The sequence below is a fragment of the Indicator indicator genome, chromosome 2 (assembly GCF_027791375.1).
Source record: "Indicator indicator isolate 239-I01 chromosome 2, UM_Iind_1.1, whole genome shotgun sequence".
NCBI lineage: Eukaryota > Metazoa > Chordata > Aves > Piciformes > Indicatoridae > Indicator > Indicator indicator.
Window position 1 is genome coordinate 18,919,845 of NC_072011.1, and position 70,906 is coordinate 18,990,750.

Genomic DNA, 70,906 nt, shown 5'->3' on the forward strand with positions numbered 1-70,906 from the left:
CAATTTCTGTGTTTCCTCTCTGCTTTGCAAGGTGTGGGAGCTGATGGGACGAGTGTGGCTGTTCATCAGAATTCCTTGCTGGTAAGATTGTGGTTCATTTCTTTCCCCTTATGTGACAAATTGTTGTTTCTGTCTAATGACACTTTTCCCCCCTTTTCTTTCTTCTTCTTCTTTCCCCCCCCGCCCCCCCCCCCACCAAATAAGATTTTAGCTTATGAGAAACAGTGTTTGGTACAATAAAGTAAATTCAGACTGGCCACTAATTGCCCTTTTTTAAGGGCTGTATAAAAGATCTTCTAATTCTCTTCCTCCTCACTGCCTCCCCCTCACCCCTTTTGGTTAAAAAATGCAAATGGATTACTTAAAAATAATGAAATCATTAGCAATAACAGAGTTTTGTTTGTGGAGTTGGGGGACAAGTGACAGCAAGAATATTGTATTTTGGACAAGTTTAATTCAGTTACATTTTAGGATACCTCAAAGGACAGGATGACAGTCTGGTCGTGACTGTTTCATGTAAATCAGCTGTTTGGGAAGTAACATGGTGTGTAACATGGAAATGGAAGCATTTCCTTTATTGATTTTAGGTTCCTAGAGAAAAATGTAAAAATCTAGTATCACATAAAGAGTATTTAAGGTGCAGTATGGGGGTAGGCTGTAATGAGCTTTGGTGACAGCAGCACTGAGCAGAGAGATTTCTGTTTTAAATGTGAAAAGAATTTTAGACTACATTAATTTTAATGTTTTTCTCATAGACATGAAATTGTGTGAAGAAAGGCAGCAAAAGTACTATGTGACTGGGCTTACCCATACCATGAGAAAAATGACAACTAGGATTAAAATTTCCTGTTGTTTGCATTGAAACAGAAAACCCAAATCCCTAACTGCAACTTTGGACTTGAGTTTTTTTCAACAGAATGTGTCTCTGTTGTTTAATCATTCACTTACTATTCATTTGCTTCCAAAAGTTCCTCTTTGGGATGTAGGGTAATTATCTTTCTTTACTGGGATCAGTTGTATGTATTAGATTTCTTGGAAGGTTATTATCCCTGCTAAGGTGTTGTAGCTCAATTCAGCAGAATTTTCCTGTCTACCAGCTATGCCAACATTTAATGGTTTGTGACGATTCATAAAGGAGAGAGAAATTTGTAGGTATCTTCTCATGAAAATGCCTTTCTATACCTTCCCCTGTTGTGAAATGTTTACATTTTCTAAGAGGCAAAAAATGCCTCTGAGGGAAGGAAAGGTTCCCACTGTGCCCCTCTCTTGGCATTGACTCTGGTGACAGAGTCCTGTGACATGGCAGAGACTACATGCCTCGGGTAAGGGATGTTGAAGCTCTCTGCTTCAAATACTGCATCTCTTTGGCTTTGCAGAGCATGATGTCTTACTGCTGCCTGTGGGAGAGCAGTCTGCTCCTCTGAGCAGAGAAAGTAGTTCCTTGCACACTGTATTCCAATATCTGCTTTCCATTGGGAAAGCTTTCCATAGATAAGAAAGGTGGAAGAGCATGTTAAATTGTGTAGACACTTTCATAGGTATGAATGTATACATTATCTGCAAAAGAAAGCTTAAAGACAGCAGTTATACCAGAGCCAGGAAAAAATGGGGTACAGAAAAGCTACACTTCACTCTATAAATGTCAGGAGCCATTAAAATCAGTCTGTTAATATTTGTATGAACTTGTGTAAGCTGCTTGCTCCTTGTCGCCATGTGTAGCAGGAGACTTGATTTCTTGTGGGTCTGTCCAGCGTCTAGAAAGCAGCATCTGCATCTCCCTTTTTTTGAGTGTGTTGCCCTGGGTGGTGCAGTAGCTGGGTGCTGCATGCTCAGCACAGCACACACCCCACCAGCATCTGTGCACTCCTTGCAAGGTCGCTGGTGAAAGCATTGAGACAACATGGAATGAAGAGCTTTCACAGTTGTTAAGATGCTTTCTGTTTTGGCCTTTCTTGATTCCAGATATTTCTCCTTGCCTCTCCGATCCATCCCTTCCACACTCCTCCATGAGTTAACTAAACTGTTAGTGGCTTGGTTGTGAGTGAATAGGATGATGACTGGTTTGGATAAAGATGCAGCAGCAGGATACTGTACAGATAAGAGTATTGTGATAAGAGTATATGGATGTGCATCCTGCTGCTAATCAGCTTGCCATGTGGAAGTCCTAGATGATTTTCATATGATGTTGGATCCTGATGTAGGAGCAGTAATCCATATAGAGGTCTGTGTTTCCCATGTTGAACAATTTCACTACTTAGTGCTCAAAACTCTTCAAGCAATCAATCACCTCCCTGCTAGTACACCTAGTACTATCTATGGACCAATATAGATAGTACTGTTTATGGGCCTGGAGAAAACCCAGTAATGCCTGATGCATCACTTACTGCTAATGAAATTATGCTAAGTGTGGTTATGCAATCACTGAACAGAGATATGGGCACTGAGGTAATGTTGCATGTTAAACTTCCTTCATCCCAATTTGCCTCTCAGCTGAAGCAGAACCACATTTTTATGTCTTAAGAATTTTTCTGAAAAGCAATACGTGCAGTTAAAGGCATAGTTCATTAAGGTGCCTGTGTGTGTGCACTGTGTGTATGACTTAGTGACATATATTTCTAAACAAATTTCCCTTCTGCAGCCTCCTGTAGCTCTTAATTGTTCACTTCTCCTTCCTATCATCAAATTACAGGCCAGCTGTCCTCCAGTGTCTGCTTCTTTTGCTTTCACTATGGAGCATCTCTGGCATAAGTCCCATAAATAAACTGACTTCTGCCATGATGACAGGGTCTGTCCTCCTTTAGCTCTATCCCTGGCCTCTGGCTTAGCTGAGTCACACTTTCTTTGTGCATACACTTTCAGTTGTCCCCGTGTTCTTCTCTCTTTCCAAACAGGTCTTTCAGATTTGCTTCCAAGGAGTGGGGTGAAGAATAAACATAATGACATGGCCTTGCCTCATATACTACTACTTAAACTTACTGCTTCTCCTTATTTGGATACAACACACCTTCCTTTGACTTCTTTACCTTGCTTTTTCCCAGAACCTCCTCTAGTCTTTCTTCCTTTTCTCAGCTAGTATGTTTTTATTTCTTCTGTTAAACACAACTAACAAATCCCTCTGTTCTCTGTCACCATTTTACTGTAGAACTTACCTTTGATTTTTATCTCCTCTCAAAAAAACTTACTCTCTGTAATTCTGTCTACCAATGGTTCTCCACCTGTTTTCTGAGGTCCTAATAGAGCCAAAATACTTCCTATGGTCTACTAAAAGATCTTGTCCTCTGATCCATTTTTCCTCTGCACCTTACACTTGAGTAATTCTGTTCACAAAGATCATTGTGGCTTCTCCTGTGTAATGCAGATCTTCAGTAACAGAGAATTGGATTTTCAACAACATTAACACAACTTATCGCTGTCAGTCCTCAGGTGTACTAATGCCAAACGTATGATCCTGATAACTGTTGTTTCATTGTTATTTTGGACCATATCTGGTTCTGGTCTACATTCTTCTGTTCTATACTGTTTTAAACTGGAAGATGCCTGAAGCACTTACCTTCTCTTTTCTTCCATGCTCCTACAGTACTCAACATGTAGACCATTATAAGGGAAATAAACATATTACATTCCCTATCGCTAATACTTCAGAAAAGTTTCTTCAACACTATTTTGGGTTGTAATGCTTTGAAACATTTTACATAGTTTCCTGATTTGTTACATTGTCTAGCTCCTTTGTTATGTTTGTTCTTGCAAGGTCTCAGGAGAACTCAAGCTTTTATAGTTTGTTGCATGCAAGTCTATAAGGTTCTTCCAGGAACAGCTTCTGGGTACAAGCAACATCAAAATCCCATACCAACTGAGTCATATTAATTGTATACCTTTTGTTTTAATCTAAGCAAATGCAGCTGCTAGGCAATTCAGTTGAGCTTAAATAGCTTTTGTAGTTAATATGTCTCGTCTGACATACAGTAACTTGCTTACGCCTTTGAGCTTTCTGTTGCTGCCTAATACGGTCTTTAAATAATTTACATGAATTTTGCAAAGTGCAAGGAGAATGGAGATGATGTCAAATACTCAAATTTTGTCAGAAAGCAACAGCATGAAGATGTTTATAATAAGTATGAAGCAGCCTTCCCAAATTTGTTGTTGAACATCTCTTAAGAGCAAACCAGGGAATTGGAAGAGGAGGAAAGCGGGGGGTGGGGGGGAGGGGTGTGGAACTGTGAAAAAGAAATATGATTAGGATGTAATAGCAACTTAGTGCACTGGAGCAGTTCCTTTCAGGTGTGATTTTTGTCTTGTATCTTCTGTGATTGCAGGAACCCAAGATCAGGGTTAACTTGCAGTGATTCACTGTTTCTAGGATTGTATGACCACAATACATCTTTATTAGAAGCACAGTTCATATCAGCAACAGACAACATATGCAGAAGACACAAAACTGCTGGAGGATCTTGCTTACTCCTGTAATGTTATGTACCACATAGCACTTTAGAGTACAGTTTCAGTCTTCATATCAGTAGAAGGAAAAGCACTTTAAATGCTGTGGTTGTAGATTTGGGTGCAACCCACAAGACTCCAGATAGGTCTGTCTTGGTCTTGTATTGGTGAATTGTTAAGTCCATAGTGTTTTCTCCTGTTCCTCCACTTTGATTTCTAATGAGAGATACTTTCAGGTGGTGGTTGTGTTTGTTTTGTCTCCTGATGGAAACCTTTGGATAGGTTTACAGACAGCTGCTCAGCATGTTTAAATATTTTGCTCCTACTTTCTGAACCATGCTATTGCTTTATACTGTATCATGTGCTATTGTATTTGGGCCCTATATTGCAAGGACATTGGGTGCTCAGCAAAAGTTTATCTTTGTTGCTACATCCTCTTCACTTCTAATGAAGTGACATAGTAGGTTACACATGCAATACATTATGAAATGTGCTGAAAACGTGACTGATATCCAGCCCAAACGGCTGTTCAACCTTCTGATCTGATTTACAAAGCCCTGTGGAGTTTCAGTCTTGGCTACCTTGAAGTCAACATTTCAGCATTCTTTTGTCCTGGTGTTTGTGGTCACACAACTTCTGTGAACAATTGAGGCTTAAACTCCGGAGTGGAAAATGTTAAAAAAAAAAAAAGGCAAACCAAAAAACCACAACACCACCACAAACTTTTCAGGAGTGAGTCCTCTGGAGTAGTTTGATTTTCTTGTTTGAAGTTGCTTGTATTTTTTTTCTTCCTTGTTGATATCAACAAATTGCATGTTGACAGTCAGTCTGTCCACTTCATGAGAAGTGGATTTTTTCTGTTGGCCTTCTTATGCATTTCATATTACTCAACAATATTTAAGTTATAAAATTGAAATTTAAATACAGTAATAGAATTTAAATCCTAAATATTTTAAAAGCAGGACAGAATGAACTTTGTACATGATATTGTGACTTGATTCCAGTTAATGTTTCAGAAAAGTAAAGCTCAATTTAAAAAAGGAATTAATATTGTGAAAAAAAAATCCAAACAGTAATTTAGTTATTAGATTGCTTATCAGATTTGTGGGTTTAGATAAAAATAATCCTCTTAATTTTTTTCATGGCAAGAAAACATGATTTTTCCTTCCAAGCTGTATATTTTTAAACAAAGTTTCTTAGATTTTCTGTTTTAAAATCACTAGGGAGAGGAAACTTCTTTTAGTTAAAACATTATTTTCTCTGAGGTTCTCTGTAGAAGAGAAGCACTAAGTAAAACTAATGATAGGTTGAAGATGAGTAGTCTTCTCTGGTCATGGTTATGGTGTTAACTTCTTAGCATGATAAAACTCACATTAGCTGACGGGATTTAACATTGTCATATTGGTACGTTGAAGTAATTTAAATGTGTTGCTTAGCTTGTTCACATTTAGACTTTCTTCAATATATTTCTTCATCACTTGAAAAATGAGGATGGAATGGACAGTCAACAGCTTTCCTATAAAACCAAAGTACTTAGTGGCATTGAGCAGGACTTTTGCATTAAGATTTTCTCCTCAGAGCTCTCTGTGCTCACTGAGGTAGTGTTTTCCAATCTTTTCTGTAATTCATAATATCTGGTCAGAAGGCACAAGGAGTATCTAGCTGCTGACAGAAACAGGATGCATGGTGACTCTCACTTGAGTAGAGTTTGAGAGATCAGCTAGGAAGACAAACAAACCATTCCTTCCCATGTCAGAAAAAGTGTGTGTTGAAAGTCATGTCATTAAGAGAGTTGACTTAAGCTGACACAATGTAAATTACAGGTGTTTTAAATCCATATGTTAGCCTCAGACTCTTTAACTGGTGGAAATTATAGCTCTGCTGCAATGGGAAATACTAAACTTGGGGTTGTGTTTTTTTTCAAGCATTTACTTCTTGTTGCTTGTACGTCCATGGTAGTTTTATTGCCAACTCTTTTTCCTCAATAAAATTGCACATGGTGTAAGAGGGAAAAATGGGATGACAAATTGAAATAACTTCTTTAAATAGTAAAGTACAAGTAAGAGTAACTATTGAGACTGTGATTACTGTGAGCTATACATTTCTATTAGGAAGCTGATAATGATAATTTTTTTTTCCCACTAGAAAATCTAGAAGTTATTTTGTCTATTTCCTTTTCTTATGCAAAACTTGAAAGATATTGATAAAATAATAAAGTTTTAAATGGAAGTACATGTATTGGAAGGCACATTTAAATATTAAAGGACATAAACATCTGGAGATTTTTTTTAGAAGAAAAATAAAAATAGAATCTCTCCTTAGAAGGAAAAGGAGAGAGACAGAAACAGACTTAACTATGTCTAAAGAGTTAGGAGAGCCATAAGCTAGTTTATTTAAATGAAAATTTGGTGAAATACAGTTTATGACATAAAAAATTCCAAATCTCCTAAGAAAACCATATTGCCTTCTCTTTTGGAAAAAAAATGCATTGCATTTCACATTTTACCAGAGTGTGGGCAACCCCACAGAAAAGGAGCAAAGAAAAGTGTTCATTTCTGCAAGATTCAATAAGCAAGTGTTTAATGTGGTCAGATCTCTGCAGGAGTAGCAAATAGTCAATTTAATGAGTTATTTCTGTGTACAGATGTTCTGGCAAGGACTATAGCATTTAAGGAGCAAGAATCATAGTAAATCCTGAATGCTCAGGAGTGCTGATGGCTGCAGAAAAGTATTGCAAAAATCTTTAGCGAACAGTAGTAGAGATTTTTTTCTAAGTTTTATTTCAGCTTTCAAGGCCAACAAGCTTATGGTGTTACCCCTCTAAGACAAGACCCCCTTTCAGAATCACAGGATATTAGGGGGTGGTAGGGACCTCTGAAGATCATCGAGTCCAACCCCCCTGCCAGAGCAGGACCATAGAATCTAGCACAGGTGGCACAGGAACATATCCAGATGGGTCTTGAAAGTCTCCAGAGAAGGAGACTCCACAACCTCTCTGGGCAGCCTGTTCCAGTGCTCTGTGACCCTCACAGTGAAGAAGTTCCCCCTCATGTTGAGGTGGAACCTCCTGAGCTGTAGTTTATAGCCATGACCCCTTGTCCTATCACAGGGTGCAACTGAGAAGAGCCTGAACACTCCCTCTTGACACCCAGCCCTCAGATATTTATAAACATTTATTAAATCCCCTCTCAGTCTTCTCCAGACTAAAAAGCCTCAGGGCTCTCAGTCTCTCCTCATGGGCATATGCTTCAGTCCCTTAATCATCCTCATAGCTCTCCGTTGGACTTTCTCCAGCAGATCCCTGTCCCTCTTGACCTGGACACAATACTCCAGATGAGGTCTCACCAGGGCATGTAGAGGGGAAGGAGAATCTCCCTCGATCTGCTGGACATGCTCCTCTTAATGCACCCCAAGATCCCATTGGCCCTATTGGCCACAAGGGCACTTTGCTGACCCGTGGATAACTTCTTACTATGCTTTATTTGTGTGGCGAAGCAGACTTTCTTCTTTGGCTGATTGCAGAAGTGAGTCAAAATAAAGATGGCTGGTAGCAATTTGAACAGATAGTAAGAATTCATGTGATAAAACCCCCCCATATCTGCTGCTGAAATAAATTGGAAGCAGGGAAGCCACTGATGATTAAACTGGATTCTCAGGGAAAAGTGCTTTTAGCATCACCTTTTCGTTATATTTTTGAGCTAGAGGTGACTTTAACCTCTCAGCAGTCCATTCCTGATCTAACTCAGATGTAATGGTAATGACAGTAGTGCTGGACACCCAGTTGCCTGCCCATCTTGCTGGCCTGCTTGGTCAAGGACCTTGGAGAAACTCTGTGTTACATATTAGCATGTGAAACCTGGATATTAAATAGAGGAATAGCTGCTAGTTAAATTTCTCTGGAGAAGCTCTGCTCTCTGGTTTGAGCAGACTAGTTTTGTCTGTTCTCTTGTTCCTGGAGAAATGCCTTTCACCTGTGAGGAAAAGACCTCATGCAAATCACCGTGGCTGACCAGAGTACATTGTAGCACAGAAGCAGTTCCACCCTCCTCTGGTGCAATCGGTCAGTTTGACATCGCTATACCTTGCTCCACTGAGATTGCTCTACATCAGAGGTGACATTTCAGTACAGTGCATGCACTGTGTGCTGTGCAGAGCAGAGGGAAGAGAAACTCTTCAGTGCTCCTGATCTTTTAATGCTGAATCAAACAGATCTGTCAAGACTTCTGTTTCTTGTGAACTTTGTGAATACAAAGTGGAAGTCTTTGATGGAAGAAGGAGCAAGTCCCCCAGCTATTTCTTCCTTATTTCATCCTCATGATTTCAGCAGAATGACTTTGCTTTACTTTTTAAAACCTATTTTCTTGACATTTCTCTGCAAATGTGAACACAGGTGTTTTTTATGGTACTGTTTATATAATGAACATTTCCTGAGTGGAAGAAAGGAGGAGAGGATTCACATCTACGCTTTTGGGAGTTCAAACAGTATCAATTTTGGTGACCTTTTGTTCTCAAATGTAGGAGCCAGAATTGTGCTCCTGTTATCCTAATATATTACATCGCAGTTGTGGTAGTTGTCATTGTACCAAATTTCCTTGTTACCTCTCTTGTCAGGGTGGCAGCTTGGGAAATATTGCTCTTTTTTGGGGGGTGTAGTAGAAAATCCCAACCACAGCACTCTATATAAAGAGCAACATTAAACATAGGAAAGACTGGTCAGCTTCTGCTCTACCCTTCTCTTCCCTGCCTTATATCAAATTACCACTGCCTGCAAGATGCCTCTGACAATGTGTGGGTGGGGGCCTAGCCCCCTGGGGCAACCAGACAATGTTGTGGGGCTGTGGAAGGATCATTCTCCATCCAGGCTTCTCTTGCCTCTGAGCCAGGTTTTCACCCTCATGGCCAACAGATGGGAAAACAGTGAAAAGTCTCCAAAAGGAAAATGCCACTGTGTTCTGCTGTGCAAAGGTCCCACAGGTCAGTTTGTTCTTGAAATGGCACAGGGCAGAACTGGAAGTTAGGAGTGCGCCAGGCAGCCTCCTCATGTCCTCTCTATCTGTCAGAATTTTTAAAATTAGTCTTATTTTTGGAAATCTGTTTCATTATGATTACAATACTTTTATCTTCTGAATCTCAGCCTCCAAATTCATGAAATGTTTTACATAAACTTATTGATGATTAGTTTTTTCAATTTTTTGCCTTCCACTAGGTGCATAAACCTTCTTCAATGCCTTGGCAGCAAATGTCAGAATTGCCTTCCATTGAGTATGCCTCAGGTTCTTGTCACTGAGACGATTCATGTTTATGATTATTGCAGCAGTTCTGTGCCTTTGCACTGGGAAGAAACATTCCCCTCATCCTTTCTTTAGGTACTAGACCTTGCAATATTTCATCAAAACTCTGTTTGTGGAATAGCTGCTCTGAAAAAATAAATGAGGGAAAAATACTTCTTCCCCTCATCTGTATCTTTTTCAAGGGACTTCATTCAAGAGAAACCTCTTTAAACCTCTTGTCTCAGAAGAGGCTACAGGATTTGTTTGGGGTTTTTTTGTTTTTCTTTGTTTGCTTGTTTTTTTGTCCTTTCTCCCCTCTTTCATCTTCTGGGCTAGCAAAGAAGCATGTATCTTGAGAGCAGAACATGAGGGAAATGCTTCTTTAGCCCTGGAGTGTTTCTTTACCCCTTAACTTCACTAACTTTTCATCCATTTCCGTAGCCAACTTAAGTTTGCCTGCTTTTACTACCTGCCACAGCAAAAGGGTTGGCTAGGAGACAGTGGTAATTGCAGTATTGCACTTCATGTTTCTTCCAACTGTTCCTTGGCCTTCAAACATAACAGCACTAGGAATCAGCTCAACATTATAAGGAGTCTGCATGCAGTCTCACCTTTGGGGCAGACACACCACTAAGCATGCCATTTTGATTTCTTCCTTTTGTCTGTGAGGCCACACAGGCAGCAGGAGTACCTCTCTTCTGTTGAACTTTTTTTCAAGCCCCTCTCCTCCCAAAGGTGGTGAGTGTGCACTCCTGCAACTGCTTGCTCAGAGCTGTCAACACCTGTAACATGATGCTCCCAGGCTTTCTGGCTCAATTGACAGGACCTGGATGTGATCCAAGTAGGGTGATGTGTGACTTTTCGGTCTCTGAGATAGAAGCAGTTAACTTTCTTCCAGTTTTTTTTCTGGCCCTTTCCCAGAGACAGAAGTGGTGTTTTTGCATTGCATACAGGTGAGGGGATTGAATAATTTCAATTGTATTTGAAGAGAATGTTATAACCAATGATATTATGATGTAACAAAGGGTAATTTTTATTTAACAAGCTTAAAATTATCCATTGTGGCCAAAGTGAAGGTATACTCTGACAATTGTGATTTATGATCATACTTTAATGGACTTGGTGTTTCTGATGCTAATGGTGAATCTGTAGTTTCATCTGCAACTGAAAACATGAAATTGTGAGGATTGAGGTAGGTACTCATGACCTACTTAACTAGAGTAGGAAGGTCCATGAACCTTCATGAAAAGTACTTTGTTATCTGTCTGCCCTGCGGCAAAGTACCAGTTTAATATCACTCTCCTAGGGAACCAGTAAATAACAAAATCTGCAGATCAAGGAACAGCTTGTACAAGTAAGATAGTCAATTTAGATAGCTAATTAACCAGTTAAGTAACTGACTAAATCTGGTTAATTAGTAGTTACTGGTAAGGTTCTGTCAGGTTAAATTGATCTCTAGTAACCCGAAGGACAATTATGAGCTTGCAGTCACTGTGATTACTTTTTCTGCTGAGCTGTTGCAAGAACCCTGGTTAGAGGTAATGTGATCATGTAGGACTATTATGTGAGGCTGTCTCCTTGCCACAGGACAGTGCTTGAAGCACTACTATAATTTGGGCCAGTGCTATTCCTAATGCCTGGTAAGTGAGATATGTGATGAAATAATAATTGATTTTTTTTTTAGGGAAATTTTTGTAGCACTGTCACTAGTTTCACACTGCCTGTCAATTCATTGCCCACTGAAGTGCAGATTGTTGCAGACAGCCAAATAAACAGAGAGCTAGCAGAGAGGTTAAAGCTGCTAACCAGTGTGAGAGATGTAAACAGAACAAAGGCAAAAAGCTTATTTTCCAGGTTGCCTTTCAGCCCTGAGTTGGTGCTGGGTGAAACAGATTTTTTTTTTTTTTGAGTAGTCTGTGTCAGTGTTGTCAGAACAGGAAGTGAGCTACACACATTTTGGGTGCTTCTGCAACACAAATGGTTTGAGTCATGTTGCATACCTCAAATATTTTGCTCGGAAGCAGGAAGGCATATGGCCATGCTGGATGTCATCTGAGGAATGCCTGGAAGGCATTGTCTGGCAGGCTGATACCAATATCACTGCAGATAGATGCTCTTACTGCAGCTTGTAACTCATAAGAGAACAACATCAGGCCTTGCAGATTTTGACTTCCACGAGATAAATATTACTAATGAATTAAGCTTGCTATTTGCAGATAGAATCTTTGGAACCTCAGTGTTTTTTTGTTGTGTTTCCTCCCCACCCCCCCTTTTTCACCCTTAACATTGCTTTTGATCTTTAACATAGGTATTTATATTTATTTCAGAAGAGATGATGTAGTCAAATGGAAATGACTGGAAGATATTTCTGATAAGTCATTTGCTGTGTTTCTACATGTTGCATCAGGTATTACTCATGTACCTACTCATGAAAGAGCAGGAGTGAAGTGGGACTTATAAAGCTATGCAAACTGATATTTATAGTTCAATTGAACTGAAATATAAAATCCTTAAAAAACTTCAATTAGAAATATTTTAGCTGGAACCAATTTTGGCATATTGTATTTAATTCAGACTGAAATCAAGTTAGTTGTTTTGGGCACTCTGGGGAAAAAAAAAATGTTTACAATCTGATAATGTAAATCTATCCCCGTTGTTTTTATCCAACAGATGCATTATGTTTTATCCTCCAGGAAGTGAGGCATTCAAGTTTGTTTTCTCCTTTGTAAGGCCATTTATAAAGTGGGAGATGTTTCACAATGTCTTGTTTTATTTTCTTTCTTTGGTTTGTTCCATTTGCAGTTTTAGTGAATTGAACACCCATCGCAGCAGACTGGTGCATGTTTTCCATCTGGGTGCCTTAATCTCTAGACTGGAGGGTTGCCCTCTCCTATTCACAGATTTTATCTCATTGCAAATGGAGAGGCTTAGGAAGAGGGCTAGAGTCTGACATCCTTGCTTTGACGCTTAGGGCAAACCTTTGGAGGTGAGACCCTACTTCAAATTCGGTGTGCACTGAAGTCACGATAAGGGTATGTCTCTAGTCTGTAATATAGCACTCTTAGGGCTTTGAAATTAGATGATCTGGGCCAAGTCTTCTCCTGCTGCAGCTCTTTCAGACAGGAACTGGGATACTCCCCTGGTGGTATAGATTCAAGTGTTGTTTCCTACTAATCTCTTGCTGGCTTGCCAAACTCCTAAACTCAGATGTAGTTTTTGTGGGTTGGGAAGCTCTTATGTCAGCAAAGCCATAAACCCACAACATGCTCCTGGGCTGATATGTGAGAGGCATAGCTCATCCAGGAATGCTAACTACAGTGTCTGAGATGGGAATATTGGAGGGTGGGGGAGCTATAGTTCCCAGGCAAAGCCCCTGCAGATTCATACTGGACCATCCAGTAAGGTGGGTATGGTCTAGTTCTACTTGAGTGGCTGTATTTATCCAGCTCCTTCTCCTAATTCGCCTGTCAGTTTAGAAGGGATAGATGATTTTTTCACAGTGCACAGATAGAAAATGGAAAGAAAACAGTTGTTTTACTGTAGTGAAGAGAAAAACAGATTGTACCATTCTGAAATGTTAGATTTGCAACAGTTGAGTATGCTTGAGTGGACATAAAAATACTAACAGTGTAACTAATGTCACTCAGATTTGGGTTACTTAGGAGAAATAAACTAAGGCTATGTGTTTGAGAGTTATTTCTGGAGTGAATTCGTTGGTTTTTTTACCTTTCTTTACTCAGGGAATAATAAATATTCTTAACTAGGATGAGACAAGTTGGTGTTGCTTGTGAAATTCTGGTGCTGCTTATGAAATTCTGGTGCTGGCTCAAAGAGAACAGTGTATGGAAACTAAACAAAAGCATGAGTTCAAGTCACTGAGAAGGTTCTGCTCAAATTGATTTCAACCCCACTGGCACAAAGCATGCAGGTGGAAATGTTTCTTTGCCAGATAACTAACACGTCTCCTCTTGCTCCTGCTACTGTGGCTGATTCAAATCTGAGCAGTTTGTATAACTAGACCCCACCCTCCCCTTCAGAAGAAATGAAGAAATGACAGGAAAAAGGCCATATGTCACAATAATTGCTACAATTTTGCCTGTTATTCCCTTGCTTTCTGGTCTGGTATTTGTGGCTCAATGTTAATTTGCTTATACAACTAAAGGTGTTTCCTCTGCTTGTTTATACCAGCTACAATTTCTAAACATCCTTGAAATTATTTGCCATTATGATATCACTTTAATTTGAGCCACTTATAGAAAGTGTTTCTTTCTATTTTTGAACAGAAACAGTCAGGATCCAAAAAAATACGCATTTGTTTGTCTTTCTATTTTTGGTTTGAAATTGCTGGAAGCCTGTAGGAGGATTTTTATTTTCTGTTTCAAGATTTTATTTTCAAACTAAAACAAATATTATGTATGAGGATTGGCACATATCTTAAATTACTGGTTTTAGTAACAGGAAAAAATTCTTGTTAGAAATTCCTCTGAAGTGTGCTGCTATTTCTGGGAGTCCTTTACTGCTCACTTCAACAGTCTTGTACCCTCTCTCATTTCACTGAATGAGTCTTTCATATGCAGAGAGGGGAGTTTTATAGGAACTTTGCTAGCACTAAGAAGTTGGTATGTTTTCTTTTATCTTGTACACTGCACTGTGTATGCTTTCATCATCTTGCCAAAGGAAAATCATGTAGAGAATTGATTGTTCATTGTATATACCAAATACAATCATCTGAGCTGTCACCTAAGTGAATAACTCAAACTTTTTATATCTTTTGGAAAATAATCTCTAGCACCTGTTGTTGGCTGCACAGATTTTGCTGACTGAAAGGAAAAACTGTAATTTATTATAGAATGGGTGGTTCAGTAGGAGTTACCATCCTGCTTGAGAAAGTAGGCAGATTAGCTAAACAGAATTCTCAGAAGACACTGGAAATGGCTCGGCTGAAATGATATCAAATTCTTATAGATTTATTTCAAAGTAAAAAAAAAAACAAAAAACAAAACAACAAAAAAACCCCCCAACCAACAGAACAAGACCTCCTGTCTCCAGTTCTACTTATTTACTCTATTAATTTCCTAACCCCTCCACCAAAACTCCAAAGCAAACAATAAAAAGTGAGCCCCCAACCACATTCATGAGTTCTATTCTGTTGATTTCATAGAAAACCTTGGACAGCTTTGATTTAGTGTTGCTTAGCACTGACTTCTCAATCAATAAAGTTAGGCTAGATAACATAGCATTATCTTTGGAAGAAGTCTTTTTTTGAGGGACTAGGTGGAGTGAGGAAGGTGAAGTTGGCTGGTTGAAGTGTTATCACATTATGTGAAAATATGATACAAGTAAACACAACTTTATCTCCTTACAGCTTTCCCACTAAGCTTTGAAACCATTCATGGAAGATGATGGCAACTCTCTTGTAAGTATAATTGAAATTAGGCCAGAGTTACTGATCAGCTGAGGAGATTATATGTTGGGGGTGTGTCCTTGCAATCACAGAACACTGTAGGCAACATCGTTATCTAAGCAAGATGTCACTTATGGGCCGGATCAAGTGGTCAGGCTCTCACAGGCTGCCCCAATTCTGCTGTAAGGGTAAAATGAAGCCTATTGTATGGGCCTGATGCCACTTCCAAGTACCTACCCCTCAACAGAGGAGAAAGCAGCAACTTAGGGCACATGAGCTTAGCAAAAGATTTTCTTAGATATCCTTGAAAAGCTTAAGGAAAATATAGCCCTGTAGAAGAAGAAACTTTGATCATAGTTGTCTTAGGTGCCTTCTCAGACTCATGCGTTGTCTCATGGAGTTTCGTCTTCAGTATGAGCCCAAAGCCCTTGCTTTTGCCTAGACTACTTTGTTTCTTTCCTCCAGAACAGTCCTATACACCTATTTCACCCCATTTTTTTTCCTCCTGGGAAGTTTGCAGGCTGCAAGCCCCTCAATATCTAGACATAAGCATCCCCTTGGGAAATTCTCAACTGCTCCTGGCAGCTCCCTAAAGGGATGCTGCCCATCAGAGTCGGGTACCTAGAGATGATTGCTCATGGTCACCGATTTGGAAGAGAAGATGGAAACATATAGCCTCCATGACATACATTTGTAAATCCTTGCTGTCAGACAAGGACAAGGTAAGAGGAGTCATAACAATATGGGCTTGAGGAAACTCTAACAGATTCTCATGAGTGTTATCAGCTGCCCTTTGACCCAGGGTGCCTGAACCTTTGATGCGGCTCTGTCTGGTTAGGGAGGATCGAGCACCCTTTAACTGGTACTCAGGAAGGGTTTGTCTAAGATCCAGGCTCAGAGCACAGCCACCAGGCTCAGCAGTCTGTGCAACAGGGTGTGAAGGAGTAAAGTAAAGGTGCCTCAGATGAAATTGTGCTGCTGTAGCTATCTTAGGCGGTAGCAGGTCAGTTTACCCTAGATATGGGACCAGCTGGCCCTGCTAAGGCAGAGGGTTCCACACAGACTTCAGAGAATTGATGCAGCCCTCCAAGCCCCAGGCTGCAGGAAGTGTCTGGAACCTCTGTCTGAGGCCTGGAGAGATGTCTTTCTGCCCTGCAGGAGGGTTGCTGTCTTGGAGGAGCTGCTGCCAAGTGGAGGATATACAGAAGGGAGTAAGCAGGCTGTGCAGCATTGGAAAAGACAAAAGGAAGATAGATAAGTATCTCAGATTGTATCTGAGCTGCCGTAGCTTAAAAAGCCTCAGTCCCCACCTGCAGTGGAGAAGCAGGCAGTGACTATTGCTGCTAGCAAAGTAAGCAAAATCTCTGAAGGAAGGGAAGGATGGGATTCATGACTTCTAGTACCAGGAGGAAGGCTCCTGCTCCATCTAAGAACTTGCAGATGCAAGATGGGTTGACTGCCCTTAAAGCCAAAGAGAAACCAGATGTACCTACTACTAAAGGACCTGGTTCATCTAACTGTAAACTGTGCAAGGCCGCCAGGAAGAAATTATGGGTCATCACAATGGGTGAGAGGGGCACCCATCTGGGTCTGACCAACCATCCCAAGGGGTTTGCTGTCTTGGACAGCCGGCCAAAGCTTGTCCAGTCCTCTGAATTCTAGCCTCCATTCCACATGCTCCTGTGAGACTCTCTTCAGGTCAGCCTGTCTTGGCAGAAGAATTGGACTCAATGATCTCCAGAGGTCCCTTCCAACCCCTTCAGTTCTGTAATTCTCTGATACTGCAAGGGGAAAACCCATCTTTGAAAAAAGGACCTGGGAGTCTTGGAGGACATCAAACTGAACATGAGCCAGCAACACATTCTTTCTGCAAAGAAGGCAAAAGATGTTCTTGGCTGCATTACACAAAGTATTGCCACCAGGTCAAGGGAGGTGATCCTGCCCCTTTATCCAGTGGTGGTGAAGGTGCACCTGGAGGCACTGTGTTCAGTTCTGGGGAGCCCAGAACAAGACAGACATCCTGAAGAGAGTCTAATGAAAGGCCACAAGGATAATTAAAGCATGCAGCATCTAAAATATTAGAAAAGACTAAGTGAGCTGGGACTATTTAGCATGGAGAACAAGCTCAGAGGGATCTTACTAATGCATGCAAATATCTGAAGGGAGAGTGGAAAGATCGTGGAGTCAGGCTCTTTTCAGTGATACCCAGTGACAGCACCAGAGACAACAGGCACAAACTGAAACACAGGAGGTTCTTTCTGAACATCAGTAAACACTTTCTTTTATTGTGAAGGTGACCAAGCAGCAGAGTAATTTAAATAAACATTTTCTATTGATTTGGAGATTAAAACACTTTTACTGTTTATGTATTTATATTTCAAAAATATATCTGTATACTCTCTGTCATAAAATATCTATCTGGATCCGAACACTCATGCTCTGGAGGAAGAGATTGATTTTATTTAGTCATAAATAAACAAAATTTGGGAAGGCAATTTTGTGAATAATGCTAGATTTCATCGATGCATTCTGGGTTTAGAGATTTCTCTTGCGCAGAACAGAACAGACATTTTTTTGAAGATGTTGTTGGGATTCTGAACAGCATTAAAAACATTTAAAAGTTGCTGAATTCCAGGTTTAGGATTAATATAATGAAAGTTTAACTTAGTTTTCAGGAATACTATGAAAGAAAACCAGGAATGTTGTCTTAACTCACAGTCTTGCTCAGCAATGTTTTTATTACAGATTTATTCCTGATTTTATCCAGGGAAATCCTTCCCCCATTAATTTCCCAACTCCTCCCGCAAAATATGAAGAGATGGAGATTCATTATTCCTGTCTACTTGCAGGAGGATATTATCATTGCTGCTGAGTAATAAATGCACATTTGTAGAGTCTTTTAGCTATGCCAAGCTTCTAATTTGGTAATCAGCTTTTTCCTCAGTCTGTATATAAAGCCATCCGTAACAGACAATTTACATAATATAGATATTAACCCTTCCTTAACAGGTGAGCCACAGACCCTATTATTTTGCTTTAGATGATCAATAAATTTAGTGGAAAGACCTACTTCTTCCTCAGTTGTTTAAAGAAAGCCACATCCTATTTCAGTATTGCTCTTCTTGTCACACCACTTTATGCTGGTCACAGAATAAATGAACCCACTGTAGGATAATGGCAAAGAGGTGGCATTGCCCCACTACATATTTTTTTGTGCAAGGAGAGTTGACCCATATTTATTTTTCTTAACAGCAATTTGGGCACCTCTGAAGGAAAGTAATTAGTGTGATTATGTGACCCACTGATTCACTGAGTCCATGTGTTAGTTTCACGTGTCCTAAATAGAGCATTACTTTCTTTGGAATAAGACATGAAGGGCAGACCATGTAAGATGGGAAATAGTAGAGTCTCCAGTAGAGCTGATGTGTTTTCTCATTACTTTCCTTTTTCTGTTGTCATGGAGAATAGTCTGAGAGAGAACAGCAGGCAGTGGTAGAATTTGTTGATTTTTTTTTTTCCCTAAGTAGACGGGGGAGAAAAAAAGAAAGAACGAAAAAAGGAATACATGATGATTAAGCAGGAGTCTGAAATTAAGTCCTGGTAAAGCCTTCCAACAAGTGTGTTGTTCAGGTCATCTCAAATAGGTACCAAATAAGCACACAGTTGCAATATGCAGTTCTGCACTCTGATAACATGCTGCAAAGATCACTAGTTAGAGAAAGTTCTAGCTCCTGTAATTACTGGTGGCAGTGATCTCTTCTGTTGCTGTTTCCAAATGGTGTAGCTTTACTCACCTTTAATTTACTTCTGAGAACAGCCATCAAATCCTTCAAGAATAATATGAAATGGGGTTTTGTTTTCCTGGAAAGTTAGATAGCTAGTGAGAGGAGCTGCATTAGGAATGTTCATAGCGTAGCTCTGCAGTGGATCAGATAGCTACCAGCTTTGCATAGCAACGTTGAGGCCAAGTGTATTAAATCATACATCACTTTATCCAATGTTTATCATACAGAGGCCTCAAAACCTTCTTGAAAATAGAAGAAAGAGAATGCTTTTGATCCCATGCTAGAGATGCAAAGGTTAGGTCAATGAGAAGTCAAGTGCTTTGTCCACAATCACACAACCAGCCAGCCTGTCTGTCTGAGGAGAATATACTCCAAAAGCCACAATTTACTTCACTAATGACCTTTTTTCTTTTTTTGTTCTGTAGTCATCTGTTTTAGTTTCATTTTCTATGAGTTTATGTGGGATCAAATACATAGAATGCCAATGAGTAAATATAATTCAGTGGTGTTATTTTTGCTGTGATTAAAACATATATGGCATGGCAAAAATTCTGACATATTTATGTTTTACAGTTTGGATGATCTGAGAGATTTATGTGATTTTTATTTTAAGAAATATTATTAAACTCTTATATAGAGGGAAATGCATACTCTGCACTAAGTAAAAAATGAATAGTAGTGGAGAATCCATTTTTTTTTCTTTTTCAGGATTTCTTAGAATGAGACAAAGGACAATCAGACACCTGGCATATGTTTTTAATCTCCCCATGTGTGTAAATCCCCCTTATGGAGTGTAATGAAGTATTAAAATGTTTGAGTTCTGACTTCTATATTTTAACTTCTTAACTCAGAATACAATCCAGGCAAATGTAGCAAAGTAGAAGCTGCCTGTGGGTGTGAAACAGGAAGCACTAGTAGATAGGCACATGTACAACAGAGTTACGTTTGCTCTTGCTCAACTAGATAGACATCAATTTTAATTAACACGTTTTCTGCTTCAGCTACTAACATCCTTTCAGCAGTGAGTGGGTTATGTGTTTCCATCCTGCATATACCACCAGCATCACCACCACGTCCTTCTCTAGCTTCCCCCTCCCCTTTCTACACAAATGTTGCAACACAATCTGAAATTTCCTCCTTTCTTTCCTTCCTGCATTTCATACAGGTTCCCTTGCGTCAGAAGACAAAAAAGAAAAGTCAAGGTAATGAGAGATTGGTTTTTTTTCTCCTCTTCTCTTCTGGGTTCCTCTTTTGTTAATTTCTTAGTATGTCTTATTCTTGCGAGGGTGAGAATTTTATACTGCTGCTCAGCTGGTGGAAGGCTGCTTTTTAACTCTACTGATTCTGAGAAAAATGACAACGGGCTGTTCCTTTGGACTAAACCTTTGTGGTACGTTAACTGAATCAAAGCTGGAAACGACTGAGGCAGAATCAGCTGCCTGCACACACACACACACACACTGGCGATTTTCCTGTACTTGGCATAATAGTTTTCTCTAGCTGACTTAAATAGATGTATTCTTTTCAGTGCAGCTGTGTGAAGGGAAATATGTGCATGCTTGTCTGAAAAGGATCAAAGGGTATATCTTTAATTTACAAAAACTTGTGTATGGTTAGCTTAACATTAATGAGCATCTGCATTATCTATAGCTTGCTATTTTGTTTCTGCACAACAGAATGTCTTTCAAACGAATGTGTGTGGCTGTCATGGCCATTATAAAACTGGATGACTTCTAAGCAAATTTTAAGATATGCTTGGATGACTTGCTGAGATTGCTAAATAGGTTGATATCTTTAACCTGTAGCAATATCTTTTCTGGTAGTGCACTTTTACACAGGCAGAACACTGTTATTTTTCATGCCACAGGGTTCTTTATAATGAGCCGACGGAGGATATCGTGTAAAGAGCTGGGACAAGCTGATTGCCAAGGATGGCTGTATAAAAAGAAGGAAAAAGGAGCTTTTATTGGCAACAAATGGAAAAAGTTCTGGTGTGTGCTCAAGGAGTCCTCTTTGTATTGGTACAGCAGTCAGCTGGTGAGTACAGCGTCCATCCAGCTCTGGGTGCCAGACAAAGAGCATCCGCTGGGACTGAAAGAAAGGGAGCTAAGGTCACAATTTAAATGCACTCTGGAGGTGTACAAATGACTGGGTTTATTTCTCAGCCCTGACATTTCTTGTGATCTGGGTGTCTATGTGAATGGGAAGCATGCAGAAGACTCTGTGTTTTCTCATTCAGTAAGTATTTGTGAAATGTTAACTTGCTATCTGTTCTGCCCTTTAAAGAGCTGCTCTTTCCAGGCACTGGTGACATTTGAATTTGGCAAAGGTTTTCCTTGGTTGGAATATTTTTGAGCCACTCCATATCAAGACCCAAAATAGGAACACTTCTTCACTTCAAATTAGTTTAATGTTGAGAAGTCTCCCTCTGGCTTCTCTCTCCATCCTCTTCCTCACTGAGATTAATCTGTTTATTTGTTTGCTTTCTTTTTTTTTGTTTCTTTCTTTCTTTTATTCCCCATGCCCCCCTCCCCACATCCCCATCCCCATTTGCAGTGGTAGACAGTATGAGCACTGTCAGGTGGTGATTTTTTTTTTTTTTTTTACTCTTGATCTGCTGATGCCTGACCCAGAACATTGTAATTAAAAGTTTTCATGTTCTGCTGATTTTTAAGTTCCTGTTCTAATAAGTTGATGCAAACAGTCACATTTGCAGGATAATACAGTGTTTTGAATTCAAGGTCCAGCTTTCTGTTCAGAGGATATACTTTCCTTTGGACAGCCAGTATAGATAGTGTTTCTCTTCTAGCACATCCATCCCAAGTAGCCTTCTCCACTTAGTGTGAGCAGGAAATAGTCTGAGACAAAGAAGAACCTCGGTCCCTTAATTGCTATAATCAACTGAATAAATAGGAAATAAAAACTGAAAAATTGTAGGAGGCATAGTGAGAATTCCAAAGCAACTCTTTCAATGAAAGGTTATGGCTGTGTGCAAAGCAGCAGTCTGGCTTTACTCCAGCGTGTTTGCTACAGCTCAGCTTGCTCAGGCAGAGAGGGTGTCTTGCCCATCCTAGGGATGTTCAGACATAATTATTCCCTTGACTTTGCTGTCTTGCATTGTTGCTTCTAAAAAAAGTTCCTATGACATTCAAGTGACAGGCTGATGGAGGCCAAACCTTCAGTGTGCACAGGATTAGGGAATGTGAGCAATATAGATTGAAAGCCAGCAGCTTCAGTGTAGAGTTGTGGACAGGCATCAGGTTTCCTAAATGCAAATGGAAGCTCTGAAAATCAGTATGTTCCACGCCCAGAAAAAAGGAAAGTTAAAGAAACCCTTATTAATTCTAAGAACATTTTAATAATTCTAATGCAATCTGGATTGTTTCCACTTATTTCTATTGCAGTTATCCTCACTGAAAGTGTTCCTAACTGTTTCAAGGTACAAATAGAATAGTATTAACAATAAAAAAATCCCAAAACCCTAAACAAAATTTTACTAATGTAAAGAGCATTTCAAATTCTCTCTTAAGTTGTGAATACATTGTTGGCTTTGTTTAAACAGGATAAAAGCTTTAACTGGCATTTAAAGATTATGTCAGCTGTTCTTTTTTGGGGTAAAAGTGAAAACAGCTCTGCTTGTCTTGGGCTGTTCGGGTGTTTATTGTTTTGTTTAGTTTAGTGGGGTTTTTTGTTTGCTTTTGTTTTTGTGGTATTGTGGCAGTCTGATTTAGCTTCCTTTCAAGACCAAGTAAAATACATGTGTGAGAAAGAGAAAAGAGAAAGAAAGGAAATATAAAAAGTAGAAATAAATAAAGAAAAGGCTTTGTTTTTCCAATGCTTACAATATTTCTGCTTCAAAGAAATGGCCTGGCAGATATGCTCAACAGCAGCATTAATACCCTTCAGAACCTTATTAGCATTGCCTGTTCTAAATCACTGTTTGCAGCTGTACTTCTGGCCAAGCAGTCCTAAGAAAGGTGAGCTCACTGGTGGATGTGCCTTTTAGACATAAGAAGTGTCAGAAAGGAATTGTTCTGAAGAAAAATCAAGCTGTGAGGAAATAATACAAGGCAGGACTAGGCAAAGTTTTCCTTCCTCGAATTAAAGGTGGTGGTGGAGGGGTTCAGACTCCTCTTGGGATCCAAAGATGCCACGGTCATGCTGATCCTAGTACTCCTAGACAATGTTCATCATCTTAGTCTTTTCTTGCTTTCTGGCTGTCACTGACTGCCCCAAAATGAACAAAGCTGAAGAATGGGTGACAGCCTCATTTCAATTTATTTGAAGTGTTTTAAAGAGCACAAATGGCTTCAAAATGCTGTTGGCTTATGTCAGCCCTGACTTCTCACCTATCACAGTTTTAGTAAACACACAATCTGGTAGCACCTCTTTGCTTTCATCTTGTACTAACTCTCACACTCTATTTTATGTTAAAAAACAGAGGTTTCTTTGGATGACTTGAAGTGCATCCTCTGTATAACTGTAGATTCAGGCAATGTTTGCAGAATGGCAGTTAACTATGGGGTATGGGAAGGAAATGAGGTGTCCTTTGCTAAGATCATCTTATTCAAATTGATGAGATCAGAGCCATCCTCAGAGTCATATTTGAGACTCATTTTATTTTCACAGACATTTTCACCTCTAGATTGATGAAATCAAATTAGCAGTGACATATCCACTTTCTTACTTGATGTTTGCTTTTACTGTCTGACCTGGCTTTAATGCTGCCTGCACTCCCACTGGCTTCAATGGACTTAATCCTTGGTCCCAGTGAGGTGTTCAAGATGACAATCTTATTATAGAGTCATAGAATGGTCCAGGTCAGAAGGAACCTCCAAAGGTCATCTAATCCGACCTCCCTGCAGTCAGCAGGGACATCTCAACTAGACCAGGTTTTGAGCCTCACCTTGAATATCTCCACGGAAGGGGTCTCAACCACCTCCCCGGGCAACCTGTTCCAATGTTTATAGCTGTGTTGAAAGAGGAGTCCTCCTGCTCCTCACCTGTTTGTAGCTTCCCATGGCAGGTCCTCTTATTGAGACTAAAGCAAATGGTGGTGGTGGATGAGTGGTGCTGAGGTCAAAGGAACAGAGACATGCTGGGCACCTGTAGCTTTGCCTGACCAGTTTCATTCTGTGAGAAATAAGTGTGGGTTTTTTTGTGGCTGTGTGGAAACTGCAATTTACCAGACACTGACGACTGTAGCATAGCAACGGGGTGCTGGACCTAACCTTAATTTTGTAATGGAGATGGAGAGAATAGGGAGTGGGTGGAATTTGTACAGGAATGTGCGTTATCCTGAGGTAGGTAACCTCAGCTGACATTGTGTTCTTGGTGAAGTTTATCTTTGGGTACCTCTGAAGCTCTGGATGTTTCTGTGACTCTAATTTAATTTGCCTTCAAGCCAGCCTGGTTCTGGGTCTTTCATGTGAGGCATAATGGAAGGTAATATAGGACCCCTGTGACATTTGCATATGGTAGCTGCTTCAACTTAACATAAAGTGTGTTGTGAAAGCCACAGCTCAAAAGAGAAAAAAAATAACAAAATGCTAAGAAGGGTCAGCAACAGCAGATCAGGCACTGCTAGAGCCAAGGCAAACCAGAGCACAATGGCAAATCCAAATTAGCTTTTGACTGACTAGCTGTGGTACTAGGAGTGTGGAAGCCAGGGAAGTCCCAGTGATCTCAGCATTCTTGGGTCATTTACCCTGAAATCTCTTCCCAACTGTACTTCCTATTCCTATAAAACATTGAATAACACGTGGGATAAACTCAGGTAAACTTTTATTTGTGGCATGGATGCAGCCCCTGCCTGGGAAGGGGAAGCTGTTTGGACTAGGAAGAAACACAGAAGGATTGGTTTTGCAATGGAAACACAGAAATTGTCAGAAAATTAATATGAACAGTCGACTTTCTGGATGCATTCAGGAACACCAGACTCGAACTTCTGCTCTTCAATAGCATTTGGTTCCCTCCTTTGACTACTATTCCCTGTAGGCTGCTACCTTGAAAATGAGTGTTTGGAGAGGACAGTGTGTGATTCTGCTTTCCCCTGCAGAAGTTTTAGTTCTCCTACTGAAACCCTGGAGGGAATCAGTACTCCTGCATAGGAAGGGGTGGAGGAGGAAGATTATTGCCTGTAATCCCAGGCTCCTGGCTCTCTGTGCTTGTTGCTTGTTGTATTGGGTAGTGTTGACTGGAAAGGGACAGAGGACTAAATGCCCCTGTCTTGTGGGCCTTTAGGATAGCTTGTTTAGTTTTCCAAGTAGAGTTGAAATACAGTTTTGCAGGAAGTATTAAGGATGGTTGTCATGGGGATTCAGCTGAAAATAAATATAAAATCAAAGGGTTACAGGCTGTGATCTACTGTCACTATTTATCTTTGGGGGTTTGGTGGTTTTGGGTTTTTTGTTGTTGTTTTGGGGGGGGGGAGGGGGGTGTGTTTGGTTTTTTCCCCTTTCACTTAATTTAAATTAGTCCTCACTCTAACAGCTTTGCCAGAAGCTGTATAATTGCAGTCATCTAAACCAGAAACGGTTCACCTTTGAGTTGTACTAGCTGCTTACATGAATGATAAAAAGCCATTTATGTCAGCTGATTGCCCCAAGGGCTCTGGTCCAGTATCTTGAACAAATTATTCACAGTTCTAGAGACATACTTGGCAGAGGGGAAAAAACCAAAACCAACAACAACCACAAACAAACCCCCACATACAAAAGGCTTGAAGACTGAACTATTCCTTCATGAGGTTCAACAGGTTGCCCAGGGAGGTGGTGGAAGCCTCATTCCTGGAAGTTTTTAAGGCCAAGCTGGACCTGTCTCTGAACAATGTGATGTGTGTGAGGTGTCCCTGTCCAGGGCAGGGGAGTTGGAACTAGATGATCCTTGAGGTCCCTTCCAATCCTAACAATTCCATGATTCAACATCCATGGGATCTTCTGGGGGCAGCACTGAAACACTGTGATGAAGCCATGAGGAATACCCTGAATTACAGACTGAGGTTCTTCCACAATAACCAGAAATTTTCACTTTACAATTGCATTCACTTTAAATGAATCTCCTAAAGCTACAACATTCAGATAATGTTTCGAGACAAAATAAAATGGACATTACACTGGATTCATGCATTAATGTTTCATAAATTGGATTCAGGCATTATGTTTCATAAATATGTTTGAATTGCTTTTTGAGTGAAAATCACAAAAGCTTCTTAATCCAGGCTCTAAACAAGTTTGACAGATATGAATGTAATCAGAGTGAGTAAAAAATACATAATAGCAGATAAGCACATTTTGGTACAAATGAAGCCATGTTGCAAAATCAGTTTTTACAGTTCAGCTGCTGATAAACATTGAGCTTTTTTTCTATAACACTGCTGTGTTAGCTTGGGGAGCTTTTTTGGCTCATTGTTGTTGGTTTTGTTTGTTTGGATTTTTGTTTGTTTTATGTTTGCTTGTTTTGTTTTTGATTTGTCCTGAAGCAGGCAAAACCATTTGTAGAAGATGCAAAATATAATCCTACCATGTGAATATTTAATATGGGTAAACTTCAGGAATGATAGCTAAGCCATGATTTATCATATACCAAAGAACATTTATGCAGAGGTGCAGGGAAGCCACCCACTGAAATATCCATTCTGTATCCCTATTTCTGTTCTCAGAGATTCATACTTCCAAGCATGAAATCTCAGAGACTTGTCTCGATGAACATCTTTTTATAGTCTCTTCATATTCATGCATAATGCGACTTGAGATGCTGTCAGCTTTCTTCATTTATCCTCCTAGTAATTGTTGTGCATATTTTACCTGCTTTAACTCCGTGTATGTTTTCAGAATTATAATGTGTCCAAGGATAAAGGCTGAGAGCAGCAAAAGAGTGCTTCAAAAATGAACACTGTCAGTATTATGAAAGTGCAGTTTTTCCCTGACATTGTGTGTGACAGACATTTGCCTACATTATTGCTCCTCTTAGGAGAAGCCCTAGTCTTGTTGGAGCTGCAGGCAGCAAGAACAGGGATTTTAGGCTAACTGGTAACTTCAGTTTTGCTGGAGCCATTCTCTGATGCAGAGTCCAGCTGACTTATAACAGAGGTGCCAACGCTCAGTAAACTCTCTCCTGTCTGGAAAGGGGTGACTACATCTAAACAACATACTTTAAAAGTCTACCTGGCATGTGCTAACTACTGAAATATTCCTGAAAATTTGTCAGAGGAGTGATAGCTGGGTGGCTTTGTTCATCCTCTCTAATGTCATCTGTCTCTTTTTGAGGGGCTTCTGGTTTTAGAGCTGAGCTTCAGTAGATTCGTTTTTCATGATCCATGAACTAAATCTGGCTGGTTCTTCATTGAAAGAAATACTGTGATCACTGAGGGCTGCAAGATGACTGGGTTCCTCCACCTCCTTCCTGTTTTTAGTTCTGTTTTGATCCAAACCTAAATTGTATCCCTGACAATTTTGGACTCTGGATTATACTTACGATTTAATCCTGAATCTTAGATAATGGTGCACTGATACAAATGCTTTGAGATGAAAAAGAGGAAGGAAATCTGTCTCAGCACTGTTGTAGGAGCTGAGGATCCTTCCTCTTTCAGATGCTTTGATATCTTGAATTGTACAACAAATTGTATACCCACTGCCACTTGCACAGACAGAAGTGATGGTTTTCTAGCATCCAGTACTTGCAGAAGTAGTAACTGGTGCAGGAAAATGTCTTGTTCCAAAATATCAGCCAAAACATTGGGTGCTATTCTGTCCCCATGGTGATGAGCATATATTTGCACACTATGAAAAGCTTTCAAAAACAATTCCTTGCATCTTAAATGTCTTTGAGCACTGGAGTCTGGTAGTTTGTAAACTGGCTGATGTGGTGATTTTAAATATTGATTTTATTTTTTTTTTAATTGCAGGCTGAAAAAGCAGAAGGATTCATCAGACTTCCAGATTTCAGTGTAGACCGAGCAATTGAATGCAAAAAAAAGCAGTAAGTTCATCTCTTGCCCCAGTTTTGCATGATTTTCACATCGTTACAAAGAACTGAGTCTCACTAGTGCCTGACAATGAAGCTGTGGGGAGCTCTTCTGTGTTGTATAAATAATGAGATATTAATTGAGCTACAGAAAGAAAGTCATATTGCAAAAGTACTTTTGAAAATTCTCTGCTGAGTGCTACTAAAATGACAAATAAAAAAAGTAGATCAGTATGCCTTTTCCTTTGTTCACAGATTGAGGAAGTTGCACCCTATCTTAGATACCTTCTTTTAGGCAGAGAAGTCAATACTGGTGCAAGTAATGCTGCTTCGTTCCAAGTCATAATGATTCTTCAGGCTGCCATGGTGCAGCTGAGCTTGAGCTGTACTTTGAAGCCTCTGTGCTGGGAATAAAATCTTTGTTTAGCAGTTTGCACATTTCAAAATATTCTCTCCAAATTCAATATGGAGCACTGACCTCCAGCTGCTTCTGAGTACATTTCAAAGGTCTGGAGGAGTGTTGCTGATGTTCAAAGTTATAAAGTTCAGCACGGTACCTTAAGAGCAAGCTTTTTTTTTTTTTTTTTTCTGTTCAGGTTTCATGCTGACATCAGCTGTAGATGTTCTTCAGTCTAACTGCTGGCTTGACACCTCAAAAGAAAGAGAACATCTTTTTCAAATATGGGGAGCTCCATTTTGTTTTCTCAAAGGAAAGGCTGAGTCACACAGTACAGGACCACTAGAAAATGTGCTTTTGCAGATGATGGCTGTCAGTGAGTGGGAGGAAAACTTCTGCTCATCACTATTTGGGATGGAATAAGTTAGAAGAACTGAGAGGAGTGACTTGGGCTGCCAGGTCAAACAGGGTGTAGTCACCTAACAAGGCACAAAAGAGGAAATCTGTAAGTCTCAGTATCAGAGACTATGTTTTAGGAAAAAAAAAAGTATTCTGAGAAGTTTTACTGGTGAATATTTAAGTAAAACAGTTTGGGGCTGAGAGTCACAGATTAAGTGATGAGGGGGAAGGGGCCACCTCCCTTTTGTTTGTTTCAAGCCTACCACCTAGCTGGGTGCCTTCTAAAACTTGTCTTAGAAAAGCAGTGAAGAGTCAGCCTCGATTCACTTTTATGCTGCTTATGATTTTGTTGTATTGTATCTCCCTTGCCTTTTTTGACCTGGGGGAAGCAAAGCCACACACAGTATTTAAGATGTGGGTACACAACTGAGTTATATAATGGCACAATGGAGGCCTTTGTTTTATTCTTCATTTCTTCCTTTGTATTTCCCATAGTTCAGAATCCTCTGAATAATGTGTGGCCTAGGAAATGAGTTAAAAATAGACTAAAGTTTTTAAGGAAAGAGTTACATGGATGGATAAACTGACCTGGATTAATATAGTGGAGTGAACAAATATTTTAAAATAATTCATTCAGCTATTTTTTTCTCTCCTTATGTAAAGTAGTTTTCTTCATATCTCTCCTATTTTTCTTTTCTTAAAGTGCTATTAAAATCAGCCACCCACAGATCAAGACATTTTATTTTGCGGCAGAAAATGTGCTGGAAATGAACACGTAAGTAGGAGCAACTGGCCACTTTTTGTCCTGTCTCACACTTGAGATAACCCTTTGAAATTTCATTCACTGTCAGGTGGTTGTTGACAAAGTTATTTGGGGGATTACTGAGGCTGTTTTGTTTTCTGGGCATTGTATAGAAGGAAAATATTGCTATTTGTTCACTAGTGACATTTTGATACTAATCATCCCAACATCTGCTGGGATAAATCCCTTTATGTTAGAGAGGTGTAAAGATTTGACAGCAATTTCATCACTCTGGGTGAAGTGAGGGAAGAAAGGAAAGAGAGAGAAAATCTTAATGTAGTTTTGTCACAAATGTGACATGTCAGGTAGTAAGGAGGGCTAAAGGGGGATACAAAGGGCTATTTCTCTCATGTAAGTAACCATTTGCTTCATTGCCAAGCTGGGTTGCAGTTAAACAATCCTCGTGACAGATCAGAAATTTCCTTTCCACAAATGTTGGTAGGAACAACAATTCATTCCTGTGTTTTTTTAATTACAAAAAGTGAAAATGGATATGAACACTGTCATTTTAGAAACTACGAAGCTATCAGAAATAAATCAGAAATTTGCTACCAATCCAGTTTTGGCTGATTTAGATACATAATTTCTTTGTCTTTTGTTTGTTTGGGTTTTTTTTGCTTACTTCAAATTGCAGCCTGTTCACAATGCTATTGCATCAAATGGCCAGATACTGGGTACAAAGCAGTATAATTTAAAGGGGAAAAGAGGTCCTATGATAGTCAGCTCAGGATTTTAATCATGGCTCTGTTGGTGCTCCTTGTGAGATTCTTAGGACATTGACTGTTCTTTCCTTCTATAAACAGAAGACTTCATATATATTTATTGCAATAGAGATGGACAGAGGTTGAGAGAATGCATGTGACCTTCTGAAAGGGCAACAGAAATGTATGACACTACAGTGGTGTGTGTACATAGATATCTATTAATATATCTGCTCTAGAGATACATGCAAGTAAATATAGACAGGAAGAACATGTTGCCCTTTGCAGTTTGGAGCAGCACAGAATATACTGGTAGGGAGAATACCATCCATGTCTGTATCATTGCATTTTCTACTGGAGATCCTGAATGGAGTGAGCAGTTCTTGAGACAGATGGGCTGAGGACGTCTGAGTATGAAAGAATGCTGGACAGGAATGTTTCTGTAGAGAGAGTAACAGTGGTTGACAGAGAAAAGAGGAAAGGGTATAAGGAGAAGGAAAGGGAAAATCAGAGATAATGGAGGACATCAATTCATGCTAACAGCCAGTTTGGAGCCCAGCTGGGAATTTTCAGTGTTTTAATGACACTTTTGAAATGTTTATCTCATATGAATTAATGATTGAAATCTATGCAGGTGTCCTAGCTCTTATGCCCCCAGAATGATTTCCTTCAAACTCCACTTCTCAAGTAAATTTTATTTTGGCCTAAAGCTAGGTAGCCTAGCATTAGTGCAGCTTGAACTATACTCCACTCATACTAATTGATTGCAGTTGTAACTGATGAAGTTTTCCTTGGCAAAGTATAAAATGCAGGCATTTAATGCATAAAGTACACACATACTCACGCAGATGTCAAACAGACTACCAGACATCTGTTCTCTTGGCTCCAGTCCTGCAAACACATATGCATGGGACTGGTTCCACTGAACTCATTGGGGCATTGGGGTGAGTCAAGTTACTGATGTGCATAAATGCTCAATGGATCATGACCTTTCGCAACACTTTCTGCACGTATATCTATGAATGAACACTGAATTTATTAATACAGTCATTTGCTTCATTCATTTAGCTTGCATTTGCTGTTGTCGTGCACACAGGGAAAGTAAATGTGTGCTGAGTAGTTTTGTACTTTTACCTGGCCAGTTGTGCACAGTTACTAACAATGCATCTGACCTTGTCATTAATGAAGTCCTGGGTTTGTTAGCAAAGGTTTTGTTTTGGCAAGACTTCTTTATTTAAAAGAAATCATTCTCATAATCATAACAGCAAAAAGAAAGTCTAATTAATCCATTCTGACAGAAATGACACTTTGTTTCTCTGAGTTCTTGTGTTGTTAATAATGCAGACTAAGAATCCAGTTGCTTTGACACTGGGTTTACTAGCAAATTTACTCTAGTAGAATCAGGATCAGACACAATGTGTCTTTCAGAGTTATGAATCTTAATTCTTGCACTTCATATATTCGTTATTGAGGCCTTGAGTTTTAATCTGAAAGGGTTGAGCTTTATTATTTTTTTTTCTTAAAATCTGGATAAATCTGAAAGACCTAAATATAAAAAAAATATACAAATATAAAAATAAATAAATAAATAAATAAATTAAAATATATCTAGGAATTGTTTCTAGCACTAGAAAAATTATAGAACTGTTTCAGTTGGAAAAGACCTTTAAGATCATTGGGTCCAATCACTATCTAACTCTGCTGAGTCTGGTGTTAACCATGTCCCCTAACATCACATCTCTGTCTTTAAAACACTTCCAGGGATGAGGATTCAACCACCTCCCTGGGGAGGTTATTCAAGTGTTTGATAACCCTTTTGGTGAAGAAGTTTCCTCTAACATCCAATCTATACATCCCCTAGCACAACTTGAGGCCATTTTATCTTGTCGTATCACTTGTTACTGGAGAGAAGAGACTGACACCCACCTTACTACAACATTCTTTCAGGCAGTTCTAGGGAGTGAAAAGGTTTCCCCTCAGCCTCCTTTTCTCCAGCCACCTAGGAAGAGATATGAAAAAAAATCCCTGTTAATAGCTTAAAGCAAAACTGAGAGTGAGACTTACTGAAACCAAAAGTACATAGGGACTTGAATAAAGCAACTGATAGAGAGTTGGTCAGAAAGACTGTTAAGACTTTGTTGCAATAGCTTTGGCCAGGACAGCTGATATTGTCTTCTATGGCTCCTATGCTTTTTTTGGTTTTTCTCAGCTAAAAGATGACACCTCAACAGCAGGACTAAGCCACCAACATTGTGTTATAGCAGACCTACTTTTCATTTAGCTTCCAAAATGCAAGTTCTTGGTCATCAACAGTGTTTTTTTCAGGATCAGGGATAGTTATCCCAGGCACCTAGTCCTGCTCACCATGGGGAATGTTAGTATTCAGGAAAGTGGTGACTTTCTAGAAGACAACCTAAGAAATAGAAAGAAACTTTGACATTTAGATGTCAGGTTAATGAAAACAGATGTGGTGATGTAGAAGACATCTGAAAGGGACAAAACTCTGTCTGAACAGCATGCAAGTATCCCTAACCATATATATCCTCTGTTTCAAACACAGATGGCTAAGTAAGCTGGGGATGGCTGTAGACCCTCAAGCATCCAATGAAAAGAATGAGGAAGGTATGCTCCTAAAGGTGGTTTCAATATATGACTGCATGAGGTTCTTCACAGTTTTTGCTTGGTCAACTTTTTTCTCAGCTCTTTTATTTCTTTTAAATTGCCAACCTGCCCACTGACTGAGCTCAGAGAAACCAGACTGAAACAGCACAGATAATCACAGACAAAGAAACAATGGTGAGAAACAGTGCCACTGAGGGACACAGTCAGTGATCTTGTGAGAGGAGAGATGTGTACCTACTTTCTGACAGTTTTGCTGGCTTACTAAGTCTACTAAGTGTGAAGAGAATCAGCTGTGTTACTCTGGATTTTGAGCTGCAGCCTGGGAACATGCTAGCTTGGGAAAGTCTTGTGCAATGTAAACCTGCCCTTAGTGTCTCATTCATCCTTGGGGGCTTCCAACAGCAGCTATGTTAGAGGAGTTAGTAGTGGATGTACTAAAGCCTTCAATTTCCTTCTGAAAGCCTACAATTTCCTTCACAGCCAAGCACAAGAATTCATTGTAAAATTAGTACTTTTAAGAGTTCCCTAGCAATTTATTCATTGTTTAATTTGCACACTGACCTTACAGAACTTTTTGGTGGAAGGATACCTGCACTTGAATCACAAATCCGGGTAGAGGACAAAGCAGTTCACTTGTCAAAGCACTTCAAAAGGCTGTGGGTGAAGAGCTGTGTGAGATGGTTTAGAACAAGAAGCACTGTGAATAACACTTATGTTAACAAACCAGGGATGGACTCTGGCCTGGGGAATATATATCTTCTTCTGGGCTTCTGACTCTATAATTTTTAGAGTATTGGTACCCAGTGCCTTTTTTAGAACTGCTCAGATAGTAAAGGAGCTGGTTCCATTTATGCTTTGATTCCATTTATACTCTACAATAACAAGCAGCTTTGGGGCTGGTAAACAGATACCATCAATTTCTGGAGATTCAGCAGATCTCATAATATTTTTTTGTTTTTTCAGTTCATGGTTCCTTTTCTATTTCTTGTTGGGAAAACCATTAATTCCCATACTGCCAAATTCCTTCAAAATGGCTATGTCCTCTTTGAAAACAATTTGGTATCAAACAGTTTGAAATAGAATCATAAAATGTTCTGGGCTGGAAGGTCCTCTAGTCCAACCCCCTTTGCAGTAAGCAGGGGAATTCTCAACCAGACCAGGTTGCCAAGAGCCCTGTTGAGCCTCACCTTGAGTATCTCCAGGCATAATTAGGGTGAAGGGTTGTTCATCAAGAAACACATGGTAATCATAATCAGGGAGAAAGTATCCAAACATGTTTCCCATATTTTCATTAAGGTGGAGGCTGATGGAAGATGAGGATGATGAAAATCCTATGCATGACGGCAATTAATTTTTATAAAGCCTCCAAAAAGGTAGTATTGGTCACTGTGATTCAGCTGAAAATTATAAAACAGTTTAGAATGAGACAGGCCACTAATCTTAATTAAGAAAAATTTCAGAAAGATACAAATTAATCTGATCAATAACCTGTGCTGCAGGTTATTTTAGCTAATCCAATTACCCTGTAATAAACATAAAAAAAAAATAACCAAGAATTTTTCACCTTTTGAAGCTGCTGGCCCATTTCCCCTTCAGAAAAAGGCACTTGGATTCATGTGTCAAACATCTCTTATCTGTGACATTTTTGGTATGTGCTCCAGTACTGCCTTGAGCATGGATTCAGCACCCCGGTGATGTGCCTGGGTGGATGAACCCTTGCAGAGGCATTGCTGTCATTACTCACAGTCACTTCTGTTCCTGCTGACCTAGTTCTCCCCTTTATCTCACAAGCCAGAACTCTTCAGGAGGGCCTTGGCATTTTTTCCTTTTTTCTTGTGTATTCATGTGTACTTTACACGCATTTTAACACATACCCCCAACCCCATTTGCCTATTTAGAGCATCAGAAACAGCTGTTGGTTCTTTTTCAGTTTTTCTGTGTGCCTAAAAGGAAAGCTGTAGAAACAATAAGCTCTTTACTGAGAGTTACTCAAGAAGTCATTGAATGAACTTTAGAATTTGATATAGGCCTTACTGCAGCCAGTCTTAGTCCTTTACACTGAGATGTGCCAGCACATATTTCCAGTAAACAGTGTAGCAGCCATGGTATTAAAAGCCCTATAATTCTGCAAAGAGTACAGGGAAAAAAAGGAATGAAATTTTTTAAGTTTGACTTCATTAACATCTTGGAAACCTCTCTTTCATGTACAAAATTCTTTTCTCCTAAAACTTTGTTCCCTTCACACTGTGGTTACTCAATCTCCCCCAGCTGACATATACAAAAAGAGTATTAATTTAGTCAAAAGATAAGATATTCAGAGGTGATTATGAACCCATGAAGTCTAGTTTTTACAAAGTACTCCCAGAACACAAATGACCTTGGCCCACTTGGGAAGAGAGCTGAAGTACTGCTTCTGCTGGTGAGATCCAGCTGTTCTTGAATGGTGCAAGCTATTGCTTGAGGCCAGTGGAGGGAAAGGCAGTGAGGAGAGTTAGCCCCTCTGGAGACCTCAGTGGCAGCCTCTGTTCTGGTGACACAAGATACTCATGTTGCACTCATTAAGCTCCAAATATGTCTTTGCAAATTTTCATGGCCTCAGCTCAGTCAGCTGGGGTTGAGTGCAGTCACCCTTCAGATATGGTGCAAGAGCAGGGTGCAAGCACTTGCTCCTACAAAGGTTGGATGTGAAAGCCTGACATGTCCTGGGAGGTTTAGCAGAGCGAAGTGACCTTGGTCAGTGGTTACAGCCAGGCCCTGGAAATAGGAAACAGCAATTAACTTTCCTTTTTTGTCTCATTTTATCAGTGATTATCACATCATTTAATCCACTTTTTAAAAGCATCTGAGAAAATGCTTTCACCTGCTACATAGGGAGCTGAAAGAAAAATGAACATGACTGGCTCTTTGTCACATATGTAGGGATATTCAGGCTCTATCAGTTTGCTTTAAAAAAAAAAAAAGGAAAAAGAAAAAAGAAGGGAAAAAAAAGAAAAAAAAAGAGGTGCATAGTCTTAGAATTCTGTGTTTACTTTTAGAACTATCTCTAAACATGAACTGCTATACTGCATGGCCTGCCTATATGAGTTACCATGTGGTGACAGAAGTCTCATGAGGCTGCTCCACGATTTCCAAAACACCACGTGAGCAATCTTTTCACAAAAATTGCAGCCAAAATGCCAATACCCTATTGCTAGCTCCAGGAAAACTTACTAGTTACAGAGAGAAAGCTGCTACTTGCAACAGGTCTCCCTAATGTAGACAGTAAATGATGCAACCTTTCTTGTAAAGGCTGTAAAGGAAGGAAAAGTGTGCACCCTTAAAGCTATTTGTGAAGCTGTCTAGAGCAGTGCCATCTAGTGTTTCCTGCCAAAGGAAACTAACAATTTTATTTTTTTTTTTTCACTTAAAGGCAAAATGTTGTGGTACCATTACCACAAATTGTTTAATTTTCGTTGTAGGAGACACTGACTTGTTACAGTGTGGTACTCAGACCAGAGCATGCTACTTGGTGATCTTTGGTTACCATAGCACTGCAAGGAATAAATGAGTGTTGGTCTGACACTTTGTTTTTGCATGTTTTGCATGTCTGCCTCAGAATGCTACAGTGAAAGTGAACACGATGATCCAGAAATAACAGACACTCCACCACCTCCCTACACAGCTGAGCCACCACCTCCTCCTTCGGTAAGTGTTACAGCAATTAGCTCATTTCTTTTTGCTGACCAGTTGAAACAAAATTTTCTTGAGGTGGTGGACCTTTGAGGAATAATCTAAAACAGTGGCTGGAAATGTTTTACCCTGAGTGCCTGTGAAATGAGGATACACTCACTGCCCCTATCCAGGGGCAGAGCACGCAGTTATTGCAGCCTGCGCTGCTGGGAGACTCGTGCCATAGAAGAACAGCTCCTTCAGATGGAGTCACTCTGCCTCATACACATGCTATGCCTTTTCTTTACAAGGCTTTTAACACACTGTCATATCTTAGTTTTTCATATATATATTTTTAATAAGTCCCATTTTTTTCTTTTTGTAACACCAGCAGACTCATCCAACATATTTGTATTTATTTGGGTCGCTCTTAAGGCTGCTGAATTTGAGGCTGCTTTTGTGACAGCGAAGTGAAGGGGAAGAGGTTTCTTCTTAGTGATAATATCAGTTCTTTTCCTCTTCTGAAAAATAGACTACATTAAAAAAAAAAAAAAGAAAATAGGCATCCTCTCAAACTCTGTGCTATTTTTCTCTCTTCCGGTAGCGTATTTCCCCCCGATATTCCTTCCTGCTTCACTTCATAAATTAGAATAAGCACTATGCATCCTTGTGTCTAATCTAATTGACTAACCTAATTATTAGCCACTGATCACCCTGTTAATCTTGTTTCTGTATTGTTGCTTTCCCCAATGATCTCATCTGCCTTTATATGCATTTTAAGACATGAGGTTTACTTGATTCTGTTTAGAAATGAGTACTCTAGTTCAGAATGGTGATGTAGCTGAAATGGGGAATACCGAGTTCAAGCCTTTCCCTTCCCCAGCTGACATATTTAGTACTAAATCTTTTCTTTGTACCTCATGGAAGTGAATGTCCACTGCCTCATTGGTGTGGTACAGGTTCTGAAGTGACATCAAGTAGCTAGGGTGAGCACAGAGGCAGCGAAGCAGGAACAGATTTTAGCTATACACATAAGCTTGTGCTGTCACAGACAATTAAAAAAAAAATGTCATGCACAAGGATGCCTGTCTGTGAATCTTTAATTATCTTGCATGAAGCTGAGAGTGTAAGTCACGCTGTCACCCACTTGCCCCCTTGTGTTTCAGCTGGAGAAGTCAGTCCTCACTTCCTCTCCCAAAACAGCTGTGTAGAGATAATCACTGTAACACAATCCACCTGGCACTCGGGTGCATGGTTTTCACTGCTGTGTAAAACAAGATTCTTTATTGCCTGTATTAACTAGAAGATAAATATGATTGACTGACTATAAATACTGAAGAAAATAGAAACCTTGGCAACATATCTACAAGAGTTATTCTGGGACGAGGCCTGATAATGAAGCATCTTGAATTTTATACCTTACTGGCTTAGCTTGCCTTTAAGAGGTTGTAGATGTCTTTTCCATCTGCTCACCTCTGAGTGCATGCCTGCATTTTTCCAGATGATGAGTTTTAAACAGATGCTACTTTTTAGTTTTCTGTTTTTCTGGCTTCCTGCTGCTTGTCAATCTGTTGATGAAGAGGCAATCTCCAGTTATCTCTTTCCCATATGCTCGTCTTGAGTGCTGGCCTCCACATTTTATCAGGGGATATGTGGGAGGCAGGCTATGGTGCAGGTGCCAAGGGGGTCTTAGTTCCTCAGCCTGTCTCTTGAAGATTATCCTCCCTCCGGCATTTCCCTCTCCTAGATGCTTTCCCTTCTCCTCATGCACAATTTAATATCCCTTGCCCCATGGACAAAGTTTAGTGTCTACCATGCAAAGTTGTTAATTTTTCAACCTAGAAATGGCCACTGGAATATGCTTCAGCTGCCATGGGTCTGCCCTGTGCTCACCTTGCTTACATGGTGGGTGGGAACTGTAAGGTATCAACACAGCTGTGCTTGACAGCAAGTCAGTCTTCTTTCAAATACCTGATTTAATGTCCCTTTCCCTTCTGCACAATTACTTGAGCAAGAAAACCCCTGGAAGGACTTGGAGAGCACAGCTTCTACTGGAAAGTCGATTCTTGGAGCAGACATCTTGGTTGTCTCAGAAAGGCCAGTTAAACAGTGCTTGCTGCCTGTTTCTCCAGTGCTGAGTTTTTAAACCAGTTTTGAAACCAATTCATCCAACATGGGATGGATTTTGATTGATTCTTTGTGGGTAGAGCACTTTTGGATGGCCTTCTTGAATCTTTTCAGATTGCTACTGCAAGAGATACTCATCCCCCAAACCCAGCTCAGCAGCAAGAATGACACAAGCATTGACTGGGGTTAATTTTTATTTATTTGTTTGTTTGTTTATTTAAGTTGCACTTCTTCCTCCTGAGTCTCAAAGGGATTTTGCAAAGTCAGAATTAGTAGCTTTAAACATCTTAGGAAAATGAAAACAATGCCATCTTAATAAGAAAGTTCTCCAAGTATCTTGAGGTCAACTCCAAACTGAAAACTCAGTCTGGAAGCTAATAGCTATGCAGGTTCAGGCTCTGTTATCTGTTAGGGCAGCTGTACTTCTAGCACAAACTTCATTTGCTATTCTCTTCCCCGCTAACCCAAACCATTTTGAAACTCAAAAAAGAGAAAAAGGAGTGAGAATGAGCTTTCTATGTTTATGCATGCTTTTGGGTACTGTAGAAGAAAAAAGTGAGTGGAGAACAAGTAAATTTTAACATATGTAGGACAAAAGTTAAACTGACCATCTGCATTAATTTCTTTATACTTGAATGGATTTACAGTTCAAAACCCAGCAGCTATGCTGAGACAATAGATTTCAGTAGTCTCAAAAGAGCAGTTAAGGTGTTTCACAGTTATAATTTTTCTCTGAAAAAAAAATGCCTAGAGACCCATTGATCTCCAGTGCAATCCTTACGATCTGCTGACTCAAGCACGTGCTTTTAAAAACGTCCCCAGTTGGAAAATTTATTACATGGATAATTGCAGAACTTCCAAAGGAACCACTCCAGTAAGTTAGCTAAATATTTGTCATGCCAAAGCTAAAAAACCCACAACACATATGTAGAGGAAAAGAAACACATTCTGGTAGTCATCTTTATTCTCACCCACATCTTTTTGTTTAACATACAATGAAAACGAAAACAAAAATATACTTCTCTCAGTAAAGCATTGTTTTCATTTCAATGGCTCTTTTGCATGGACAAATGCCATAAGAATAAAGCTGAGATCGAATGTCTTTGTCTCCTGTCTCTGAACAATTGAATTCAGACCATTCAAATAATGTGAGTGGGAGCTTTATCTGCCCGATTGTTCTGCTTGGCTATTCAAATCCCTCAACAACTTGTCTTTGTGATAGGAGCTCTTGGATTAAATGCTTCAGGTCACCTGTGTTCCCCTGAGCATTTTATCACCCGTATGCATAGTATATGACAGCATCTCCTTGCCCTCTGTTTCAGGGTGCATGTGTGACCTTTTTTTTTAAAGAAAAGACACCTGAAGCATAATGCTATACTTCTCCTAACAGGAGAAGCATATGGAACAGTCTTGCAGCAATGGCTTTGAAAATTTACAAAAATGAAGAAAGTTCTACTAACAAGTGGTGACTCACAATCTGATATTGATCCTCATTTTCTGAAATGATTAGTAGCTACAAGACACAGCTAGATTAGAAGCACAGGAAAGCAAATCTACTTTTAGATGTAAAAAGGAAGTGGTATATATTACAATAACACTGAATTGCACAAGTTTGTATATCATAATCCAAGAACTTTTCACTCTTTGTTTGGTTCATATAAAACCATTTTATTTCTAGTTTACCAGGTTACAAATAACTATTCCAGACTAGCCTCTTTATTGTATTTGGAGCTTGTCCAAATTTCTCTTGTCCAGCTTATCAAGTTTCAACTTCTTAGTAATTTTCAATACTCCAGTCAAGTTATCTTCTATTTTAATCCTTACACAAGTCTATTCTACAGGGAGACTGAGAATATAAAATTGCCAGAATTGTGGTCCATCAAGTCTATTACTGTGACTCTGGCACTGATTTGCAGGAGGAGTAAATTTCTGCAGTAGCAGATAAATTAAATCTGGATTTCATATCATGATGATCTAATAAAAATGTCTGATAGTTGCTAAGAGCTTCACTATAAGGCTTTATTTTCCATTGTCTTCCATTATTACTGTCAGTTAATCCTCTTCTAGGTATTTGTATGCACATTTGTGTGTGTATGTGTTGCTTGTGTGTTTGACTTTCTTGGTTTATCCTTTCAGTGGTGTTTGGTGGCTAAGAAGCAGACTAGTGTTAGCTCTTCTTGTGTGACCAGATAATAGTATGACTCAATCAATGTAAATGCTTTACTGACTTGCTTGTCTAGGATGCTAAATACCTTTCAAAACTTTGTTTTTTCTCTCAGCCTTTCTTTACATGGAATTGCATATCTGTTGTACCCTCTCTCGCTCCACTCCTAGCTTCTAATGATGACAGTTGGATGTCTCTGAGACTACTCTGGTTGTATGTGCTCTCGTTGAGGCAGTGTAACAAGAGCAGTATGGAGGGACTTAGGGTGTCTTAATGATTTCTGATGTGCTTCTAGTGAAGTTCAAATCTCTTTCCAGATTCATGTGCTAAAGAATGAATCTTAGCAGATGAATGAGGAGGGCAAATCTTGTACCAATTCCTTGTTCTTTCCCTTTGGCCCATGAATGCTTGTACTTTCTGTTATTAACTTGCTATCGTATTACCCATCAGCCTTTTTGTCTCAGTAAATTTTTAGTCCCTTGAATGGAACAGTCACAATGGCTTTGTGTGATGAGAAAGTCAAGGCACTTCAGTGTTTGAGCCCATTTCTATCTGTGGCATTGGTGGATTTATTGAATGCTTCAAGACCACTTTGTGTTCAATGGCTAATTCAGTTTCTTTTCTGCAATCTGGATTAGACCAATAAAGGGAAGACAATGTAAAGAGTTAATGTGATGGTGAGACCTAGCATGTAAGGTCGCATTCAACACAAATTTTTTTCCCTGCTTTTGCTTCTAGGCATTATTAGGTTTTAATCTGTTTTACTTCTGGTTCTCTTGTGGCTTAATTTCTAAAGCTACTGCTCTGTAGGAGATTGGCTGCAGTACCTCAGGCTTGTATGTGTGGATAATTAGATTACATCAATTTCTGATTAGTTAGTGTTTCAGAAGTAGAACCTAGAAATGGGAATAACTTGGAAATAATTTCTCTTTTCCCTCCCTCTCCCCCATTTGTTTCTGGAAAGCAGGATCAGCAGAAGTCTTCTTTCACCTCGACTCTGTCAAGTGAAGCATCTTGTTCTCTCTCCTCTCCTGAAAATACTTTCAATTCCCAAGAGTCATCTTCTTCCTTGTCCAATGTAGCTCATTCCAAGAGGCAGTCCTGGCTTGACCTAGTTAACAGCTCTGGCACAGAAGAGGGTGATCAACCTTTAACTTTCTGCGTACAGATTCACTCTGATGAGCTACCAGAAGCAGACTGTGGAGAAGCAGCAGAAAGCCAGGAGGTCCAGCTTTCCAAACCCACTGGTGGATTGTCAAACTCTTTTTTAGGTCCAGATGCACCTTGTCTAGCTGTGTCAGATGCAACAGAACAGAGATCACCAGCCAAAGGTGAGCTAATGAGACAGAGGATTTTTGTCTGCAGAACCATACAATGTGGGAGTTCAGGGATTTTCCTCAGCTGCTTCTTCCTGCTCTTCCTTTATGTTCTTCACTGAAGAGTCTTCCAGTGGCATATTGTTTATTTGGCTTATTGTGTATTAATTATATAGCTTAGTATCAAATTTTACTGTATGTTAAGATCATTGCCTCTGTATAAAATCCTAATGTATTTTTATTTCCTTTCTCTTTTGTTAGTTAGGATTGAATCAAAATTTTGAGAAAGCTTGTCACAGAACTAACACACTAAGCAAAATGGCTGAAGTAGGAAGTGGTGAACATGGGTTAGGTCAATACAAATTTAAAAATACTAGCAGTTATATTTACTTCTAGTGTGCATTTATTTCCTTGAGCTTTATTCTAAACAAGTGCAGCCCTGAATCAGTCTATTAAGACTTCAAATTTTCTTTTTTTTTTTTTTTTTTTTTAACAAATGGGTGTCCCCATAGGCATCCTCATACCAAAATATACTGCTAAATAAAAAATGTGTCATAGTTTCAGAATTTGGTCATTGTTGCTGCTAATAACTCTCCTGCCATAGCAAGGCAATATATCTTGCCTTTTGAGCAAAGCTTCATCTTTCTGCATTAAAAGTAGTTGAATCATGTGTGGTATTTCTGGTGCACACTGTGTTGAAATGAGAAGCATGCTGCCTAGAGAGGTAATGCATAAGAAAGCAATGATGTTCATGTGCATCAGCTCTGTCCATAATTCCAAATCCTTGTTAAGATGTGAACTGAATTGCAGAGAGAGCAGTGTTGCCTCAGTACGATGCAAAACGAGTGGGCATCCAAAAGCTGTGGCTGAAGGTAATGCAAAGCAAAAGAAACAGCACAGGACTCACTTTGAATTTAAGGTATGTCTCTGTAGGTAAACACATCACTGATTGAAAAATGATAGTAAGGCCCAGTTGCTGCATTATCAATGGTATTTTACAAATACCAAGAGTTAGTATCTCTTCAGTTTGTCATATGCTTTCCTGATTTTAGAGGAAATGGAATGAAGTATAGGTTTTAGCACTAGTGAAAAGTAACTCAAATGTTTTGCACTCAGCTTCAATATTCATCTTCTAGGCTGCTCTGATATATGTGCTATTTTTGTGGTGGAAAAGAGAGGATGTTTTGGGGAGAGTTACTGTGGAATTTCATTTGTACAAGATCTGGCTTTGCAGCTAGTGAAAAGACTGGAGCTGGGAGAAATGGGATCCCTAATGAAAATGTCACAAAGATGTAGTAAATCCATCATTTTCCGTATTTTCACCTTCTGGTTAAATTTGAGTATTTAATGCCTTTAGCAAACACTATTACATATATTCAGGTGCATTGTTGAAGTGTGGGTCATGTATGATATGGTAGCTTATAGATCTTCCTGAGCAAGATTCAGTGGTTGCCTTTCAGAAAACTAAACTTTTGCTTAGAATATGTTACTTTGGCTTTGTCAGCAATCCTAAAATAATGCACAGGTTAATGCTTTCCATCATAACTTCTAAGAGTGACAAGCACTTCTATTGAATGGGCACAGAATTACATGAGACATTCATAATAATTTAAAACATAGTTTGATAGGCTTTATAATACTAACCAGTAAAAACAGGATTAAAATATAAATCAGGAACATTTCTGTCATTTGCGAGGTGGTTTAATATTCTCAAAAATATTCTTCTGTTGCTCACTGCTTAACTGATGGCCAACCCTGATCACAGAGTACTTCCATCCTAACCACACTTGTGATCTCTGATGGAATTCCAGAAATAGATAATTTCAATGAGACAGTCACTATGGAAACTGTATAATCTCACTAGTTACTGTCTGCATGTCAACCCATCACTGAGCAAGTAAGAAGTACACCACAGAATCACAGAATCAGTCAGGGTTGGAAGGGACCACAAGGATCATCCAGTTCCAACCCCCCTGCCATGGGCAGGGACACCTCACACTGGATCAGGCTGGCCAGAGCCTCATCCAGCCTGGCCTTAAACACCTCCAGGAATGGGGCCTCAATCACCTCCCTGGGCAACCCATTCCAGGCTCTTACCACTCTCATGGTGAAGAACTTCTTCCGTACATCCAGTCTGAATCTCCCCACTTCCAGCTTTATTCCATTCCCCCTAGTCCTGTCACTGCCTGATATCCTAAAATTTCCCTCCCCAGCCTCCTTGTAGGGCCCCTTCAGATCCTGGAAGGTCACAATAAGGTCACCTTAGGGCCTTCTCTTCTCCAGACTGAACAGCCCCAACTCAACCATGCACACTTTTTTCTTTATCACCTGCATAATATGGAAATGTTGGCATGGGGGGCTCTCCACAAAACAGCCACTAAAAACATAAATTAAATTTGCAAGGAGATTAGTTAAGCTATTTTGATTTGAGAATGAGGTAGAAAAAAAGGATTAACATAAAATAGCAATTCAGTTCCAAATTAAAGTTATCAAAACTAATGCAATTCTGGTTCTGTGACTTATTTCCTCAGAATTTGCCCTCCAGCTAGTTGACAAGGATGTGCACAAGTGCTGTGAGTGAATTCAAATTGCAGAGTAAATGATAGCTGCAAAACCCCATGATTTACAATGACTAGTTAGAATGCCCTTGTTATCTGATGCAAAACAAGAATGCATCTCAGTGCTGTCTTTATTATTTGCTTTACAATGCTTGTGAATAGTTCATTTCTGCCAGCTCTCTGTGTTTCATAGTAATGGGACTGCATCCCAGAGAAATAGGTTTGTTTTGCATCAGCCTCTGCCCTGAAAGCATGTGTCCCATGTGCATAAAGCTGCCTCTGTTGTTATCAGAACTGCTATGTGGTCTTTGAACCCACATCCCACAGAGCCTCCGTGAGTGTCTGTGCTTTCTCCCTGTGCTCATGAGGAGAGGAAAAAGTTGTTACGCACTTTGGTTTGGAGCCACATTCTGCTTAGTAAAACCTCATGAGGAAATTTTGGTTGTAAGCTGAGAGTAGCCTGGAGTTGAGGCAAAAGTTTTCAAGAACTGAAGAATGCTGTTGTTGACAAAAGTCAGAAATGGAGGTCAATGTGAGAAAAGTTGTTATTTAGAATGAAGAAAGACTAGCTGTGGCTTTGTGGGAAGAGCTTATCATGAAAACACAAAAATAGTGAAGAAAATTCAGTGATGAGTTAAACAATGAAGGGTTTCTCAGAGATAAATGGATGAATCTCTGTAAGAGAAACTACAGATTCAGCTGAATGGTTATGCATTACTTTTTCAATGAAAATTATGTAAGTAAATCTGCTAAGCAACCATGACTGGTGCAAGGATCTATACCAGCTCATATTTTAAATCACCTTTGCAGGCACTCTTTAGTGGTGTTACAACCATTCTCAGCCTTAATTTTCAGTGCCAGTTACTGGGGAGAGGTTACATGCCAGAGACTAATACAAAGGTGCAGAAAAGGGGGATTTAACACTTTTCCCTTTTGAAAGGGGATCACCATTTATGCTTTCATTTACTTTTGTGGGAATATTTAATACTTCTGTGTTGCAGCTTGCTGCATGCACAGTGACAGAGGATTCAAAGCTGCCTGGAACACAAAGAAACTGAAAGGTAAACAAGAAACTGTTGAGAATACAAACAACTGACTGACTACGTGCTCTGTATCCAGAAGCTGTCCTTGCCCTGTCTGTAATTGCTAGATATGCTCTTCAGTCAAAATCCATCCCTTGTATTTCTTCTGGCAACCACTGCAACAAACAGTATCTGACTGTAACACACCACCACCATCATCAAAAACTATGAAAACAAAAGCTGCAGAAACGGAGAGGTTATTGTAAAAGAACAGCAAGGTTCTTTTAGGGATCTTCTACTGCAGCAGTAACATCCTTCATCCTTGCATTTATAATCACATGAAGGCAACCCATCTTTGCAAGGAATTCTTACGGTACCATTTCTGGTTTATTTATTGTACCTTTACTCACAGTAGCTGATGGAAGATCTGGTGTGTGGCAATATTTTGGAAAACCTGGAAAGTTTTTCAAATACACCTGATTTTTTTTCTGGGTTAGTTTTATGGGAAGAAATTGGTTAAATAGGATGCATTCGGTTATTCTTTTCTCAGAAATGATGTCTTCCCCTTTTGAGTCTGCCTGTTCCAGTAATAGCCAGAGCTGTCCTCTGGTGTGCTCTGGCCTCTTTGTTCCTTCTGCAAAGCTTACAGAAACGGCTAGATTGTGGTTGATGCTAACCAAAAAGTATGGCTATGGTGAGAACAACTGTGTAGAGAAACAATTGTTTGAATGATTATTTTGTTTGTCATCAAAAAGGCTTCAGAAATCATAGTGAAAACTAAGGTGTTACAGTTTTCTGAAGTCTCTGAAAAAAGCACTTATATGTGTTGCTTCCAGGGCAGTCACAATCTGTTAAAATGTCATCTCAATGCTGAGTTCATGTTACCATTTTAGTCAAGAGCATCTCTCTGTTGGCAGCAGTATATTTTCCCTGTTTTCTCCCACTTTCTCCTGCCTTTAGTTCTGCATTTGCAAATGAGGGCTTTTCCTAAGCTATGTCCATCTAATTCTAATATTTTCTGACCTTTCTGTTCTGTAGTTACATGGAAAATGTGATTTCCATGAGGTATCACCATATTCCAAATGAAACGTCTACTATCACTATGGAGAAGGAATGGGAAGGGTAAGGGTTGACTAGGTAGGTAAGGGCCCAGCCTGGATGTGTATTTCATCCCACTGGCACCAAAAGTTTTGGTGGAATCAGAAATGGAGCTGCTCATACAGTTACAAGAAGCTCATAAGAGTACCAAAGACAGGAGGAAGAAGCAGGTTTTTTTCCCCCTGAGATTAACACATAGTTGGAAATCTGTGAGGTCTTAGTGAGAGAGTGGGAGAACAAGTATTTACATTTCAGTTTAAATTTAATAAGACACATTTTGTTTGAGATGGTGTACAATGCAAAATGCTCTTCCTACCAAACATTGCCAATTCCTCTATCTTTACCACTGGGAAACAATCAACTTGAATTTTTACAGCTGCTTCATGAATAGTTCTGGATAATTTCACTTTTATAGGCTTAAAGAGCATTAAACTTGAGATTTCATGCAGGCTCCTGTAGAGCTGCTGTTAGACGGGAAGTCTCAATACCTTAATGTCTCCCACTGAGGCAATTAGGCTAACAGGATGGTGGAAGTTGAAAAGTGAGGAGGTGAAGAGTTGGTGTGCTGAGACTCTGGCAACTTGCTCTTGTCTGTAATATATCCTGATAGAGGAAAATTAGAGATAAATGGGCAGTAAGCCAGAAAATTCTGTTTTACTACTCCTGAAACAGAATTAGTCAGAAGTTCTGACTTGCCTGAAATATTACTTTATTTTCCTCTACCCCAGCCTAGAAGATTTCTTTCTTCTGAATTTTTAAATATCTCAGGACAGAACTTCCCATTTCCTCAGGTTACCACTAGTTCTCTCCCACTTTCCCCACTGAGGAGGATCACTAAAAGAGTTATACAATAGTACAGAATTTCCCCAGAAATACTACGAAGCTTTAAGAGGATGCAAGACTTGTGAGTGAAGGGCATGGTGCAAAATCCCAGGAAGACTGATCTTCCAGTGGCATCACTTAACAGAATTGCTTATAGTTAATATCACCAAGGGAAGAAAAAAACACACAATGAATGTGTTCCCTTGTGTGGATATACACACTCATACATGCATACATCATGTAATATCCTTCCATTGTTGCCCTTTGTTCCTTACCTCTAACTCTTCAGTGGGTCCTGAGAGAAAAATGAATTTATTATATCTTTAAAATAGAATGAGATACAGAAGTGCTGTAGTAGCATAGCAATTTCCTAACTTGCATGCCTGAGATAGTGCTTAGCTTGAAGAGTATTGGTGGAAGAGATAACTTGCAATATTATCTTTTGATTTTGTACATGCCTGATGTTACTATGTGACCTGGCTGGAAAGATTCACTCCAGAGCAGTGCTAGTGGGGTCCAACCTGTCTGTATTATTAAGAATTTTTGCCAGTGGAATATATCCATCACTATAAACAAAACTCAGAGTAGGGGTGGTGCACTTATTTTGGGATTGCTGACACAGACAATCTGTTCGTTGTCACACCAGGGCCTGTGCTGCTATGCCATGTGCTTTTTGCATAAATTTTCACTTGGTGATAGAAAGCAAATGTTTTGTTGAAATTCAGTAGCATGGTCTACACATCCCAGGTTTCATAGGAGGAATTCAAATCACTGAGGCCTAAAAATTCAGAACTGGTGAATGCCTGTGCTTCTGTTAGATGTTAGCATCTGCAGCTTGGTGCTCTGACTTCAGGTGCAAGGGAATTAAGTCACAGTGTGTTCTGGGAAAATGTGTTATGAATGTTTGAATTTGAAGAAAAAGTCCAGTTTGTGCTTAAGCCTTGGGTCACATTGCTTTCTCTCTGCTATTCTCTCAGGTGTTTTGTGAGGAAAATGAGCAACCATACCACAGATAGTGCTTTGTTCATTTAATTCATGGCATTAAGAGGCCTGTGAAATATCATAATGCATTACTGTGTGAGTGAGGAGAAATATATTCTCTTATTATAATTTTGTCAGAGGCTTGTTCATTGACTGCTAGATGTAATGCTTCTCCCTTTACTCCACTACCACTCCCTCTTTCAGACCTGCAGCATCAATCTAGTGTGCTCAGAGGCAGCGTCAAGCCTGCAAAATACTGGCTTTTGCTTTCTGAGCTTGGCTCAGGGGACATCCTGACACTGAAGGTAAAAGTCTAGATAAGCATGAGGCAGTCTGTCCTCGATTCATAGAGACTTATTGGCAGATACATTCTTTATCAATAGCAACAGCATCTGCTTCTATAAAAAAGGCAGGATATTAGGAGAAATTTGCTGCTTCTCAGTGTAAACAAAGATGGAGACCAAATTACTATATAAATTATACCTGGCTCTCCATAGTCTGTAGGTTCCACTCACCCTTGTTATTCGTTTCCTGTAATCTCATTTAGCTGCTTCACTATCACTCCCTTTATCCACCCAGTCTGAAAAATCTGGATATTTCTTCTGAAATTACCTGACCCTGCTCAATCCTTTGGGGGTGGTAATGGTAGAAGAATAGACAACAGAATGCAGGAGCTGACTGCATTGTTTGGGAGCCCTTTGCTGACAGGCTCCATTTTTTCTGTGCTGAGTATTACTGTCCTACTTACCTTTACCCACAAGAAGAAGTTCTTCACAGAGAGGGTGATTGTCCATTGGAATGGGCTGCCCAGGAAGGTGGTCGAGTCTCCATCGCTGGAGACGTTCAAGAGGAGACTGGATGAGGCACTTAGTGCCATGGTCCAGTTGATTGCTTAGGGCTGGGTGATTGGTTGGACTGGATGATCTTGGAGGTCTCTTCCAACCTGGTTAATTCTATGATTCTATAAGAGTACATACATGGAAGAACAGTACTCAGTGAGGGTGTGTTCTCATGCTTAGTGCTTTGTTAACCCTTTTTGGACACTGAGAAGTATCACGAGTTAGCCTCAGGAGCAAGGACCTTTATGTTCCTCTTCGACTATTTTTTACAGCTGCTGAACAGGATCAATACTTTTTTCTCTCTCTTCCCCCCCCCACCCCCCCCTTTTCTTACATACTTTTTCTTGGATACCTGATGGATGTCAGTTTATATCTCTAAGTGATACAGTCTGGATGGGTGATATCTACAGTAGAACTGATCCTGTCCTGTGCAGAAGCAGGCTAATGAAACAAACAGCTGTATTATCCCAAGAAAGTAGGCAGGAAGTCAGTTACAATTACAAGAGTCATGGCTTAAGCCAACAGTTTTCAGGAAATACTACTGCTGTGTATTATGCCTTGCACTTGTATTTTTTTTCTATTTCCTGCAGCTTGTAAGTATACAACAGTCCTCCTTTTCCTCCCCCAACACTCTGCCAATGTTAGAAGTTATATATAGTTCTTGTCAGGTTACAGTAGGCTTTTTATAATTGCAAAGCAGTGAAAAAACGGGGCCAGCAACACAGTGAAGGCAAATATTTGTAGCACATCATAAACCTCTCTTGTAACCTAAATATTTAGATAGGACAAGGGTGTAGGAGGATGCTGTACCTTTTAAAACATAGAAGAGATAAGTAGCAGCCTCCTAAGTGTGCTGTGTCAGAAAAGTCTTTTAGCTTTGGCATGGTTGAGTAAAAGGATTTCTTCCTTTTGTTCTGTAAATGATTCAGGAAAGTCAATGTTTAACTTCTGATTAGAAGAAAAAAAATACCCAGCCCACTGGACCAGCACATGGAGGACCATAGTTGAGAAGTATCACCACCACTGTCCCCAGCCAAATAAAACCAGCTGTCATGCTAGTGGATCTTGAGAGACTCATTAGCACCCTGAAAACAGATTTTTCTTTAGCAAACTTTGATGTAGAAAAGTTTATAGTGTGGACTGAGGGAGAAGAAGCCAGTTGCACAGTCTGCCACTGAGAATGACCTTTTGCCAAACACCCCTATATATACCTGGTACATTTTTAGTTTCTGATTGTTTATTTTTTGGTTGTCTATTCTGCAAAATATGTTTGGTTTTTACCTTATTTTATGCTATTTCATTCTTGGGTATTTACTAGCTTTTCATTTCATGTCCTCTCTGTCATGGAACATGGTACTTAAGCCTGGGAACCATTAGAATAATTAAGGTGTTGATAATCCAGGATTTGTTGTGAGTGCATCACAACCAAATTCTGTGCTGTAGTCTGTGAAGCTCAGTCATCAGGTGCTGTAGTTTCCTTCTTTAATGTGTTTTCCAGGGACTTTCTCTTGAGGCCCTTGACATGTTCCTGTGTTTCATATCATTGCTCAATTTTTTTTAAACTCTGGTTTCAATAATCACCAAAATGTGGTGATGAATCAGTATATTAAATAGAATTTGACCTGTGAGTTGCCAAGTAGAAAGGTAGTCCAATGTATGCAGCATGTAAGGAAAGGTGAATGAGTGTAGATGTTATTAAATTTGTTTTCTTTCACATGTGGTGTTACTGACAATTGTTCAAAGACTGCTTTAGCAGGGGGACTGGACTAGATGATATTCAGAGGTCACTTCCAACTCCTACTGCTCTGTGAATCAGTGATATATTTAGAGAGCTAAAGCAGCACTCTGTCAGTGGAAATACATGCTCATATCTGGATCACAGCCTAAAACTTTAAAACATTTGAGTTTGGTAGCATGTCTTTCTTACATGCATTATTACCCTATAAATTACCATAAAAATTGCCCTTGGTTTTAAGTCTAGTACCATTACTTTTTGACTTGGCTAGGAGACTTCTTCATAACTAAACTTAACATTTCTGCTATCTGTTGCCACATTCACATTCCCATACTGAATTTATTCTTCTATTTGCAGATCAGGAAAAATGTGATGATGATGAGATGGAGCGACTTTACAAGTCGTTAGAACAAGCAAGCTTGTCTCCCATTGGCGACCGTCGTCTGTCAACAAAGAAGGAGCTTAGGAAGTCATTTATCAAACGCAGCAAAAACCCCTCCATTAATGAGAAACTGCACAAAATTCGAATGCTGAACAGCACATTAAAGGTGAGGTCACAAAGCTAGCCAAGAAAAACCTTGAGAGAAAAAAAAAAAACAGTTTGACTGAAAAAAAGAACTAGCCCTAGACTTCTAATTATGTTTTTACTTAAAACTCCAGGGCGTTTGGTTAAGTTTTTGAAATTGTTTTCTACTTCAACCTGAATAGTGGTCTGTGCTTTGTTACTCAATTTGAACTGGAAGCAGAGACAATAGTTCAGAAGGGACTCTTCTTGCAGAACTTCCAACCCACTTGGAAAATTTAATAAGGAAAGCTTCACTTAGTTATTTGGGAAACTTGCAAGCTCAGCCGAATGCACTAACCAGGGGAGCCTTAAAAAAAGGAAGAGTAGACAAAGTACGTTGATAAAGGACATGAAAATGACCCTGAACCAAAATAAGTTTTCCTTATGTGATTATTGAAGAATTCACAGGATGTGCCAAATCTATTGTAAAGACCTCCTGTAACTAAAATATTTTTAATAACAAAAGCATCCTGCTTATATGTTGGAAATGTATCATGAACTTAGAGGGATGGAGAGGTTCAGGGGACATCTATTAAAGGGCAAATAAATCTGTCTGGAATATGAGTATTTATGAGGCCGCTTACTTGCTCTCATAAAGCGTCGTGGAATTTCAAATCCTGCTTCTGAATGGTACTGAAAACAGAAATCTTAGCCATACCACTGAAATTGCTTGGAGAAGAAAGAATAAATGCAAACTGAACGCTTCATTTGTTTCTTTTTGTTTGCATTAGAAGCAGGAACTCTGTATCATGTTTCAAGTGTGTGTATTTGGCTTCATGCATAGTAAGATGGAGAAATGTAAGTAAAGAAATTCTCCTTTTAGCACAGTGTTTGACTTGATTATTAGTTGTAATGGGAGGCATGGCTTAGGCACTTTGGTTTGTGTTAAAATTCCTGAAGATATACTTGAAAACACACGTGGAAATATAAGCACTCCTCTTGGCTCTGTATGAGACCTGGGGAAGTCTCTCCTCGGTGTCAAAGAATATTCAGTGACATGGTACTGACTACAGCAGTATTCAGCTGCATCAACAGTGAAGTGAGCATACAGTACAGCAGAAAGTTAGTTTAAAAATGCCTGTCTTATAGGCAAGGTTTTCTGTAACAGGAGCCTCCACAGTGAATCCAAGAACCAGTCAGCACCAAATGGAGTTGTATCTTGTGGAGCTGAATGGAAACAAGGCCCCAGCAAGAAGAACAGTTTTCATTGATTTAGCATGGGAGTCTGCTGTAAGCTGTGATTAGCAGTGTTTTTAACATTAGGCTTGTCTAACACATGTCTAACATTGAAAAATATTTTTTTGAGTATTCATAATGCATAAAATGTGTTGATTTTTATTGTGGGTTTTTTGTTTGTTTGATTGGTTGGGTTTTTTTTTCACTTTCTTCAAAATAAGAAAGACAAACACAGCACAGAGATTTTCCTCACAGACAAAAACAGAGTTCTGTGTAGAGCAGTGTTTAAGTTAGGCTGAAAGCAAAATGCCTGCAGTAGGCAAGTGCCATATTCCTTGCACCTTTTGGATTATGTACTTTTAAAGTAAATTTTCTTAATGTTTAACACAAGACATGAGATAATTTGAGATGGTCTATTGGAAATTTAAAAATCAGGAATATGTTGTGTCTGGTCCATATTTACTCTGCTTTAATTAAAGCCCTATTAGTTTGGAAAGTTTTTATGCAAGATTCAATGCAATTTTAATTTTGGACTTTTGACTTCACATTTTAATAACAGATTAATGGTGCTGCCACAATATGTTGTTGACAAAACATTCTTTGGATAGTTTGGAAGAGGTGGAAGCTATGTGCAAATGCATCACAGGCTTAATGAATGTGGGAAATAGATTTAGTGGTAGAGGAAAAAATCCATGGCATGGCTTTTTGCCACCAAGATTGTCCATTAGAAATACTCTTCTCTCCTTTCTGTCTCCCCATCTCCTCCTCTTCTCTTAGGCTATGTGTACTTATCTCTGCATCAATGCCAGAAGCCTTCTTAAAAGGGCTGGCACTATGTCTTGAGAGTAGGACCTGCGTAAACCAGCAGCTGAACAAGGTTTTGTGGCTTAGGCATCACAGGGGTTAAAGTAGCTGATAGTGAGTATTCCACCTGGAATACCACATCCAGTTCTAGGCTCCCCAGTTCAAGAAGGAATGGGAACTACTTGAGAGAGTCCATCGGGGGGCTACAAGGATGATTAACGGATTGGACCACTGCCTTAGGAGGAAAGGCTGAGAGACCTGGGGCTTTTTAGTCTGGAGAGGAGATGACTGAGAGGGGATCTAATAAATGTGTATAAATATATGAGGTCTGGGTGTCAGGAAGGAGGGGACAGCCTCTTCCCACTTGTGCCATTGTGCAAGGGGCAATGGATATAAACTGCAGTACAGGAAGTTCCACCTCAATGTGAGGAAGAACTTCTTTACGGTAAGGGTCACAGAGCACTGGAACACTGGAGGGGTTGTGGAGTCTCCTCCTATGGAGACTTTCAAGACCTGTCTGGATGTGTTCCTATGTGACCTGCACTAGATTCTATGGTCCTATTCTGGCAGGGGGGTTGGACTCTCCAGAGGTCCCTTCCAACCCCTAACATCCTGTGATCCTGTGATATCAGTGACTGTTCATGTCTTACAACTGAACTAGGGTGCCTGCAGTAGTATCAGCTGTTCTTGTCTAAAAGTAGAAATCAGGTTTATTAGTAGTAGCTGCCAGTAGATCTGTCAGCAGTCATGTGTGTTCTAGCCACTCCACTGCCAGTGCACGAATTATATCCAAAATTATTTTGTCTAGCTCTCAGAAAAGAGATAGAAACCTTCAGAAGAGAATGTGTCTGGGAATAAGTGTTTTTTGAGGAAGTTGGAAATGGTGTGAAGTACAGAAATAAAACTGTTGCACGTAGTTTCATGCAAATACTAACTTGTGAGACAACATAACAATGTCTACTTTTCACATTAATCCTCTCTCGTTAGGTTTTGCTAAGAATCCTATAAAATAAAAAAACCTACACAAAGTTGTAATTTAGCTCTTAACTGGAACACATTTCTGCTGTGGACTTTGAATGATTATGTTCTAAAAATGGGAACAAGCAGCAAGGAGGATGGAAAATTTGCTATCCCCTTGTGACATAGCTCTCTAATGTTCCCAGAGTGTTTTTGCTATTAACAATGAGCTTGACAGTTTCTGTGGGAAATAACCACTTGTTTTCTTCCTAGTGTAAAGAGCATGACCTGGCCACAATTAACCAGTTGCTAGAAGACCCAAAGTTGACGGCAATAAAGTACAGAGAGTGGAGAAACACAAACATCATGCTGGTCCAAGATATTCACCAGCATCAGGGGGTCCAGGATGCATCCACAGAAAACAGTGAGGAGCAAGAGATGACTCCACAGCCTATCACTGAAAGTGCTATCTGAGGCCATGGTTCATTTTTCCCCACTGGTCCCCATGTACAGGCACTTTAAAATGCTGCATTTTGACGCTTGCTTATTTCTAAGTGTTCTTCAAAAGGAAAACAACACCTTCTCCAAAACTTTAATTCCTCTTGCAGAACTCTTTTCAAAAGCATGAATAGCACCAATTAAAAAAAAAAAAAAGGCAACCAAAACAACAAACATGCCTGAACCTGGGCTACATACCTAAGAAGACTGTTTTATGAAGCAGTGAAGAAATGTGAGATCCTTGGGGTTAATCACATAACTTACTGTTAAAGGAAGCTAAACCAATGCCAACAGAATGTAGTCTACTTTCTACCTTTTACCCTGTAAGATAACCTGATGTCTGCATTTTCATCTCTACATTTGTTCAATTTTACCACTCTACCAGTTTAAATGGAGTCAAATACAATAGTAAATATGCATGATTTATACTACAGATAGCTGTCAGGCACCCACTTTGTGCTCTGCCTGATTTTTTTGAGTTTCACATTTATTTATGGACCAGATTGAGGTATTGTATTTTTACATGAAGAAGAGAAGTTCTTTCAGTGTTTGCTAACATGTCATTTACTCTCCAGTGGGGCAGCTGATGCTTAAACTTTCCTTATGAACTTGGCAGCATTTCTTGGAAGATTATTTTCTTTGTTATTTTTGAGAGTTGCGAATATACAAGGTACAAGTTCATCTCAGATTCCTACTTAGGAAAGTGATCAAGTTCACAAGACAAAAGCTAAATAATTAAATTCCTCATGTGGACTTGAAAGTGCAAAAGTAGCTGCAAATATTTTTGTAAATATATGTCATTTTATGGTTTATATGAATGTGACTATGTACTATATATATGTTTTATTTATATATTTATATATGCTGAATTTCCTAACGTAGAAGGGCACGCATGGACCAGACCCACCCAGAGGTTGACTTGAAATGCCTCTTTGTTTTGTGTGCCATTATGAATCACAGTAATGGCTCTACAACTGAAATCACTCTGAGACACCAACTGTAATTTTTTCTTCTGCCTTTCCAGCTTTGAGTTTAGATGAAGAAAACCATAACTGTGTGGCATAGTTGTCCTCAATATAAGATTCAGGTTTTTTGCCTTCCCACCTTCTGCATGTGTAAAAGTATGAGAAAATTTGTAGAGTGCTGAATCCTGAAAATCAAAAATTAGCTCACTAGTCTCAAATCAATGCCACTACATGGACTGTGGTAGCCTGCATTTCAGTTAGCTATTTTGTGGAGATATTGTCCTTAATTTTCGACACAGTTTATCTTTTAAAGCAAAATATATTTTATAGAGGCAGCCATATTCACCTATCTTTATACATTACATATTTTATCATAGCTTGACTAAGAAACCAAAAGTTAATAGTATCAGTGGGAATATGTGAAGTTGTTTACACCTGCCTAGGGGTAGATCTGACTGTGATATGCATTTTTAACACTTGGCAGCTTCCCTTTTGAAATAGAGACAAGGAATTGCATCCCAAAGCATTAAAAAATGCAAGTTAAGGCTGTACTGAGTACAAGAACTGAGGAGGAGATACTGAGCTGTAAGAAAGGGGAAACAGATGGAAGACTGTAGGCTCCTTTGATGCAGGCTTTAATAGGAGAGGGCCAAATAAAAATGAGGGCTGTCTGAATGCAGAAGCAGGACTATGCTTGGGATAGCGTCACTGCCTTAGGTATAAAAGGGTTCAGGAATACGAGGGTAAGGATTGATCTTGATTCAGGACTTAATTGGGGCTAGTCTGCTGGTGGGAAACAAATGATACTTGGAAACAGGTGACAATGACTAAATAGGGAAGCAGACACAAACCCCAGGTTGGTTAAAAAGCTATTGCTATCATGAAATCATTACATGAGCCACGATTTCATCAATTCACTTATTCTAACTGGAAGATGATAGAAATTAAGCAAGCTCAATTCAGTGTCAGTTAGAGTAATTGCATCTTAAAAATTGAGCCCATTTTAAAGATTGATGGTTTGTTGTTGTTTGGGGTTTTTTGTTGTTGGGGTTTTTTGTTTTTTTTTTCACTCTGGACAGTGGTCACCTCTGCTTCTAACTGATTTTCTTCAAAACATGTTCTTCAAATGTGTAGGTGGGAGAGAGAGTAGCCCTGGATTTGACACGTATCAAATACCAGCAGAGAGCACAACGGAAATTACGAGTGCAGGGATTAATCTGCTTGGTTCCAAGCTAGAAGAGGGTAGATTTAGATTAGACATTAGAAAGAAGTTCTTTACCATAAGGGTGGTGAGACACTGGAACAGATTGTCCAGGGAGGTGGTGGAAGCCCCATTCCTGGAGGTTTTTAAGGCCAGGCTGTATGTGACTCTGAGCAGCCTGATCTAATTTGAGGTGATCCTGCCCATGGCAGAGGGGTTGGAACTAGATGATCCTTGAGGTCCCTTCCAACCCTGACAATTCTGTGATCTCAGTTTTAACCATCTGATGCTAAATAATTGATAAATAATGGAGGTCAAATTTCAGATATATTTTTTGTTTGTTTTGCAAGTACAACTTTCTCATGAAATAAAAGCATATAAATGCCATTTTTCATCAAGATCATTTTCACTTAGGTCTTACAAACAAACAAATGCTCAAGTGGCCCTATCCAGACAAGTCAATGCCTTGTAACTCTGAACAAAGTCCTAATCAGCTCAATTTTGCTGAAGGAGATTTGCATTATATGAAGGAAAGCACTATGTGGCCTGCACATACTGTGTTGGCTCTTTTCACACGGTGCTTGTATAGGTGTATACAAAAGAGGTTTCCCAAATAAAGAGACAGACAAATGTCCCTGGACTGCCCAAGCTTTGCTGTTGGTTTTGACAAATTATGTAGCCTAAAATAGCTTTTCAATGACTTGTTCAGGCAGTCAGTAAATACTTATTGTTGAACTGCTGAGGTTTTGGAAACATGGTGAGAATGGGTTTTTATCACCTTTTTACGAAATAATAGAAAATTCTTGAATGGAGTTACTTTAATGAAATTATTATTTTGACAAATTTCTCTGTGTTCAAGAAAACAAATATATGGATTTTATATAAGTGCAATGGTGGGAGTCTCTCTCCATTCTCTTCATCTACTATTTAGACCTGAAACAAATGAAAGGTGTGGAAAATGTGAAGTGAAAATTGTAGTAAAGCAAGATTAATTTTTCAGCATTGCTAATTAATGTGATAGTTTTTCACCTGGTACTGGATTCATCACAGGGAATGGATAGGAACATGTAATTCACAATTGGAGAAAGAAGTGTGCACAAGACAACAGCTGAAACTCATGGATGAAGTGTGGAAGGTGGCTGCACAGGAGAAACCTGGACAAGTCTGTGCTCTGCTCAGCAATACTTGGGGTAAACAGTATCTGCTGGTCTGAATTGACAAGGCCAGAATGATTGAGTCATAGTGTAGGAAAACTGTGCATCTCTAGTGAATGCCCCAAAGTCTTCAGCTATCTGCCTTATTTGACTTATTTTAAGTACTTTTTCAGAAGAGATTGTGTCTGTGGGCATGTGCACATGCACAATTATTCCTTTGTCAGTGACGCCTTTTGGTACTGGGTGCTGTAAGTCCAGGTATGCAGATTTTGAAGTAACTGATGACAACACCTGACAATGTCTAATTTCAGCTGTTTCTGAATGTTGTCTTTGGTAGCTTTTCTGAAAATAAAATCTCTCTGTTTTGGTGGTGTCAATCTCACAAGCCACCAGAATGAGGTGGGATCACATTTATTTTCCTAATACAGGAGAGGTTACTTGTAGGGACAGTGAATTATTTCTGTGTCTAGTTTGGATGATTTGCTCAGTACTTGATTTCACCTGAAGCAGGAATAAACAGAAATAAAATGTTTGCCACCACCTCTTTGTTTGAAAATAGTTTTATTTTTAGAGTAAACCTTCATAATGAGAGAAAAGGCAGTTTTGGTATAGCCAAGGAAGGAATGAAGGAAAAAAAATAAGTGGTATTTGATTAAAACTATGTAGAATTTCAGAACGTAAAACAATTTCTAACCAAAACAAATTATGGATATGCTGCATCTATTATGTGATCCTGAAAGAATACATGTCTATTAGAGATTTAATATTAAAAACTTGTATTTTTTTAACTTTTAAAGCAGCAAGAGAGTCCATGTAAGCATACTTCTATGTGAGAATCTCCATGCTCTGTGGATGAAGTTTGGAATTTGGGCTTTTTTTGTTGTTTTGCTTGTTTGGTGGTACAAAAGTGACCAGCTGCAATGAGTGCCTGTGCTTACTTCATTTATATGAGATGTGTTTTTCTGTTAAGTGTGTTTCTTGTTGTAGAGCCACTGTGGTATTTCCTGTTTTATGTGGGGCATTCAAAGCAACAGACATTTTGTCACTCAGTATTTCCTTGATGCCTTGATGATTTAACCCGTTTTGGTCTCCTCAAGTTGCCTCATCCTTGTATTTTTGAGAACTGGCTTCGTTATTAACTAAAACAAAAAAGGAAAATGAAAAACAGAACAGAAAAGCTCTGAGCTATGGTCAGGCTCTCACACTTTCATGCAAAGGAAAACTAGCACTAGTCTGGCAAAGATTCAGGTAAGTCACTTTATGAATATTTAGCAGAATAACTCACCTGTCAAAATGCCATAGGTATAAACTGAGAGCAGTGCTCTGGTGCAAAGCTATCAATGCTGATGACTGGCAAAAAGGAGGAAAAGGGATGTCTGTTCCATTATATTCTCAGGAAAAGCTGTGCACAGGGGAATATTTGCAAGGATATGTGTTAGGCAGGGGCAGAGCTTGCAGCACCATGAAGGTATACGGGAACAACAATTTGGCGATTTATCTGCTAAGTCTTTTTTTTTTTTTTTCCTTCCTCTCTTCTCCCCACTGGTTTCAAACTCAAACCACAATGTTTGCACTCAGCTCTGCCTTTTTCTGCTTGTTGCCCACACATGTGACTTGATTTTAATGGAATGTTAACACACATCTTGCAGAATGTGAGCCTTATGTTTGCACTTGTCAATTAAACACTGAAATGAGAGAGCGTTTTGCTCAGATTTTTTTTTTTTTTTTTTTTTTTTACTGTGGATTTTTCAGTTTACTGCTATATAATAAAAGAAAGACTTGCTGGTTCTTTAACAAGCAGTTTCTCTTTGGGGCTAATATTGAATAAACTGGAATCAGGAAGAGTCAATGAATAGTTTGACTGAGGACTAGTCAGCAATGTTGAAGCTGCTGCTAAATTAGCGAATTCTCTTTACTTGGTTGCTGCAGCCACCCTTAAGGAAGGATGGTCTCTTCTCACAGGTGTGGAATTTTTTAGCTCACAGAGCAGCCTGTTTCAGTTAAAAGAGGATTGTGATCTGTGTCAAAAGAGTTTCAGTTTAGCCAGCCAGGTCAGCCAGATAGAAGCACAGTGAAGGTGTTTTCCCTAAGTCCTCGTCTAAGTGCTCAGCTGCCCTGAAGAAAGAATGTCATTGTCGCTTTCTGTTCCCCCAGTCTCCTATATGCTCCCACCACTTGCCTTGAGCAGATGCTCATCATTTGGCACCTCTGTCAGGTAGCAAGGAACAGATGCAGCAAGCTGGATAGTTGTCTACTGTGACAGTGAATAAAATTGGCTTATGGAGAGGTTTAGTGCCTGCCAGAGCCTTCACAAGGAGGCAGATGGGTTGTGTAGGCAGAAGCAGAAGGAACAAGAGCTACATAAGCAGGAGGGAGCATTAGCTTGGCTCAGCTTCCTGCAAAGCTGTAGCTTCACTTTCACCAACTGAAAGCCTTTTTTAACCCCCTGCAACACATGACTGTGAAAACAACCTGAGGGAAGAGTTTTCAGGTGGGGATGACTATTTCAGACTGTGCTCTTGCTTTCTGTGCCCCATGCATGGCCAAACACTTTGTTTCTAAACCTGAAAGCCAAATTCTATAAAAAGCAATGTTATGTTTCCTTAAGATCCTTCTTAGCATGCTTACTGTAGAGTCGATGCGGTCGAGAGAGAGGAGTGTTAAGGCTGTTTTCCTCCAGCTTTCTATTTGCATCCACCTGTGTCAGACCAAAATAAAACAGGTTCCAAAGTTTTGTAAGAATAGAAATGAGTTGGTCATCATGATTTGGACATTTGCCTTTTGTTGCTTTGGGGAAAAAAAAAAAAAAGGAAAAAGAAAGAGTTGGATTTCCCCCAGCTTTCAGGAAGTCCTCATGAGGCTGGAGTCAGTATGTTCACTGGAAACACTGAGGGCAAAGGCACCATTCCTAGCATGTGATCCTATTTCGTCACATTTTGGAAGGGCTCAGTCATTATTCTTCTGATATTACCATGGGATGTTTCTTATTGCTGGAAGAAAGTATCTAATCTAAGGAGGAAAGTTGCTGAGTTATCTTCCTGGGCTCAAGAAATGATTGAGTTTCTGGGGATGTTTAAAATTGTCTGAAAGAAGTTAGGGTAGTACGTGGGATACTGTGCATGGTGACAAACTGCTCTGTTATTTTGGTGGTGAAACATGTATTTTCCCTCTTTCTGCTTCTCGGCGGAGCAGTGTCAGTCTAGGGCAGACACAAAGTTCTCCTTGTATTGCCAGTAGGAAAACACAGCTTCCTGCAAACTGATCTAAGCCTTTTTCTGATGGAGAAAAGTATTCCCTTAGCACAGCCTGCTGGCTGTCAGCGAGATAACAAGTAAGGGAGAAAACTGCAGTCTTGCGTGTAAGGAGGGAGGGAATAGCCTTACTGCTGCTGCAGTTGTTATGGTCTCAGTTTATATCTCATCGAGTTTTACATTGCGGTGCCAGAACTGGCCACAGGTGGAAAAATGGAGACGCTGTCCGGCACATCGGTTTCTCCAGACCTGAAACAGAAACAGTAAACTGAAACCAAATGCAGTCTGAGGATAAAAAGGCTCTGTAAGGAAAAGCAAGTTAATGCCTGAAGGGCCAAGGCAGGTGCTAGGAAAGCAGAAGTGGTAAATCTAGCGCTGGGGGGAAGTGGGTAATTATTGCCTGCAGGGAAATGAGGAGCATGAGATCAGTGGAAACCCAGAATGGATGATTCGAAAGGGATGATTTTTAGTATCTGGTTATTTAATACCATAAATCTCAGCCAGTAATGTGTTAAAGCTGTTTTGCAGACTATTTTAAAAAAACAAGGTTGAGAAGCAGGAGGCTGTTTTCTGGAAAATGCTCTTATGCTGATGTTAAAGACTGTCATGTTTCTGACTCTCATGAAATGTCTGCACAAGTCTGGTAAAATCCAAAATCCACTGATACAGTGTGGCACAGGAAAGACAGCTGAAAATTCAGAGTTATTTCCAACTCCCTCAGTCGTTACAGTAGCAGTATGTCTGGTAATCTATTGTCTAATCTATGATCCTGTGATCCTGTTGCTCAAGTAGAAGGGATGTTTCTATTTTCTTAAATCTTATTTTTATTACAGACAGTAAATTCAGCTCTCCTTGGCCAGTGCCTAAGTTCATGAATTACAGCAGTGAGGATGATGACCTTGTTGGTGGTGTCCTTTACTGTGTAATTTGAAAATTTTGTTCTACAAGTGCCAGGAGGTGGACCAAACAAGATTTAATATCACTGTAAACACACATATCACCTTTCCAGCTTGATGTGATGTTTCATCATGAGCATCATATGTTTTCTGTAAAATAATTTATTCTGCTCATCTTCCTGCTTACAAATTGAGACAATTTGGGTGGTTGTGTCTTATGTATTGTTTCTGAGCTGTGTTTTCTAATACGCAGAGAAGAATGAATTGTGGTTCTGATACTGGTTGGAAGAACCAGGTGACAGTCTAAGGACTGAGGCAGCAGAGAAAGATCAGCACTTTGGATACAGTGACAAAAAGATGCATATATGTTGGAAAAGGGATGTGGGAATCTCACTCATTAAACAAAGGAAGGAGACCAGTTCCCTAAGAAATGAGAGGAATGATGAAGGCACTGTTTGCACAAAAATCCAAGTGTGAAGTAACAGCTGGGAACAAAGTCCAGATGCAGGAGGAAAGTGCTGGCTGGCTTGGTATCATGGCTGCTCTGAGTGATTGCAGGGCAAGCTGGTCAGGCCACACTACAGGCAGGCCCATATCTTGTGCTGGAGGAACAAGGGATGACATGGTCAGACCTTTCCTCTGGATGTTAGCAACCATGCTAGCTGTTCTCTGATTTGTGGATCTATGCCCAGCTTAGAAATGAGATCACCTTGTTTAGTTCTGCATTTTATTTATACCCAAGAACATCTTCATTAGGGTGCAGGACAGCAGTGGCTAAGTGGTTGGTTTATTTGCTTTGTCCTGTGAAAGCCCTTGGACTACAGCTCTGCATAGGGCTGGCCAGGGTTTCTTGTTCATGTAGGGTTGGTCCAATTGCTCTTGCTGTTAAAGATTAGTTTAAAGATTAGCTGTTGTGTCAGAGAAGGTGTTGAGTTAATAGGGGTAGAAGAGGTCACAGAAGTAAGCGAGCACCTCATCATGCACCTATCATTGCTTTGTTTCTAACTGTGGCTCTGGTGTGTACCAAGGGTATGCTTAATTTAGTTTTAGAGTGTGTCAAGGTTCAGGACAGAAATAGTGTATCATCTTTATTACTAGGTCCAGCCTGAATAAATGTGATTGATGTAAGATGCAGATGCAGACAGAAACTTGTCTTCAGGATTGCATTCAGTTTAACATGGTGAAAGGTGAAGGTGCTAATTATTTTTCAGGCATCAGAAAAAGCTCATAGGATATTTTAGAGTTAGAAAAGTCTGTTGCCTTTCTTTTAATCTTGATTTGGGGCTGGGTGACATTCTCACATTAGAATGGCAATGAATGTTTGGACTAGGGTTAGGCCATGTGCTGGCATATTCTTAGTTTCTGTCTACCATAGACCTGCATGATCTATGCCCTAATTGTCACTTTTGTCTGTAATAGCATTAAATGTAACCTGATGTATCATAGAATAGTTTGAATTGGAAGGGACCTTTAAAGGTTCTTTAGTCCAATGTCCCTGCCCATGGCAGGGACATCTTCAGATACATAAGGTTGCAAGAGCCCCATCCAACCTGACCTTGAAGCAAAGGGGCATCTACCATCTCTCAGGGCAACCTGTTCCAGTGTTTCACCACCATCTTCCTTGTAGCTATTCTAAATCTATCTTCTTTTAGTTTAAAACCATTAGCTCTTGTCCTGTTGCAACAAGCTTTGATAAAAAGATTGACCCAATCTTTCTTATAGGTCACCTTCAAGTACTTAAAGACTGCCATAAGGTCTCCCTAGAGCCTTCTCTTCTTCAGGCAGAAAATTCCAAATCTGTTAGCCTTTCTTCACAAGGGAGGTACTGATCACTTCTGTGCCTCTTCTCTGGATCTGATGCAAGAGGTCCATGTCTTTCCAGTGCTGAGGATTCCAAGGCTGGACATAGGGCTCCAGAGCCAGACATAGTACTCCAGGTGGAGTCTCACCAGAGCAGAATAAAGAAGGAGAATCAGTTCCTTCAACCTGCTAGCCACATTTTCAATATCTCGTGGGATGGTGACTCCACTGCTTCTTTGCACAGCCTGTTCCAATGCGTGATAATCCTTTTGGTGAAGAAATTTTTCTTAACAGCCAGTCTAAAATTCAGCCAGTCTAAAATTCCTCTGGTGCAACCTGAGGCTGCTTCCTCTTATCCTATCACTTGTTACTTTGGAGAAGAGATTGACACCCACTTTGTTACTACCTCATTTCAGGTAGTTGGAGAAAGTGATAAGGTCTCTCCTGGACCTCCATTTCTTCAGAATAAACAGCCCCACTTCCCTCAGCTGTTCTTCATAAGAATTGTGTTCTAGACCCTTCACCAGACAGAAATTTAATATTTGAATGTGAATGGCTACCAGAGATGACAAAATAAAAATTAAAAATCACTATTTCATTTTCTCAAGTTAGTTTTTAGGAGATTGAAGGGTTTTCTTCAGTTTCATGTTCAAATGTACATTTGCTCATTATTTTATTGACTTTTGATGGTTGAGTTTGCTAAGGAAGAATCATTTGCACCTTGTATGTTTTAATAAAGGTGTATAGCAAATCACAGATCCGGGAACAAAAATATTGCTGAAATAAAGTAAATATGACACATTTGTAAATAAAAGCAAAGAGTTAAATGAGTAACAGCTCCTGGTATGATCCTGATAAAGTGAATGAGGCCCTTGGAGTTTACAACTTTTGTGTGGACATGCTCCTGCATAAATATTTATTTTTCAGGAAGGACAGGGACTGTTGTATGGATGCTTATCTGAATTGTTGTGCATCTGAAACATGAGGTACTGATCTCATTTCTACTCTAGCACAGACACTGATATTAGCAGGCTAGTTGGCAGTGATACACAATCAATGGAAATTTGGAGACCATGTCTTACAGGGAAAAAAAAAAACAAAACTACAGAGTGCTTTATTTAATGTATCCAGAGAAGTAGAAAGATTTTGCAACAGTCTGTTTTTACCTAATGAGAATGAACCTCATCTCTGTTCCAATGAAGTTCCTAATGATAACACATCATGCTGTGGGATCATTTTGACTTGGCAAAAGACTGGAAGAATGGTTTCCAACAGAGTATAAACTAAAGGTTAGGGTATTTGACTTTGGCCTTCAAATATCTGTATTGGTGACTTTGTCTTCAAGGCATAAGCAAAACACCATCTGAAAAAAAAAAAAAATCAATGTCTTGGTTTTAAAGTACTAATGCCAGTCACTAGTAGCAGCAGATTTTAGGCAACCACAGCAGAACTTCAACAAATCTCTGACAAATGTATATCAGCAGTAAAATACAGTCTAAGAGTGAGAAAAACAAACCAGACAGAACAGTATACATAAATGTGTTATGCAAGAAAATTGAGTGAAATCAAGATTATGTATACTGGAGTAAGTTTTAAATGTCACACAGGTGGTTATCTTCACAGGCTATTTTACTAAGACTTCCTCATGCCACTCCTTCACCCTGTTCCTTTTAACTTTATTGCCTCTGCATTGCTCTATTACCTCCTAACTGGTATAAGCTCAGTGAACCTGCTGCTGCTTCTTCCCCAGCACAGCAGCAATCTTCTGCTTATTGTGTAATGCTTTTCTTTCCAGTCCTATTTCTTTCTAGAAAGGATTGTTCCTTTTAAATGCATAGTTTCTATTAATGTATTTGATGCCTGTTGCTGGGCTTTTTGCACAGAAAATGATGAAAGTGTAAAGAGAAGGATGAGTTTTTTCCTCTAAGTTTATGATGAAAAGAACAGTGAAATAAAATGCTATCTAAAAAGTGTTATGAAGCAAAAAATACTGTGAGTACATTAAGCTGTGAAGATGTTGATATGCACAAATTTATATGCACCCCAGAAATGATTATTGAATTAGAAGTGATTAATGTGAATAATATATAATAAATATCTGTCGTTCATCATTAGCTGTACTACTTTTATATTCCTCACTAATACTGCACTTGCAAATTTAACCTGATATTACAAAAACCCTCCAAATCTTTCACTGAATTGTCCAACAAAGAAAAATTATCTTGTTTCTTCAGCTAACACCAAAGCTAAGTTTGGTGCAATAGAATGAATTTGATACTATGTTTAAAACTGAGTACAGGTTTGTGTATAGCTATTGTGCTGATCCTTCCTGCAAATTTTGAGAGAGTAGGAGCATGAAATGGTTGCAAAGATCCTCATCCGAAGAAAACACTATATACTGCCCTTAACCTGATGAGTCACTTTAATGTGGGACTTCAGAAAGCTGCAGATAGCTTTAGATCCCAGAGGTCAGCTGTGTCTTCCTGGGGAGCTGCACAGTGTCTGTGTAGCTTCTCTTGGTTCATAAAAAGACTTTATCCCTGCTTCCTGTCCAGGTGGTAGTGCATCAGGCAAGATGTAAACTCACATAGTGGGTATGTGAGGATGTAAACTCATATGTAGGGTTTCAACTCTTCCAAAGCAACAAAATAATTGAAAAATTGAAGGCTGGAGAATTGTCAGTGCTGGCCAAAGTGGCATCATGGTTCAGGCCATGCTCCACTGTTGAAGCCCAGAGGGCCGACGTGTTGTGGCTGCCTACTACATATAAAACTGTCTTTGGAATTTGAACCTACTGTGATTTCTCCCATGTTACCTCCTCATTCTTTCTTGACACAAACACACTATGTCTGTGCTCACTTATTTTCCACTCAGGTGGTGTCTATGAAACAAACATCACCTTGCTTTTTGTCATTATGCTTCTCTGGGGGCCTATGCAGGCTGGGAATGGCTGAGAGCAGTGTGCTTGGCAGCTGCTGGCTTGGTGCATCTCGCTTCTATTCACAGAGAAGTGTGGGTGCAGAATGGGCATAAAGCCAGGCCATTAATCTAGCACATTTATTTACTTTCTTCTGAATCCAAAACTTCACTGAGGCCCTTTGTGCTGTTTTGTGCAATCACAGAAGCAGAGAAATGGTGTTTTGAAGGGAACTCTGGATATGTTGTTATTTCTCTGCTGTTTGTGGTATTTCTTCAAATGATGCACTGATCATAGAAAGGTTAGCTTTTTCTGCAATGGATTCAGCTTTTTTTATTACTCCTGTTGTATGTTGGTAATATAAAAACATACTCAGACCTAGAGTAAATGTAGGCTGCCAAGGGTCCAATAAACAAGTAGCAAATAAAAGACAGGATGGAAAATGAATGTGTGTCAATCGTTCCCATCAGAGTTATTACAGAGGAAGTTAGGAGAGTCTCCATGTTGCATCTTCCATAGAGGAGAAGCCTGAAGTTGCTTCTCAAAATGAAGTGTCTGTTGAAGTGGCTTAGAATAAGTCAGGTTTTCCAATTAGATCAAATAATGACAGCCAGATATTACTCACTTAAGGGTTCTAAAAGAACTGAGCTATTGTGTTGCCTTATGCACATTAAAAATTACTTTAGAACTAAAATAATATTTGACAGTTGGGAATCTCGTTTTTTGTTTTTGTTTTTTTTTTTTTTTTTTTTTTAGAGAAGAGCCTGAGAAAAGGGGAATGACTGGTGAGTAATACTAATTTTTCAGTAAGCCAGGCAGGTGAAAGAGCAGGATGGATATAGATGGCAAGGTAACAGAATGAACAATTGACCCAGCACTTCAGAATTCACTGGAGCTGACAAGCATGAAAAAAGTAATCCAGCAGTGTGCATCTGTTCTGAAAAACCTGTTGGATGCTGTTCCAGTCACCAAAGGCTCTTAAAGAAACCAAAGTGTAATGATAAAGAGGAAAAAAAAATCTCTCATGAATTAACAACCAAATGAAAGTCAAGAAACAGTAGGAACAAACAATAAATGGGAGGTTTCCAGTCATGCCCCAGAAAGTTGCTGTTCTGTTTTGTCACACGTTTCATGTAAAAGGGGCACACAGTGAAGTAACAATATTTATTAAAAGTTATTTAAAATAACTGGATGTTAGGAAGAAATTCTTCACTACAAGGGTGACAAGACTGGAAAGGCTTGTCCAGACAGGTTGTGGATTCCCCCTCCCTGGACACCTTCAAGGCCAGGTTGAGTTACCTGGTCTAGTTGAGAGGCATCCCTGCCCATGGCAGGGAGGTTGGATTAGATGATCTCTAAAGGTCTCTTCCAGCCTTGGCCATTCTATGATGATTCTATGATATGCTGCCTCTGGGTTTAGCAGTACAAGCAAGTTAATTCCAGTGTCCAGGCATGTGCCCAGGATGATTAACTTAATAGGAAAGAGCCTGGGAAGCCTTTGTTTGCCAAAAGCTGAAAAAGGAGTTTTCCTCTGCTCACCGTGTCTTTCTGTTGCTGGAGCCAGACTGTAGGCTGTAGCTCACCGTAGGCTCCCCTCCAGTGAGCTCTCAGCACAGGTGGGATGTGTGTGGTTTGAATCAAAATTGTTTTTTTTAAAATAAGGAACTATTAGGATTTCCAATTTTTTTAAACAAAAGATATAAAATATTCTCTAAAGCAGACAGGTAATTAAGCTGAGGGCCTTCGAGCCAGTTGTGTGGGCATCAGTGGACTGCATGGCACTTTTCAGAGCTAAGCTATTAATTTATGGCATAGTATATTGATCAACAGTATGTGGCAAATATACAAGAAACAAACATTTTTATTAAAGGCTTACAATGCAGATACAAAAGTTGTGTAATAATGCCACTTACTGCAAAGCACTGTCAATCAACATTCAAGCCTTCTGGGAAAACAAGGACCTTTACTTATTTTTACTAATGTTCTGGTAACAAAATTTGGTTGCTCATATCCTTAGACCATCAAGGCTTTAACAACATTACTACTGCTTAAAATATTTAGTTACTTTGCTCAATTAATTATTGGACTGTAGAAACCAGACTGTTGATAAATCATAGTATTTTTGACTGAGAGTTTCATTCCATTCTAAATACAGAAGAAAGGTTTGAATTAATTTTGTATTTTCAGTGAAAGCTGATCAACTTCTGACTAGTCATGAAACTAAGTCTTTAATTAAATATATTTCTTCAGTTAAGACTTTTGAAATAGTTATTCAGTGTACTTCAGTTTTGTGAGGTTACTGTATGTGAGCATGGCAGACTGCTACCTCTTAATGATGTTGCATGTTTGTTCATTTGCATTTCTGGTGTATTCTATATTCTTCTTGTTCTCTAAATAACACTGCTGTGTAGTGCAAAATAATATGCCAGATTCTTCTGAGTGCCTACCTTATGCTGCTTAAAAGTGAGATGTAAAACCTCTTAGAATGGTGACTCTATGATGACTATGAGGATATCTTGCTAACCAATACAAAATTAAATATTAAATCCTTTACAGAAAATAAAAGCAGAATATATAAATATATACATATATTTAAATGTATAAAATTTTGTATATCTATAAATATATATCTCTAAAAAGATATTTAACTGCAACACTGTGATGAAACTCAAATATTACTTTAATTTACAACTTGCAAATATTTGGCCTTCAAGTCTTTATTATGCAGTCCATAGCAGAGACAAACAATTTCACATTAAAAGCATGTTGTTACATAGATTTTAACACTGAAAATAAAAATATATTTTGGCTGCAGAAATTAAAAAAAAAACCTATTTCATATAGTTCTATTATAGAATACACTTAAATTCATCAAAGTACATTTTCTCCTGGTTAACTATTGATGATTTATTTACAAAGCAAATAACAAATAAGGGCTAGAAAATACAATTGCACCACAAATTATCTACACAGATATTTCTAATTTTCATACTAGAAAACAGCTAAGATGGCATTTACTTCAGTACAATGGTTCTTTCAGAAATCTTAATGTATTTTAGCAGCTAATACAAAAAAGGAGATGAGACAGTAATATATTAGAAAAACAAATATTCTAGGTTCCGATTAACCTTATTGGGTGAAAGAAAAAAAAAGTATTCTAGCAAAAGGTGACTTTTCTCTTTTTTTTTTTAATGTTCTAGTGCATTAACTGCTCCAAGAACTTTACACAGGGGTTGTCTATGACTTACAAATTTGAAATTTTGCTGACAGGCCAGCTGAAATTTAAGAAACTACTTGAAAGTGAAGCCATCATCAGCCCATGCTAGCTTTGACAGTCTTATACTATGTACCTATTCACATGGGACTATGTTTAATAGAGTCTATACTGTTCTGGGGATCATTTAATAATCAGTAACCACAGGGAACACTTTCATATACTCACCTCTTAAAGAAGAAGTGATCCCATTGTTTTGATTTTAAAGTCTATTTGTGTTACTCTGGATGATCTTGTGAAACTTAACACAAAATCAGCCTGCACAGAAAACAGCTACAAAGAAATTTAAAGAGTACTCAACAGTATTACAACTTGATTTCCCATCATTTCCCATCATTAAAAGCTCACCTTTATTTTTCA

The 70,906-nt window shown here is 39.3% G+C and overlaps 1 protein-coding gene across 1 annotated transcript; it reads left to right on the forward strand.

The window, feature by feature from the left end:
- Nucleotides 1–15,096: 15,096 nt before the first annotated feature.
- IPCEF1 (interaction protein for cytohesin exchange factors 1) lies at nt 15,097–55,064 on the forward strand. The gene is made up of 10 exons (XM_054392349.1): nt 15,097–15,120; nt 20,059–20,095; nt 20,761–20,930; nt 27,799–27,872; nt 29,357–29,428; nt 32,717–32,778; nt 36,374–36,468; nt 41,682–42,048; nt 51,446–51,636; nt 54,864–55,064. The coding sequence occupies exons 1-10, from the start codon at nt 15,097–15,099 to the stop codon at nt 55,062–55,064; spliced, it is 1,293 nt and encodes a 430-aa protein (XP_054248324.1).
- The last annotated feature ends 15,842 nt before the right edge of the window (nt 55,065–70,906 follow it).

Bases quoted from the DNA above. Each gene is read 5' to 3' on its own strand.
- IPCEF1 (XM_054392349.1), top strand. From the start codon at position 15,097: ATGGAAGATGATGGCAACTCTCTT. The intron at 27,873-29,356 runs GTAAGTTCATCT...CTTTTCTTAAAG, and splicing joins ATTGAATGCAAAAAAAAGCA to TGCTATTAAAATCAGCCACC. The intron at 29,429-32,716 runs GTAAGTAGGAGC...TTTCAAACACAG, and splicing joins AATGTGCTGGAAATGAACAC to ATGGCTAAGTAAGCTGGGGA.